At 41.1% G+C, this 61,917-nt stretch overlaps 2 protein-coding genes and 1 long non-coding RNA gene across 4 annotated transcripts; all 3 read right to left on the bottom strand.

Moving 5' to 3' along the window:
• Positions 1 to 11,918: 11,918 nt before the first annotated feature.
• LOC123729707 (uncharacterized) lies at positions 11,919 to 27,340 on the bottom strand. Its single transcript, XR_006761406.2, has 2 exons — positions 27,041 to 27,340; positions 11,919 to 14,118 (listed from the first exon to the last, which is right to left on the bottom strand). It is a non-coding gene; the product is annotated as an uncharacterized LOC123729707 (long non-coding RNA).
• Positions 27,341 to 37,181: 9,841 nt separating this feature from the next.
• On the bottom strand, positions 37,182 to 39,951 carry cd8a (CD8a molecule). 2 transcript variants are annotated; one of them, NM_001123583.1, is given in 7 exon segments: positions 37,185 to 37,527; positions 37,926 to 37,993; positions 38,169 to 38,208; positions 38,417 to 38,527; positions 38,704 to 38,790; positions 38,939 to 39,268; positions 39,700 to 39,784. In NM_001123583.1, coding segments are annotated over 6 exon segments (681 nt in total). In that variant the 5' UTR covers positions 39,755 to 39,784; the 3' UTR covers positions 37,185 to 37,527; positions 37,926 to 37,935.
• Positions 39,952 to 47,243: 7,292 nt separating this feature from the next.
• LOC106583429 (uncharacterized) lies at positions 47,244 to 57,500 on the bottom strand. The gene is made up of 6 exons (XM_014167580.3): positions 57,357 to 57,500; positions 56,778 to 56,843; positions 56,021 to 56,380; positions 48,607 to 48,711; positions 48,288 to 48,374; positions 47,244 to 47,518 (listed from the first exon to the last, which is right to left on the bottom strand). The coding sequence occupies exons 2-6, from the start codon at positions 56,797 to 56,799 to the stop codon at positions 47,361 to 47,363; spliced, it is 732 nt and encodes a 243-aa protein (XP_014023055.3). The 5' UTR covers positions 56,800 to 56,843; positions 57,357 to 57,500; the 3' UTR covers positions 47,244 to 47,360.
• Positions 57,501 to 61,917: the final 4,417 nt, after the last annotated feature.

The following is a 61,917-nucleotide window of genomic DNA, read 5'->3' as shown; positions in this document are numbered from 1 at the left end:
GTCTAGCACAGCAAATACTTCAATAGTTTACACAATTATTGCAGAACATGGACTAATATATTTTTCAAAACATTGACAAAAAAGGTTATACAATCATGGACGGAGTTGACAGCAACTGATGGAGGTGACAATAATTGTTAACATTTCGTTGGAAATCCCTTGAAAACCGTATGCAGTTGTCAATGGTTTTAGCGGAGCTGGGGGTCTCCTTGCCCCCCAGAATGCAAATCGAATGTTCTGTAACTTGCTGTGACGTTTATTGATAACAACCTATTCTATTTTATTATTCGGCCAATCATCATGTGCACCAATTTGTCATGGCTATTGATCTGCAGTCTCGGGATATCTGCGCTAGGGATAGAGGACACACAAACATATTATTCAAAAGTGTTGTTATTTGTTTTCTTTTCCAACCTTTTCCAACCTCAGTTTTCCTATTTTAATTTTTTTTTTTAACCTTTATTTAACCAGGTAGGCTAGGTGAGAACAAGTTTTCATTTGCAACTGCGACCTGGCCAAGATAAAGCATAGCAATTCGACACATACAACAACACAGAGTTACACATGGAATAAACTAAACATACAGTCAATAATACAGTAGAACAAAATAAAACTACAAGTCTATATACAGTGATTGCAAATGAGTTAAGTTAAGGCAATAAATAGGCCATGGTGGCGAAGTAATTACAATATAGCAATTAAACACTGGAATGGTAGATGTGCAGAAGATGAATGTGCAAGTAGAGATGCAAAGGAGCAAGATTAATAAATAAATACAGTATGGGGATGAGGTAGGTAGATAGATGGGCTGTTTATAGATGGGCTGTGCAGGTGCAGTGATCTGTGAGCTGCTCTGACAGCTGGTGCTTAAAGTTAGTGAGGGAGATATGAGTCTGCAACTTCAGAGATTTTTGCAGTTCGTTCCAGTCATTGGCATCAGAGAACGGGAAGGAAAGACGACCAAAGGAGGAATTGGCTTTGGGGGTGACCAGTGAGACATACCTGCTGGAGCGCGTGCTGCGAGTGGGTGCTGCTATGGTGACCAGTGAGCTGAGATAAGGCGGGGCTTTACCTAGCAGAGACTTGTAGATAACCTGTAGCCAGTGGGCTTGGCGACGAGTATGAAGCGAGGGCCAACCAACGAGAGCGTACAGGTCGCAATGGTGGGTAATGTATGGGGCTTTGGTGACAAAACGGATGGCACTGTGATAGACTGCATCCAGTTTGTTGAGTAGAGTGTTGGAGGCTATTTTATAGATGACATCACCGAAGTCGAGGATCGATAGGATGGTCAGTTTTACGAGGGTATGTTTGGCAGCATTAGTGAAGGATGCTTTGTTGCGATATAGGAAGCCGATTCTAGATTTAATTTTGGATTGGAGATGCCTAATGTGAGTCTGGAAGGAGAGTTTACAGTCTAACCAGACACCCAGGTATTTGTAGTTGTCTACGTATTCTAAGTCAGGTCAGTCCAGAGTAGTGATGCTGGACGGGCGAGCAGGTGCGGGCAGTGATCGATTGAATAGCACGCATTTAGTTTTACTTGCGTTTAAGAGCAGTTGGAGGCCACGGAAGGAGAGTTGTATGGCATTAAAGCTCGTCTGGAGGTTAGTTAACACAGTGTCCAAAGAGGGGCCAGAAGTATACAGAATGGTGTCGTCTGCGTAGAGGTGGATCAGAGAATCACCAGCAGCAAGAGCAACATCATTGATGTATACAGAGAAGAGAGTCGGCCCGAGATATGAACCCTGTGGCACACCCATAGAGACTGCCAGAGGTCCGGACAACAGGCCCTCCGATTTGACACACTGAACTGTATCAGAGAAATAGTTGGTAAACCAGGTGAGGCAATCATTTGAGAAACCAAGGCTGTCGAGTCTGCCAATAAGAATGTGGTGATTGACAGAGTCGAAAGCCTTGGCCAGGTTAATCAATACGGCTGCACAGTAATGTCTCTTATCGATGGCAGTTATGATGTCATTTTGGACCTTGAGCGTGGCTGAGGTGCACCCATTACCAACTCTGAAACCAGATTGCATAGCAGAGAAGGTACGGTGGGATTCTAAATGGTCGGTAATCTGTTGTTAACTTGCCTTTTGAAGTCCTTAGAAAGACAGGGTAGAATAGATATAGGTCTGTAGCAGTTTGGGTCTAGAGTGTCACCCCCTTTCAAGAGGGGGATGACCGCAGCAGCTTTCCAATCTTTGGGAATCTCAGACGATACGAAAGAGAGGTTGAACAGGCTAGTAATAGGGGTTGCAACAATTTCGGGCAGATCATTTTAGAAAAAAGGGTCCAGATTGTCTAGCCCGGCTGATTTGTATTGGTCCAGATTTTGCAGCTCTTTCAGAACATCAGCTATCTGGATTTGGGTGAAGGAGAAATGGTGGGGGCATTGGCGGGTTGCTGTGGAGGGTGCCAGGCAGTTGACCGGGGTAGGGGTAGCCAGGTGGATGGCCAGCCGTAGAGAAATGCTTATTGAAATTCTCAATTATAGTGGATTTATTGGTGGTAACAGTGTTTCTGTGCTCTTATTCTCCATTGACTTTACAGTGTCCCAGAACTTTTTTGAGTTAGTACTACAGGATGCAAATTTCTGTTTGAAAAAGCTAGCCTTAGCTTTTCTAACTGCCTGTGTATATTTGTTCCTAACTTCCCTGAAAAGTTGCATATCACGGGGGCTATTCGATACTAATGCAGAACGCCACAGGATGTTTTTGTGCTGGTCAAGGGCAGACAGGTCTGGAGTGAACCAAGGACTATATATATTCCTAGTTCTAATTTTTTTGAGTGGGGCATGCTTATTTAAGATGGTGAGGAAGGCACTTTTAAAGAATAGCCAGGCATCATCTACTGACAGGATGAGGTCAATGTCATTCCAGGATACCCCGGCCAGGTCGATTAGAAAGGCCTGCTCGCAGAAGTGTTTTAGGGAGCGTTTGACAGTGATGAGGTGTGGTCGTTTGGTCGCAGACCCATTACGGATGCAGGCAATGAGGCAGTGATCGCTGAGATCTTGTTTGAAAACAGCGGAGGTGTATTTGGAGGGCGAGTTAGTTAGAATGACATCTATGAGGGTGCCCGTGTTTACGGATTTGGCGTTGTACCTGGTAGGTTCATTGATCATTTGTGTGAGATTGAGGGCATCAAGCTTAGATTGTAGGATTGCCGGGGTGTTAAGCATGTCCCAGTTTAGGTCACCTAATAGCACAAGCTCAGAAGACACATGGGGGGCAATCAATTCACATATGGTATCGAGGGCACAGCTGGGGGCAGAGGGAGGTCTATATCAAGCGGCAACAGTGAGAGACTTGTTTCTGGAAAGGTGAATTTTTAGAAGTAGAAGCTCGAATTGTTTGGGTACAGACTTGGATAGTAATACAGAACTCTGCAGGCTATCTTTGCAGTAGATTGCAACACCGCCCCCTTTGGCAGTTCTATCTTGGCGTAAAATGTTATAGTTAGCGATGGAGATTTCAGGGTTTGTGGTGGTTTTCCTAAGCCAGGATTCAGACATGGCTAAGACATCCGGGTTGGCAGAGTGTGCTAAAGCAGAGAGTAAAACAAACTTAGGGAGTAGGCTTCTAATGTTAACATGCATGAAACCAAGGCTTTTTGATGGAATCATTGTGGGGGTGAGAGAGATCTATGCCTGAATTGGTCTCTTACCTGGCATGGAAAAATACAGGAGATTTCAAATACTGATTTATCATAATAACTAGCCTATTATTTGGAATACAATATCATTTCCATCATCAAGGAGTATGTTGATCCTTTAGTCATCTGTCACATTGAGAACATTTATTTTAAGGAAATGTAACCACATAATGTCATCAAATACACCTTAGACATTTCTCTGGATTAACATACTAATGCCATGGATGCCATTTCTGAATGAGGCAAAATCAGGATACATACATTTTATAGGCACAATCTATAATTTCAACAGCCTGATCCTGCCACTTTGTCAGGTAAGATGAGGGATCGGGCCAGGTAACTACATACACTCAAATTCATAGACAGTGCTATGGATGCAAGGAGGAGGGACATTCCATGAGATTGACATGATTCACTCTGGGCACAGACATCAATTCAACGTAATTTCATTGAAATGACATGAAAACAACGTTGATTCAACCAGTGTGTACCCAGTGGGTCATCTCTAAAAGCTTGTATACATCATCATAGTTTTCTCCAGCTCCTACTCCTACAGTGACAGTTCATCTTGTTGCACCACATTTTAAACCTAGTTTTAAATTAATCCTAGTTAAATTAAATCATTCCTCTAATCTAAATTAAGATTTCACTTTAAACCTAGATACATTTTAAGCCTGTTGCTCAATGAATAAAAATATATATATAAACATAGATTGGAGATTAATTCTAAACTGCCACTTGAGGTGGTTTAACTGATAAAACGGCACCGTGGTTGGGTTGCACCAACATGGTTTCAATTAATCTAGGATTAGAGCTAATCTAGGTTTTGTAAATCTAGGTTCATAATTAATCAGAGATGTTGCACCACTTCATTTTAAATCTGGATCAGTAAATCTATGATTAAGGGTTTTAAACTATGATTAGTGACATGTTACACCAATATATGAGGTATTTTGTGAGTTGAAAGTAGCTAGCCTACTTGACAAATGAGGCCAAGTTGCTGTTCCTTGATAAAATAATAACAATGTAACGTTAGAACTACTGCAACTCCATCGTGAAAAGTTGTCGTGGGTTGGCTGATTTGAAATATAATCCTTTATTTACCAGCACTAGACAGATATCTCATTCGTTAGCTAACGTTAGCTACTGTAGCTAGCTAGTTTATAAACAAAGCTAGCTAGCATAAAATATAACGTATTATTGTTATTACTTATTTAGGCATTTATTATTTGTCAGCTAGCCACCTGATCATTGCACGTCAAAGAAAATCAGATGAAGGCGTGCTGTAAAAACGTAAAAGCGAAAGCCAAAAAGGATGCAGCAGAGGAGAGGCGGGGGCTATTTCAGACCGGAGGGGGGCCTCCGTCCAAAGGAAATGATCCTCTCTCCCAGAAGTAATGCGAGATGATTCCCCAGCAGTTTTCCTCGCACCTTAACCCCTATGATGACGACGGACAACTCGACCCACCAATATTTAGTGAGAATAAATAACTAGTAAATATCAATGGCTATAATTCACGTTAAAACTAACGTTAATGCTACTTCACTACAATGTTACCGTTATCAGGCATGTAAATAGCCTACTAATAATGAGTTAATTTTGTTTATTTTCTTTCCTTTATTTGAGCTGACACCCTGTGCCTTGGAGAAACAGCAGTGCCTGGATCTTGCGCCAGCAGCAAAAACAGCAGACAGGCCAATCAAACACCCCAGAACTGACATGAACCATGCTCATATTGATGTTTTGGAGAAGGAGAGAGAGAAAAATCTACTGCAGATTGAGGTCCTGAATTTACAAAAAGAGCTACTGCAAATTCAGAAACAAACTCCTTCAGGGAATCAAATGCCCACTGTGTAAAGAATGTTGATCTGTTTATTTATTCAAGCAATTATTTATTAAAACAATGCTTTCCCAAGCAATTTGGTGTCTTCCAGTCTTGTTCCCACTCTTGTGTTCTGGTGCTTCCAGTTCCACTCTGTATGGTATTGAGAATAACAAAGTCTTAATAATACATTTGAATACAGATTGTACGTGTCGATCAAAATATAATATTGCTTTTTACATGTTACCAATGTTACATTATACACACCTTAGGCTGCAAAATGGTTCTCAATCAAGGTTCTCCTCACAACATTTCCATTTGCATTGGCAGCATGTTGCACCTGGCCATCTCCTTCTTTCTCCTCAGGTAGGTCCTCCTCAGCCTCTTCAGATAGCTTGTCTTCTTGTCTCTTGTCAAAGTTATACAGAACTGCCACTGCAATAATGATCATCAGTGTAGTGTCCATCTTTGTGCGGAGCCCCTCCTTTAGGCAGGGGAATATTTTTTTCCACACTCCAAAATCTCTCAATGAGACCTCTTGCCAGGATATGAGAGGTGTTGTATTCTCTCTATTCAGGTGTCTGGGGGTTTAACAGGGGAGCCATAAGGTACCCACTACAGGCATATCCATTGTCACCTAGTAGGTGGCCTTCATATGCCTCCCTTTCCAGCATTGCACACAGAGGACTATTGTCAAAGATTCTGCTGTCATGGGTGGATCCTGGCCATCTAGCTACGATGTTGGTGAGCTGACCTTTGTCATCACAGACAGCCTGCACATTTATGGAGCAGTAACCTTTCCAATTATGGAATAGTTCTCCATTCTCACAACTAGGGTTGGGAATAGGAATGTGTGTACAGTCTTGCCTCTAATACACCTGGGAATCTAGCTCTCCTGTAAAATCCAGCTGCTGTTTCCTCTGTAGGTTTGAACCTTCTGTGCTGATTCTTCAGACCGGCAATAGCACTGGACTCTCAGACTACATTCCTGCAGACGGTTCCCCATCCACCATCTGGAAACATCCAGTTGCATAGAACCATAGGGCCACCAAGAGCTGAAGTAGTGGGGGTACAGCCTCGTTCCTATCACTCCCATGCTTAATGGTTGGTCCCACCTTTCTTTCCAGTTGCAGTACAGAGTCCTTGGAGAAGCAGTATCTCCTTGAAAACTCATCATTATCATAAAACAGGATTCAACCTGTCTCTAATTATTCTCTGAGGAACTCTGTCATTTTGGTCTCTCCACGGTAGATATGCTGCCATTTTATCAGTTAAACCACCTCAAGTGGCAGTTTAGAATTAACCTCCAATCTAAGTTCATATGACATAAAAAAAAATTATTGAGCAACAGGCTTAAAATTAATCTAGGTTTAAAGTGAAAACCAAACTTAGATTAGAGTAAGGATTTAATTTAACAAGGATTAACTTAAAACTAGGTTTAATATTTGGTGCAACAAGATCAAAAGATAAACCTTGATTTAACCCAGTTTAAGAGTTCATCCATGTTGGCGCAACCCACCCCATATCTACTGTGGAGAGACCAAAACGAGTTCCTCAGAGAATAATTAGAGACAGGTTGAATCCTGTTGAGTTTTATGATAATTAACTCATTATTAGTAGGCTATTTACTGTACATGCCCATTTTGTACAACAATTGAATTGGGGATTATGATATGCCCAGCCTTGGTACAAATGATGATGTTATGCAACATGCTGTAACGGGCCTGATAACGGTAACATTGTAGTTAAGCTGCATTAACGTTAGTTTTAACATGCATTATAGGCATTGATATTTACTAGCTATTTATGCTTACTAAATATTGCTGGGTAAAGTTGTCCTTTGTCATCATATGGGTTATGGAGAGGGGCAAACTGCTGGGGAATCATCTCGCATATCTTCTGGGTGATAGGATCAATTCTCTTGGACGGAGGCCCCTCTCCGGCTCGGGTCTGAAATAGCCCCCAACTCTCCTCAGCATCTTTTCTGGCTTTCACTTGTAATCTTTTTCCAGCACGTTTTCATCCAATTTGGGTCTCTCTTCTCTTTAATCCGTGTCGATCCATTACATTTGTCGCATAAAATGTCCCAGGTGTCTTCCTTCTTTTTGACAGTCGTGTTGTCTGTCTTTTCATCCTCCAATACGTTACTAAATTCCTCCATCAGCTCTGACAATAGTTTTTTTTCACAAGCGGAGAAATATGAACTTCTTTGACGTGCCATGATCAGGTGGCTAGCGGACAAATAATAAAATGGCAAAATAACGTTAAGTAATGACAATAAGAAGACATTTCTGTCCTACTAGTGTCTGTGTTTTTATGGTCTCCACTCTAGTTCCCTGTAGCTAATCTGGGCGTACGTTCACTAGAGATGACCTTGAGCTAACAAATGAGTTAAAGACTGCATTACATAGACAAGAATGTGTTTTACTAGAGATAGTTTAGGAGTAGAACAATCCCTCATTGTCTCAAAATCATCCGTGCAACTGGGAAACTAAGCCAGGGTGGGGTTAAGACAACACCCCCGTGCAGATAACGACAGGATGAACCCAGAGTGGCTTATGATACTCCTTGATCTGCGTGGGAGAGGTTGAACCGACCACGACTAAGCATTCCATGAGAACAGTTTTACAATGGAGTTGCAGTAGTTCTAATGTTACATTGTTATTATTTTATCAAGGAACAGCAACCTTGAGGTCTCATTTGTCAAGTTTTCATTTATTTTAATTTTATTTAACTAGGCAAGTCAGCTAAGAACAAATTCTTATTTTCAATGACAGCCTAGGAACAGTCGGTTAACTGCCTTGTTCAAGGGCAGAACGACAGATTTTTACCTTGTCAGCTTTGGGATTCAATCTTGCAACCTTTCCGGTTACTAGTCCAACGCTGAAACCAATAGGCTACCTGCCGCCCCCTAACTCATGAAATACCTCATATATTAGTGTAACATTTCACAAATCATAGTTTAAAACCCTTAATCATAGATTTACTGATCCAGATTTAAAATGAAGTGGTGCAACACATCTCTGATTAATTATAAACCTAGATTTACAAAGATTGATTAGCTCTAATCCTAGATTAATTTAAACTATGTTGATGCAACCCACCCATGGTGCCATTTTATCAGTTAAACCACCTCAAGTGGCAGTTTAGAATTAATCTCCAATCTAAGTTTATATATTTTTTTTTTATTCATTGAGCAACAGGATTAAAATGTATCTATGTTTAAAGTGATAACTACATTTAGATTAGAGGAATGATTTAATTTAACTTGGATTAACATTTGGTGCAACAAGATTAATAGATAAACCTTGATTTAACCCAGTTTAAGAGTTAATCAATGTTGGTGCAATCCACCCTTAGTGTCAGTTATATAAAGAACTCTGCATTTGTGTTATATAAAGAACTCTGCATTTGTCCAACACTCAAGGGTGTGGGATCGACCAGCCTCATTATTGCAACAATTAAATCGATATTGAATAAATATGATTGTCTGAAGAAATGACAAAGTCTTTCTCACTTGATTAGAATATTCCACGACACAGTGTAAACAAGGGTTAATGGGTAATGGAGCCTGCTAACTGCTTTCCTCTGTTATAAGTAATGGGACAAGTACTCAGTCCTCTTTTCTGTTAGTGCCTTTGTTATATGAAAATAGCCAGCCCCATTCCACTCAATATAGGTGCTGGAATTCCCTTTAGTATTTTTCATATGGTAATGAATGCACTGTTTAGTGTTGATTAATCTCCTTTATTTACAGTATATCATATTTGCAATACTTGCAAAAACTCCTGATGAACTAACATTTCAGTTTTATTATGTACACCTTAACTCTACTGACATTATTAGGTTGATTGCACTGTTATTATGATTTTATATGATCATTGTATGTGCCATGGTGACAGTTCCTAGTTTCTGTGATAAAGACCCATTCACTAGGTGGTCCCTGTGTTCCAGAGTCCAGACACTTTATATTTGGTCAAAGAGTAAATAATTCAGTGGCTTGTGGTTATGATGATGCACTGGAGACTAGGTCTAAGGAGGGATAGTGTGTACTATGTGGTGTGTTGCATATTGGTGGTCTACGTTCCCCTCCAGTGGTGAAAGAGGAAGTCTACAGTGTGTGCTGGTTGCCAACGCACCAGCTACACAACGATACTTCAACGCTCAGCCTAGCAGTTAGAGTGTTGGCCCAATAACCGAAAGGTTGTTGGTTCGAATATCCGAGCCGAAAATACATAAAATCTGTTGATGTGCCTTCAAGCAAGCACTTTGCTCCAGGGCTACTGTACTACTAAGAATTACTAAAACAACACATTTCACTGCACAATTCCGCTGTGCGTGACAATAAAACATATATATATTTTTTTAAATGATCTTGAGCCTATACAATTTCGCCTGAACTCCCAGACAGTGGCTTGGCCAGTGTTTGAAGTGGCATGAAAAAAGGTGCAGATGCGTTTTAGTTTGACTCTACTGGGATAATTCTATAAGAGGTGCCTGTGCTCAAGGAATATAAATTAGAGGTGCCGGACATTTTCTGTACTGGTCAGCAACGGCCCTCTTCAACTACTAAACTCTAAGGGGCAAATCCTAACTTCCACTTAAGTCAAATTTTCACATAGTCATGCATTCATGTCAGTAGCTAGGTTTCCATCCAATTGGCGACAGATTTTCATACGAATATTTTTGAAACCACATACAGTTGAAGTCGGAGGTTTACATACACCTTAGCCAAATACATGTAAACTCAGTTATTCACAATTCCTGACATTTAATCCTAGTAAAGATTCCCTGTTTTAGGTCAGTTAGGATCACCACTTTATTTTAAGAATGTGAAATATCAGAATAATAGAGAGAATGATTTATTTCAGCTTTTATTTCTTTCATCACATTCCCAGTGGGTCAGAAGTTTACATACACTCAATCAATTAGTATTTGGTAGCATTGCCTTTAAATCTTTTAACTTGGGTCAAACGTTCGGGTAGCCTTCCACAAGCTTCCCACAGTAAGTTGGGTGAATTTTGGCCCATTCCGCCTGAAAGAGCTGGTGTAACCGATTCAGGTTTGTAGGCCTCCTTGCTCGCACACGCTATTTCAGTTCTGCCTACAAATCTTCTATAGGATTGAGGTCAGGGCTTTGTGATGGCCACTCCAATACCTTGACTTTGTTGTCCTTAAGCCATTTTGCCACAACTTTGGAAGTGTGCTTGGGGTCATTGTCCATTTGGAAGACCCATTTGCGACCAAGCTTTAACTTCCTGACTGATGTCTTGAGATGCTGCTTCAATATATCCACATAATTTTCCAGCCTCATGATGCCATCTATTTTGTGAAGTGCACCAGTCCCTTATGCAGCAAAGCACCCCACAACATGATGCTGCCACCTCCGTGTCTCACGGTTGGGATGGTGTTCTTCGGCTTGCAAGCCTCCCCCTTTTTCCTCCAAACATAATGATGGTCATTATGACCAAACAGTTCTATTTTTGTTTCATCAGACTAGAGGACATTTCTCCAAACAGTACGATCTTTGTCCCCATGTGCAGTTGCTTTTTTATGGCGGTGTTGGAGCAGTGGCTTCTTCCTTGCTGAGCGGCCTTTCAGGTTATGTCGATATAGGACTCGTTTTACTGTGGATATAGATACTTTTGTACCGGTTTCCTCCAGCATCTTCACAAGGTCCTTTGCTGTTGTTCTGGGATTGATTTGCACTTTTCGCACCAAAGTACGCTCATCTCTAGGAGACAGAACGCGTCTCCTTCCTGAGCGGTATGATGGCTGCGTGGTCCCATGGTGTTTATACTTGCGTACCATTGTTTGTACAGATGAACGTGGTATCTTCAGGCGTTTGGAAATTGCTCCCAAGGATGAACCAGACTTGTGGAGGTCTACAATTTTTTTCTGAGGTCTTGGCTGATTTGTTTAGATTTTCCCATGATGTCAAGCAAAGAGGCACTGAGTTTGAAGGTAGGCCTTGAAATACATCCACAGGTATACCTCCAATTGACCTAAATTATTTCAAATAGCCTATCAGAAGCTTCTGAAGCCATGACATAATTTTCTGGAATTTTCCAAGCTGTTTAAAGGCACAGTCAACTTAGTGTATGTAAACTTCTGACCCACTGGAAAGTCGCTAAATGACGTCATCACCTAATTTGCCTAATTTGCCGTGTGCATGTAATTGTCATTGACGCTGTAGGAGAGAGGAATAACATTGTGGGAGAGACAAAAAGTGAGTAAAAAACACTGCAAATATGTTTAGAACTACAAATGAACTTTCTTCTGTCGATTCTTGTTTTTTGTTGTTGTCTCAATTCCAACCCTCCTCCTTTATCCGGGCTTGGGACCGGCAAAAGTGACCCAAAAGAGACACTCTGGCAGAGTTACTGTCACGATACTCAAATAAGCAGGAGGGGTGAAGTCAGGCGAAGGAGACCAAGGTCCGTGAAAACACGTTTTAATAGGTATCAGTCCAAAACTGCCAAAAAAAATGCAAGGCAGGGCGAAATACATCAAAAGGTTAAGAGCCTGTAAACAGAGTAGGGGTGCAGCCCAGGAAAACTCATATACATTAATAAACAAATGGCAGAGGAAAACCTAAACCCCAACCTAAACAACGCAGACAAAAAACAATCCCGCACAATCCCCAAACCTAAACAGACAGACTAAATAACCCCCCCACTAACGACCTAACTCAATACAGGTGCACACATATAACAGACATCACCAAAATAAAATGAAAAGAGGATCGGTGGCAGCTAGTAGGCCGGCGACGACGACCGCCGAGCGCCGCCCGAACGAGGAGAGGCGCCACCTTCTGTCAACGTTGTGACAGTTTTTTGGGGGGGGGTTTGGTTTTTAACCTTATGGTCCACTTAGGAGCCTACAAGCCACAGTAAAACATGAACATTTTTAACCATAACATTTTGTACATTTTTTTGTGTACAATCTAAATGGACCAAAAAGAGACAATAGAAAAACTGGCAATGGCAATGTCGTTGCCCAAATTCTTCCGGATTACTTGACAACCAGGACTGTGAACTTGAGTGTGACTCTGTGGAAATAAGAGAAAGACAAGCAGCAGAAATACAAGACAGTCAGAAAAACATGAAAGACTCAATGCTTGAGATGAAGCAGGGGAGTGTACAAGCGCATGGAAGAAGTAGAAAGCTGTCAATGATCTGGGTGATAAAGAATGAGTATGTTCGAATGGTACTTGCAGAAACCCTCAGCACCTACCTCATGATGGTAAGAGAGAGAAAGAAACAGTAACAGAGAGAGCTAGATTAGGGGGGGAAATTATCAAAACCTCTCTCATATACTTAATGTTTTGTTGATGACCTTGGCTATTTGCATTTCACATTACAGACTGCCTCATTGCATGTAATGTTTTGGTTGTTGCATATTCCCTAAAAAGACAATGATTATAAGTGAATACAAAATCTATTCAAATTAATTGATCAAAGTTTGTATTTAAAGGTATTTATTACTTGTAGTTCATTAGTACTTTATTACTATAGCCCATCTCCCAATAGCCCATCCAACTACCTCATCCCCATACTGTATTTATTTATCTTGCTCCTTTGCACCCCAGTATCTCTACTTGCACATTCATCTTCCATGTTTGATATATTTACCCTAGTTATCAATTGTTGCCCATCCAATACATCACAACTACTGGTATCTGTTTTTAGGCCTGTGTAAGACAGGCAATTTAGTGTCGTTTCCTACATCCACATTCCCTGAGTTGCAGATACAAACAGGGGGAGTTATTATGGGTTTTAATCCTGTCAACACAACATCTCCTTTATCATTTAGGGGCTTTACACTACCAGTCAAATACTCTCCCCATTGTACTTTTGGAGGTCCTATGCATTTAATCAGCTGGGAATTGTTACCTGGTTCTACACTAGGAACCTTCTCCTACCTTGGCCAATTAGTTTCAATGTGCCCACGCTCCTTAAATACTTTAGCTGCATCTGAACTCTTACCTATTGTCTTATTGGATAATCCACCTTCCCATGTTACTTCCTTCCCCCTAGTGACCAACATCAGAATAGTATAATTGCTGTTTCTTTGTCGAACCCTGGTATTGTTCCTTTGCATAAAATTGAGTAATTAACATCCAAAATCATTCTTTCCAATTGGTGCTACCTGGGTTTCCCACAGAAATGCTGTGGAGGTGGGTTTCTGGAAAACCATTACCCGTGTGCCAGATGTGTTCCCCCTCCCCTGTAATCCTATGTATGTCACTGTTTTCACACATTTATTATTCTCCACATCCCCGTCCACAAAGGGAACGAGTAGGATTTGGAGAGCAATAAATGCCCAGCATGTGTTTTTCCATGGTTGCGATTTTCTTTCACAACCGTAGAGTGTGTGTATGATGGTTTCCTCGATATCTGATGACTCTTCAGGTTCTGTGGCTGAACCCTCTGTTGGTTCTTCTGACCTTTGGTCTCAGCCTTCTGCTCCTGTCCTTTGGCTCGGACCTTCTTCATCCTCCAGATGTTCTCGGGGCCCTGCTCTCCCTCCAGTCGCTCATCCATGGCTTCCACTCTGGGAGATGCTTGCGGTGGGAGAGATGATGCTAGCCGGACCTTTCCTATACCCGCAGGGCTATTGGTGTTATCATGGTTACCTGGAACAGACCAATCCATCGTGGTTGGTTACATTTTTGCTTGTGGACCCTGAGTTTTACCCATTCTCCAACGTTTGTGGGTAGCTCGTCAGGGTCTTCACCTGAGATTGGTTCTGCTGCTTTCCTAGTGTGAGAGTGGAGAAAACTTACAGAAGTTAGTTCCTTCATGTACTCAAGATGGTCACACTATATTTCAGTTATGTCTATCTGTCGGTCAGTCATAGGTCTCACCCCTGGGGTGTTCGTTGGTCGTCTTGTTAACATTTCATAAGGTGTACACCCAATACCTTTGTTAAGGCTGCGGCACATTTTCATGAGGACAAGAGGTAATCCCTCTACCCATATCATTCCTGTGGAATGGGATAGTTTGACAAGGGAGCCTTTCAGGATGCAGATTAGCCCTCAGTAACTCTCGTTACTCCGCGATTAATAGATGGACACAAATTTCTGGTCAACACCCATCATTTTGGCCATTTGGGTAACCACATCTCCTATGAGATGGGTCCCATTGTCTGCAGACAAACCTCAGGCACTCCGAACCCGAGTATAATTTCCCTAACTAGCAATTTTGCAACAGTTCGCGCAACGCAGTTGGTGGTGGAAAATGTTTCCACCCACCTGGTGAACCTGTCAATTATCACCAGGCAGTATCTCTTTCTTTCTTTTCGTTCTACCATGTCTATGAAATCCATAGCTAGGTGGACAAAAGGTCCTTTTGGAGTGGGGAACTTCCCTGGTTGCAGTGGAGTTCCCTTGTCTATGTTATATAACAAACATGTCGCGCAACGATAAATGAACTGTTTTACATGCTGATTCAAATTTTGGGTCATATTTTCAAACATTCTCCTCCTCCTCCATTCTCCTCTGATATCCCCCTTTGGCAAATATTAAAGAACATGGTTGATGGTAAACAGGGCATGCCATACAAAAGATATAGCCATAAGCCAGACCTAGGACAGAGAGAACACCCTCTCTCCCTCCACACTTGGTGGTTGAGAATATCAGCCTGCTGCTGTTTCTCAAGATCAGTAGTTTCAAATGACACAAACAACTAAAAAAATTAAATGCATGTGCGTGACAACGGGAAACAGCCAATTTTGCCGCCTCATCAATTCTAGCATTATCACACCAACCTATGTATGACTCAACCTTAATAAAAGCCAATGTGTTAAGTTTTCACATAGCTTGCCCTCAATCTCACACAAATTATCAATGAACCTACCAGGTACAATGCCAAATCTGTAAACACGGGCACCCTCATAGATGTTATCCTAACTAACTCGCCCTCCAAATACACCTCTGCTGTTTTCAAACAAGATCTCAGCGATCACTGCCTCATTGCCTGCATCCGTAATGGGTCTGCGACCAAACGACCACACCTCATCACTGTCAAACGCTCCCTAAAACACTTCTGCGAGCAGGCCTTTCTAATCGACCTGGCTGGGGTATCCTGGAATGACATTGACCTCATCCCGTCAGTAGGTGATGCCTGGCTATTCTTTAAAAGTGCCTTCCTCACCATCTTAAATAAGCATGCCCCACTCAAAACATTTAGAACTAGGAATAGATATAGTCCTTGGTTCACTCCAGACCTGTCTGCCCTTGACCAGCACAAAAACATCCTATGGCGTGCTGCATTAGCATCAAATAGCCCCCATGATATGCAACTTTTCAGGGAAGTTAGGAACAAATATACACAGGCAGTCAGAAAAGCTAAGGCTAGCTTTTTCAAACAGAAATTTGCATCCTGTAGTACTAACTCAAAAAGTTCTGGGACACTAAAGTCTATGGAGAATAAGAGCACCTCCTCCCAGCTGCCCACTGCTCTGAGGCTAGGAAACACTGTTACCACCGATAAATCCACTATAATTGAGAATTTCAATAAGCATCTCTACGGCTGGCCATGCTTTCCACCTGGCTACCCCTACCCCGGTCAACTGCCCGGCACCCTCCATAGCAACCCGCCAATGCCCCCACCATTTCTCCTTCACCCAAATCCAGAAAGCTGATGTTCTGAAAGAGCTGCAGGGCCTGTTGTCCGGACCTCTGGCAGTCTATGGGTGTGCCACAGGGTTCAATTCTCGGGTCGACACTCTTCTCTGTATACATCAATGATGTTGCTCTTGCTGCTGGTGATTCTCTGATCCACCTCTACGCAGACGACACCATTCTGTATACTTCTGGCCCCTCTTTGGACACTGTGTTAACTTCTTACATCTAGACGTTCCGCTAGCGGAACACCGCTCCAATATCCAATGATAGGGCGTGGCGCGAAATACAAATGCCTCGAAAATCCGAAAACTTCCATTTTTCAAACATATGACTATTTTACACAATTTTAAAGACAAGACTCTCCTTTATCTAACCAAACTGTCCGATTTCAAAAAGGCTTTACAACGAAAGCAAAACATTTGATTATGTCAGGAGAGTACCCGGCCAGAAATAATCAGACACCCATTTTTCAAGCTAGCATATAATGTCACAAAAACCAAAACCACAGCTAAATGCAGCACTAACCTTTGATGATCTTCATCAGATGACACACCTAGGACATTATGTTATACAATACATGCATGTTTTGTTCAATCAAGTTCATATTTATATCAAAAACCAGATTTTTACATTAGCATGTGACGTTCAGAACTAGCATTCCCACCGAACAATTCCGGTGAATTTACTAAATTACTCACGATAAACGTTCACAAAAAACATAACAATTATTTTAAGATTTATAGATACAGAACTCCTTTATGCAATCGCAGTGTCCGATTATAAAATAGCTTTTCGGTGAAAGCACATTTTGCAATACTCTGAGTAGATAGCCCGGCCATCACAGGCTAGCTATTTTGACACCCACCAAGTTTGGTACTCACCAAACTCAGATTTACTATAAGAAAAATTGGATTACCTTTGCTGTTCTTCGTCAGAATGCACTCCCAGGACTTCTACTTCAACAACAAATGTTAGTTTGGTTCCAAATAATCCATAGTTATATCCAAATAGCGGCGTTTTGTTCGTGCGTTCAAGACACTATCCGAAGGGTAACGAAGGGTGACGCGCCGGCGCATATCGTGACAAAAAATTTCAAAATATTCCATTACCGTACTTCGAAGTATGTTAAACGCTGTTTAAAATAAATTTTTATGCGATTTTTCTCGTAAAATAGCGATAATATTCCGACCGGGAGACGTCGTTTTCGTTCAAAGACTGAAAATGTAAAATGGACTCTTCACGAGCATGCGCGCACCCGTTTCATTGTTCTCAGATCGACCACTATCCAAATGCGCTACTGTTTTTCAGCCATGGACTGCAGAGTCATCATTCAACGTTCTGGCGCCTTCTGAGAGCCTATGGGAGCCTTAGAAAGTGTCACGTTACAGCAGAGATCCTCTGTTTTCAATAAAGAGAATAAAGAAGGCCAAGAAATGGTCAGAGAGGGCACTTCCTGTTTGGAATCTTCTCAGGTTTTGGCCCACCATATGAGTTCTGTTATACTCACAGACACCATTCAAACAGTTTTAGAAACTTTAGGTGTTTTCTATCCAAATCAAACAAGTATATGCATATTCTAGTTTCTGGGCAGGAGTAATAAACAGATTAAATCGGGTAAGTTTTTTATCCGGTCGTGAAAATACTGCCCCCTATCCATAACAGGTTAACTAACCTCCAGACGAGCTTCAATGCCATACAACTCTCCTTCCGTGGCCTCCAACTGCTCTTAAACGCAAGTAAAACTAAATGCATGCTATTCAATCGGTCACTGCCCACACCTGCTCGCCCGTCCAGCATCACTACTCTGGACGGCTCTGACTTAGAATACATGGACAACTACCTGGGTGTCTGGTTAGACCGTAAACTCTCCTTCCAGACTCACATTAAGCATCTCCAATCCAAAATTAAATCTAGAATCGACTTCCTATATCGCAACAAAGCATCCTTCACTCATGCTGCCAAACATACCCTCGTAAAACTGACCATCCTACCGATCCTCGACTTCAGTGATGTCATCTATAAAATAGCCTCCAACACTCTACTCAACAAACTGGATGCAGTCTATCACAGTGCCATCCGTTTTGTCACCAAAGCCCCATACACTACCCACCATTGCGACCTGTACGCTCTCGTTGGTTGGCCCTCGCTTCATACTCGTCGCCAAGCCCACTGGCTACAGGTTATCTACAAGTCTCCGCTAGGTAAAGCCCCGTCTTATTCCAGCTCACTGGTCACCATAGCAGCACCCACTCGTAGCACGCGCTCCAGCAGGTATATGGCCTCCTGGGCCATATGCAGCGTTCCTCACTGAGTTCCCTGAATTCCTATCGGACCTTGTAGTCATCGCAGATAATATTCTAATTTTTGGTGACTTTAATATTCACATGGAAAAGTCCACAGACCCACTCCAAAAGGCTTTCGGAGCCATCATCGACTCAGTCGATTTTGTCTAACATGTCTCTGGACCCACTCACTGCCACAGTAATACTCTGGACCTAGTTTTGTCCCATGGAATAAATGTTGTGGATCTTAATGTTTTTCCTCATAACCCTGGACTATCGGACCACCATTTTATTACGGTCGCAATCGCAACAAATAATCTGCTCAGACCCCAACCAAGAAGTATTAAAAGTCTTGCTATAAATTCTCAGACAACCCAAAGATTCCTTGATGCCCTTCCAGACTCCCTCTGCCTACCCAAGGACGTCAGAGGACAAAAATCAGTTAACCACCTAACCGAGGAACTCAATTTAACCTTGCGCAATACCCTAGATGCAGTTGCACCCCTAAAAACTAAAAACATTTGTCATAAGAAACTAGCTCGCTGGTTTTCAGAAAATACACGAGCTCTGAAGCAAGCTTCCAGAAAATTGGAACGGAAACGGCGCCACACCAAACTGGAAGTCTTCCGACTAGCTTGGAAAGACAGTACCGTGCAGTATCGAAGAGCCCTCACTGCTGCTTGATCATCCTATTTTCCCAACTTAATTGAGGAAAATAAGAACAATCCAACATTTATTTTTGATACTGTCGCAAAGTTAACTAAAAAGCAGCATTCCCCAAGAGAGGATGGCGCTCACTTCAGCAGTGATGAATTCATGAACTTCTTTGAGGAAAAGATCATGATCATTAGAAAGCAAATTACGGACTCCTCTTTAAATCTGCGTATTCCTCCAATGTTCCGTTGTCCTGAGTCTGCACAACCCTGCCAGGACCTAGGATCAAGGGAGACACTAAAGTGCTTTAGTACTATATCTCTTGACACAATGATGAAAATAATCATGGCCTCTAAACCTTCAAGCTGCATACTGGACCCTATTCCAACTAAACTACTGAAAGAGCTGCTTCCTGTGCTTGGTCCTCCTATGTTGAACATAATAAATGGCTCTCTATCCATCGGATGTGTACCAAACTCACTAAAAGTGGCAGTAATAAAGCCTCTCTTGAAAAAGCCAAATCTTGACCCAGAAATTATAAAAAATTATTGGCCTATATCGAATCTTCCGTTCCTCTCAATTTTTTTTGAAAAAGCTGTTGTGCAGCAACTCACTGCCTTCCTGAAGACAAACAATGTACACGAAACGCTTCAGTCTGGTTTTAGACCCCATCATAGTACTGAGACTGCACTTGGGAAGGTGGTAAATGACCTTTTAATGACGTCAGACCGAGGTTCTGCGTTGGTCCTCGTGCTCATAGATCTTAGTGCTGCTTTTGATACCATCGATCACCACATTCTTTTGGAGAGATTGGAAACCCAAATTGGTCTACATGGACAAGTTCTGGCCTGGTTTAGGTCTTATCTGTCGGAAAGATAGCAGTTTGTCTCTGTGAATGGTTTGTCCTCTGACAAATCAACTGTAAATTTTGGTGTTCCTCAAGGTTCCGTTTTAGGACCACTATTGTTTTCACTATATATTTTACCTCTTGGGGATGTCATTCGAAAACATAATGTTAAATTTCACTGCTATGCGGATGACACACAGCTGTACATTTCAATGAAACATGGTGAAGCCCCAAAATTGCCCTCGTTAGAAGCCTGTGTCTCAGACATAAGGAAGTGGATGGCTGCAAACTTTCTACTCTTAAACTCGGACAAAACAGAGATGCTTGTTCTAGGTCCCAAGAAACAAAGAGATCTTCTGTTGAATCTGACAATTAATCTGGATGGTTTTACAGTCGTCTCAAATAAAACTGTGAAGGACCTCGGCGTTACTCTGGACCCTGATCTCTCTTTTGAAGAACATATCAAGACTGTTTCAAGGACAGCTTTTTTCCATCTACGTAACATTGCAAAAATCAGAAACTTTCTGTCCAAAATGAGGCAGAAAAATTAATCCATGCCTTTGTTACTTCTAGGTTGGACTACTGCAATGCTCTACTTTCCGGCTACCCGTATAAAGCACTAAATAAACTTCAGTTAGTGCTAAATACGGCGGCTAGAATGCTGACTAGAACCAAAAAATGTGATCATATTACTCCAGTGCTAGCCTCCCTACACTGGCTTTCTGTTAACCTCTTGACGGTCGCCTAGGATAGGGGGCGCTACAGCGATTTTTGAAAAAAATGTGTGCCAATTTTAAACGGCCTCCTACTCAAACTCAGAAGCTAGGATATGCATATAATTAATACTTGTGGATAGAAAACACCCTAAAGTTTCTAAAACTGTTTGAATGGTGTCTTGGAGTATAACAGAACTCATATGGCAGTCAAAACCCCGAGACAGATCGTAACAGGAAGTGGAATTCAGAATTGCGGACTCAACTTCATCACTTTGCCTATAAATCACACCATGAGCAATGGTTCATTGAGCACTTCCTATTGCTTCCACTAGATGTCCCCAGTCTTTACAAAGTGGTTTGAGTCTCCTACTGTGAAAACTGACAGAATGAGAGGCTGTGGAAAGTGGTCACATGAGGAGGGCCATCACCATTATGACGCCGGCGCCCCTGGCTACCCTCCCCTTTCGAAACGTTTAGAAAGACAATGCAATCGTCCCCCTTGAATATTATTGGAGCTCTGGTTGAAAAAGGCCCTAAAGATTTATGTTATACAACGTTTGACATGTTGAACGAACCTAAATTTAAAAAAAATGCATTTTATTGAAAGAGGAGTCCCGCGGCTGACGGAACTTTTGGAGCAGCCTTCAGAACGCGCTAACAAGAACAAGCTATTGGGACGTAAAGGATTAACTTTTTCGAACGAAAATACATTTGTTGTGGACCTGGGATTCCTGGAAGTGCTTTCTGATGAAGATAATCAAAGGTAAGGGATTATTGACAATAGTATACAAGAGTAGATTTGATATGCGATTGTTCCAAGATGGCGCTGACCTGTAACGGTAGCCTATTTTTCTGAGTATCGCATCCCCTTTTATCGCAAAGTGTGATTACCCAGTAAAGTTATTTTTAAATCTGGCAATACAGGTGCTTTCAAGAGATATTCATCTATAAATCTTAGAATGACAATATTACATTTTAAAAATGTTTTCGAATAGTAATTTAGAAAATTGTAGCGCTGTTTCACCGGATGCATTTGAGGGAAAATAGTTAGTCAACGTCACGCGCCGATGTAAAATGCTGTTTTTATATATAAATATGAACTTTATCGAACAAAAGAATGCATGTATTGTGTAACATGATGTCCTAGGAGTGTCATCTGATGAAGATTGTCAAAGGTTAGTGCTGCATTTAGCTGTTTTTTGGTTATTTGTGATGCATGTGGTTGGTCGGAAAATGGCTATGTGGCTACTTTTACGATATACTCCTCTAACATAATCTAATGTTTTGCTTTTGCTGTAAAGCCTTTTTGAAATCGGACAACGTGGTTCGATTCAGGAGAGGTGTATCTATAAAACGATATAACATAGTCCTATATTTGAAAAAATATATATATTAAATTTCGTTATGCTAATGGCGATAGGATTTTTCGCTGGATGTCCGCTGGATGTCCGTCCCGTATGCGGGACGGACCGCCCAGCCCGCCCAGAGGTTAAGGCAAGGGCTGATTTCAAGGTTTTACTGCTAACCTACAAAGCATTACATGGGCTTGCTCCTACCTATCTTTCCGATTTGGTCCTGCGGTACATACCTACACGTACGCTACGGTCACAAGACGCGGGCCTCCTAATTGTTCCAAGAATTTCTAAGCAAACAGCTGGCGGCAGGGCTTTCTCCTATAGAGCTCCATTTTTATGGAATAGTCTGCCTACCCATGTGAGAGACGCAGACTCAGTCTCAACCTTTAAGTCTTTACTGAAGACATATCTCTTCAGTAGGTCCTATGATTAAGTGTAGTCTGGCCCAGGGGTGTGAAGGTGAACGGAAAGGCTGGAACAACGAACCGCCCTTGCTGTCTCTGCCTGGCCGGTTTCCCCTCTTTCCACTGGGATTCTCTGCCTCTACCCCTATTACGGGGGCTGAGTCACTGGCTTACTGGTGTTCTTCCATGCCGTCCCTGGGAGGGGTGCGTCACTTGAGTGGGTTGAGTCACTGACGTGGTCTTCCTGTCTGGGTTGGTGCCCCCCCCTTGGGCTGTGCCGTGGCAGAGATCTTGTGGGCCATACTCGGCCTTGTCCCGGGATGGTATGTTGGTGGTTGGAGATATCCCTCCAGTGGTGTGGAGGCTGTGCTTTGGCAAAGTGGGTGGGGTTATATCCTACCTGTTTGGCCCTGTCCGGGGGTTTCATCGGATGGGGCCACAGTGTCTCCTGAGCCCTCCTGTCTCAGCCTCCAGTATTTATGCTGCAGTAGTTTATGTGTCGGGGGGCTAGGGTCAGTCTGTCACATCTGGAGTATTTCTCTTGTCTTTTCCAGTGTCCTGTGTGAATTTAAATATGCTCTCTCTAATTCTCTCTTTGTCTTTCTTTCTTTCTCTCTCTCGGAGGACCTGAGCCCTAGGACCATGCCTCAGGACTACCTGGCTTGATGACTCCTTGCTGTCCCCAGTTCACCAAGCTGTGCTGCTGCTCCAGTTACCAACTGTTCTGCCTGCAGCTATGGAACGCTGACCTGTTCACTGGACATGCTACCTGTCCCAGACCTGTTGTCCCAGACCTGCTGGAACCCTGACCTATTCACTGGACGTGCTACCTGTCCCAGACCTTCTGTTTTCAACTCTCTAGAGACAGCAGGAGCAGTAGAGATACTCTCAAAGATTGGCTATGAAAAAGCCAACTGACACTTACTCTTGTGTTGCTGACTTGTTGCACCCTCGACAACTACTATGATTATTATTATTTGACAATGCTGGTCATTTATGAACATTTGAATATCTAGGCCATGTGCTGTTATAATCTCCACCCGGCACAGCCAGAAGAGGACTGGCCACCCCTCATAGCCTGGTTCCTCTCTAGGTTTCTTCCTAGGTTTTGGCCTTTCTAGGGAGAGGGATGTCTCCAACCACCAACTTACCGTCCTAAGACAAGGCCGAGTATAGCCCACAACGATCTCCGCCATGGCACAACCCAAGGGGGGGGCGCCAACCCAGACAGGAAGACCACGTCAGTGACTCAACCCACTCAAGTGACGCACCCCTCCCATGGACGGCATGGAAGAACACCAGTAGGCCAGTGACTCAGACCCTGTAAAAGGGTTAGAGGCAGAGAATCCCAGTGGAAAGAGGGGAACCGGCCAGGCAGAGACAGCAAGGGCGGTTCGTTGCTCCAGCCTTTCCGTTCACCTTCACACTCCTGGGCCAGACTATACTTAATCATAGGACCTACTGAAGAGATATGTCTTCAGTAAAGACTTAAAGGTTGAGACTGAGTCTGCGTCTCTCACATTGGTAGGCAGACCATTCCATAAAAATGGAGCTCTATAGGAGAAAGCCCTACCTCCAGCCGTTTGCTTAGAAATTCTAGGGACAATTAGGAGGCCTGCATCTTGTGACCGTAGCGTACGTGTAGGTATGTACGGCAGGACCAAATCGGAAAGATAGGTAGGAGCAAGCCCATGTAATGCTTTGTAGGTTAGCAGTAAAACCTTGAAATCAGCCCTTGCCTTAACAGGAAGCCAGTGTAGGGAGGCTAGCACTGGAGTAATATGATCACATTTTTTGGTTCTAGTCAGGATTCTAGCAGCCGTATTTAGCACTAACTGAAGTTTATTTAGTGCTTTATCCGGGTAGCCGGAAAGTAGAGCATTGCAGTAGTCCAGCCTAGAAGTAACAAAAGCATGGATTAATTTTTCTGCGTCATTTTTGGACAGAAAATCTCTGATTTTTGCAATGTTACATAGATGGAAAAAAGCTGTCCTTGAAACAGTCTTGATATGTTCTTCAAAAGAGAGATCAGGGTCCAGAGTAACGCCGAGGTCCTTCACAGTTTTATTTGAGACGACTGTAAAACCATCCAGATTAATTGTCAGATTCAACAGAAGATCTCTTTGTTTCTTGGGACCTAGAACAAGCATCTCTGTTTTGTCCGAGTTTAAAAGTAGAAAGTTTGCAGCCATCCACTTCTTTATGTCTGAAACACAGGCTTCTAGCGAGGGCAATTTTGGGGCTTCACCATGTTTCATTGAAATGTACAGCTGTGTGTCGTCCGCATAGCAGTGAAATTTAACATTATGTTTTCGAATGACATCCCCAAGAGGTAAAATATATAGTGAAAACAATAGTGGTCCTAAAACGGAACCTTGAAGAACACCGAAATTTACAATTGATTTGTCAGAGGACAAACCATTCATAAGATCTAGGAGCACGAGGACAGATGCAGAGCCTCGGTCTGACGTCATTAAAAGGTAATTTACCACCTTCACAAGTCCAGTCTCAGTGCTATGATGGGGTCTAAAACCAGACTGAAGCGTTTCGTATACATTGTTTGTCTTCAGGAAGGCAGTGAGTTGCTGTGCAACAGCTTTTTCTAAAATGTTTGAGAGGAATGGAAGATTCGATATAGGCCGATAGTTTTTTATAATTTCTGGATCAAGATTCGGCTTTTTCAAGAGAGGCTTTATTACTGCCACTTTTAGTGAGCTTGGTACACATCCGGTGGATAGAGAGCCGTTTATTATGTTCAACATCGGAGGGCCAAGCACAGGAAGCAGCTCTTTCAGTAGTTTAGTTGGAATAGGGTCCAGTATGCAGCTTGAGGGTTTGGAGGCCATGATTATTTTCATCATTGCGTCAAGAGATATAGTACTCAAACACTTTAGTATCTCCCTTGATCCTAGGTCCTGGCAGAGTTGTGTAGACTCAGGACAATGGAGCTTTGGAGGAATACCCAGATTTAAAGAGGAGTCTGTAATTTGCTTTCTAATGATCATGATCTTTTCCTCAAAGAAGTTCATAAATTTATTACTGCTGAAGTGAAAGCCATCCTCCATTTGCGATGCCGGACTGAAGTTTGCCAATGAACATCTGAATGATTCAGAGGACATCTGGGTGAAAGTGTTGTGGTGAGATGAGACCAAAATGGAGCTCTTTGGCATCAACTCAACTCGCCGTGTTTGGAGGAGGAGGAATGCTGCCTATGACCCCAAGAACACCATCCCCACCGTCAAACATGGAGGTGGAAACATTATGCTTTGGGGGTGTTTCTGCTAAAGGGACAGGACAACTTCACCGCATCAAAGGGATGATGGACGGGGCCATGTACCATCAAATCTTGGGTGAGAACCGCCTTCCCTCAGCCAGGGCATTGAAAATGGGTCGTGGATGGGTATTCCAGCATGACAATGACCCAAAACACACAGCCAAGGCAATAAAGGAGTGGCTCAAGAAGAAGCACATTAAGGTCCTGGAGTGGCCTAGCCAGTCTCCAGACCTTAATCCCATAGAAAATCTGTAGAGGGAGCTGAAGGTTCGAGTTGCCAAACGTCAGCCTCGAAACCTTAATGACTTGAAGAAGATCTGCAAAGAGTAGTGGGACAAAATCCCTCCTGAGATGTGTGCAAACCTGGTGGCCAACTACAAGAAACGTCTGACCTCTGTGATTGCCAACAAGGGTTTTTTGCCACCAAGTACTAAGTCATGTTTTGCAGAGGGGTCAAATACTTATTTCCCTCAAAATGCAAATCATTTTATAACATTGTTGACATATGCTTTTCTGGATGTTTTTGTTATTATTCTGTCTCTCACTGTTCAAATAAACCTACCATTAAAATTATAGACTGATCATTTCTTTGTCAGTGGGCAAACGCACAAAATCAGCAGGGGATCAAATACTTTTTTCCCTCACTGTATGCCTCAGAGACAACCTCATGCTAGACTTCAATTCCTAATATAAAATCTGAAGGGTGTGGAGCAACAGTAATATGTTATACACCAGTGCCCCCTGGTGGTGATAGAATCACAAAATAGCTTTTTATGAAACTTTAATTCAAATAATTTCTGTCTTACTCCTAGCTTTTTATTCCACCATTGGGCCATTACCCAATAAACCCCGCCATAATCCACAGACAAAGAATGAAACATACAATGCAGTATACATAAACAACTCAAGTCGCTGTGTACCTCTACACAAATAAAATATAACTAGTCTTTACCTCCCAATATATAATGAATGATCCTCACGGAATCACCTCTCCAAAACCGAAAGTAATGATCGCTGCATTAGCTCCCAATATATAATGGTTGATTATCACGGAATCACCTCTTCAAAACCAAAAGTAATGATCACTGCATTACCTCCCAATATATAAAGGATGATCCTCACTGAATCACCTCTCCAAAACCAAAAGTAATGATCACTGCATTAGCTCCCAATATATAATGGATGATTATCACTGAATCACCTCTTCAAACATTAATTTCATTCATCATATATCGACATCATGCATTTCACCAATAGTCCGTTACGTAACGTCACCAAATTAAGATCCGTGTATGTCTATAATTTAGATTGAGTGAGGTGCTACTTACTTGTTAGAGGGAAACCACATCAGTGAATGCCATTTAATTGCAGACTTAGATTAAACGGGTGTCTGCTTACCTTATTTAATTTTGAGCTCTGGCAACATGGTGGTGTGGAATCTCCGCCAACCGGGGTGACACTCACTCCTGGCAAGCTTGCCAAATGTTGGGGTTCGTTCCTCCTTGTTCCTTGTCAATCATTGGCTCATTGGTGAAATTAGTATTATGACAATATCTTTAATTAAATCATTCAGAAACCTTTGTTAATGCAATTGCAGACAGAAGTTGACAATCAGGAACATAGCACGAATGTTTCCGAGTAAGTTCTGCGTCAAAGAAAAGGTCCAATGTTATTTTATCAAATCCGAAGTCCAGCCCTCGTGATGTCACTGCCTATGTCATTATCTTTTACTCATGAGACCAAAACCATGCCTACAAAGCTATATAAACAAGGCTCTTAGTGTGTTATCTAAAAGCTTAGCAGTAAATGTCCACGTTGATTTATAGTGGAATGTCTGACTCCTATCTCTTACACACATTTCTCAGACAGTTTCTTCATAAGAGATAGAGCCTAGAAAAGTACTGTGGAACAATATTAAACCTCATAATGTATATATATTGTTAATCTGTAGTCAAGGACCTTATAAATGTAAGGAGGGCGGGGTCTTATAACCCCTCCCCTTCTATTAATACAACATAAGCATAATAAATTATTCTAATACATCAATCATTTGATACAGCCCCAATCATGACCCCTAGGTGAACTCCTGACACTAGATGTTGCTTCTGGGCCCTTTTTACCCCACCCAAGACACAAATGTAGGGGAAACACTGGCATACCCCTGCCCCTACTATGTCTCCCTGAGCCCCCCTGCCCCCTGGCAGTGCCCCCTATGGTTCACTGGGCCGAGTGTTTCTTCTTGTGGGTGGGCAACTTGGCTTTGCCCTGTAAGGCTTTGTTGGGGTCCAGCTTGTTGACGGTCTGCTCTCCGGCCAGGTCAGCCATAGTGGCCTCACAGTGGAATGTCAGAGGTTTGTAGAGAGACGCCCACTGCTGTTGGGGAGAGAGGAACAATACAAGCACAATGGCTAAACTAACTGTCATGTCTTTGGCATCATTAAAACTGAAGACATGTTTATCAAATAACTCTCTGTAATTATTATTACGCGATTAAACTGATTAATCATGTAACTGTAATTAACTAGGAGGGCGGTGCACCAAGGAAAATATTCAGATTACAAAGTTATAATTTTCCTAATACAACTTTCAGATATTATAATATCTGATCCATGAGTCCTCTGATTAATGATATGTTATTCTTTATCTCATGTCAATCTCATTCCAAACATCGTAAATTGTTGATTATCTGCACGAACCCAGTCTTCACTCTGAGTCATCCATACATCAATTGTCTTAAAATAATTTATTTACTAAACTAAATAACTCAACAGAAATGCATACAAAACAGTAGATATCATTACAAAGAAATGATAGAGGAATGTGCCCTAGTGGGCTAAACCGGCATGGCGGCTTGATAGACAAAAGGGTGTGTTGGTCAGCTGAGAAGGCGCTACAGAGTTGATAAATATTAACAATTGAAATGCTAATCCTTTGCACATGAACGCTCACTCATTCGGGAACAATTGCAATCAATATATATATTTACGCTCAGTGTGTCGTCGGGATCTTTGTTGAAAAGTTATTTCTGTTGGAGAGTTCGCTGTGCTCTCTCTCTCGTGGTTAGGATGGATAGTTCAGAGTGACATTCATTCACGTCGTTATAGAATGGTTGTTTCGTCGGTCTTCGCGTTCAATGATACCGAATTCCTAGCTGCAAACTAGTAATTAATATCAAGGACATTTTCTTATTCTGTATCGATAGTCTAATAGTTTAACCACGTGGTATGGTTAAAGTTCAGTAGAGGGATGCATGGTCAAACCTATTAGCCAACTCGTAATGGAGTGGAGGCCTGGTCTAGGGAAAGAAACCCTGGGTGAGGGTTTATATACTGAACGTAGAAATGGCTGTCACATGAAGCCAGGTCCTGTCTGTGTCCCTGGGGGCATGCCGATGACATAGTTAAGACTCCAAAGGGAATTGGAGTTTCCTTCATTAACTTGTATGGGCTAGGTGGCACGTCACCGTCCCACTCTATTCAACAGCCAGTGGAAGAGCGTGGCGCGAAATACAAAACCTCAAAAATGCAATAATTTCAATTTTTCAAACATACGACTATTTTACACCATTTTAACCTCTCTAGGGCAGGCGGGACGAATTCGTCCCACCTATGCAACAGCCAGTCTAATCCAGTGGCGCGATTTTCAAATACCTTAGAAATGCTATTACTTCAATTTCTCAAACATATGACTATTTTACAGATATTTAAAGACAAGACTCTCGTTAACCTGTTAGGGCTAGGGGGCAGTATTGACACGGCTGGATAAAAAACATACCCGATTTAATCTGGTTACCACTCCTACCCAGTAACTAGAATATGCATATACTTATTACATATGGATAGAAAACACCCTAAAGTTTCTAAAACTGTTTGAATGGTGTCTGTGAGTATAACAGAACTCAAATGTCAGGTCAAAACCTGAGAAGATTCTGTACAGGAAGTACCCTGTCTGACCATTTCTTGGCCTTGTTGATTATCTCTATCAATTACAGGGGATCTCTGCTCTTACGTGACACTTTCTACGGCTCACATGGACTCTCAGAAGGCGGCAAAATGCTGAATCGTGGCTTTGCAGGCTCTGGCTGAAACAAAGTAGCGCGTTTGGGTAGTGGCTGGTTACAGTACTGTGAGACTCAGGCTCGTGCCCGCGTCGACCGAAAGCTTTCTTTTCCTTTGTCTGTTTACCTAAAAGGATATTCCCGGTCGGAATATTATCGCTTTTTTACGAGAAAAATGGCATAAAAATGGATTTTAAACAGCGGTTGACATGCTTCGAAGTACGGTAATGGAATATTTAGATTTTTTTTGTCACGAATTGCGCCATGCGCGCGACCCTGATTTACCATTTCGGATAGTTTCTGGAATGCACGAACAAAACGCCGCTATTCGGATATAACGATGGATTATTTTGGACCAAACCAACATTTGTTATTGAAGTAGCAGTCCTGGGAGTGCATTCTGACGAAGACAACAAAAGGTAATCAAACTTTTATAATAGTAAATATGATTATGGTGAGTGCTAATCTTGCCGGGTGTCTAAATAGCTAGCCCGTGATGGCTGGGCTATATTCCCATATTTACAAAAAATCCTGATTGAAGGATTTCAAGGATTCTTCCAAACAGGATTTCTGGAAAACCTGTGAAATGTACAAGCATTTTGCAACCTTACCTGCAAGTCACATTATCAAATCAAAATCAAATGTTATTGGTCACATACACATATTTAGCAGATGTTATTGCGGGTATAGTGAAATGCTTGTTTGCTTGCAAAGGGATGTGTAATTCATATTGGAATCCAGGCAGAGATAAGACATCCAACAGTTGAAATTTGTATTCACCCACAACCTGCCTTCATAATGACTGCCAGGTTAGGAACCATGGGAGGAGACTATCTAAGACATTCAAACTGGAATAATCATTTAATTAATGGGTGCAAAAAATTCTAATTATACAATTGGATTAGTTTAGAAAAATTTAGGTTATTTATCTTTGTGTAGCACAAGATGAATCACTCAATGTACATGCAAAAACAGATTTTAAAAACAATTCCAAACAATCTACCTGCAGTAGAGCATGCTGGGAAAAAGTGTATTTGTTATCATAACTTTAAATAATAGAGTTGGGGTGACTTCTCATTTAGTTTTGAGTCAGTACCACAAACATTAAGTAATAATGAATTTTCATTGACTTGGAGTTCAACATACTATAAGTATTTGAGTTAAAAATGCCTTGCGGGAGCCTCCCGAGTGGCTCAGTGGTCTAAGGCACTGCATCGCAGTGTTGCAGCATGACTACGGCCTGGGTTTCAACCCATCAGTTGAGCGGGTTTTCTCCCGACACATTGCTACAGCTGGCTTCTGGGTTAAGCAAGCTGGTGTTAAGAAACGCTGTTTTGTAGGTCACGTTTTGGATGACGCATGACTCGACCTTCGCCTCCCCCAAGCCCGTTGGGGAGTTGCAGTGATGAGACAACATTTGTAGCCCCAGCTGTTGCTCCTGCAGTCAAATCTGCTGTTGACCACCAGGTACTGAGAAACACTTCATGTGATATCATTGTTGGGTTATGCTTCATTCACATCCAAGATATCGGGTCAGTCAGATTCCCATTGTAACTTGTCAGCATATGTGTGTGCGCTATCTGCTATTTGACCTCAGTCTGCTCTCTGCTCATCCTAGGAGAAAAAGATTATGGAAGAGAAGCTTACCAAGGTGGGGGAGAGAGATGACAGCCTTCCAGCTGAGTTCCGGCACACAGAGGAAGACCAAAAGGTAACATTGTCACGGTTGTCGAAAGGAGGAGCGGACCAAAATGCAGCGTGTGTGTCGTTCCACATTTAATTTATACTGTGAAACTATGCAATACATAAATAAACTGAATGACAAAAAACATGACGCAGAGGTAAAACATACACTACTCAAAATTGATCTCCCACAAACCCAGGTGGGAAAAACACCAACTTAAATATGACCTCCAATTAGAGACAATGATGACCAGCTGCCTCTAATTGGAGATCCTCCCAAACACAGCCCAACATAGAAATACAAAACTTAGAACAACCCAACTTAGAAATACAAAACTAGAACATAACAACATTGAAAAACTAAACTAGAAACCCCCCCTGTCACGCCCAGTTCTACTCTACCATAGAAAATAACAACTTACTATGGTCAGGACGTGACAAACATATCCAGGGTTGTGGTAGGAAATATAACGGGGAATCCTGAAGACGCTAATGCAAATCTAATGTGCTAATAGGTGTGTAAATAAAACGGCAAACAACCTTTATGTGCCTTTATGTTCCACTACATACCCAAAACATTTCACAAAAAACATAAATAATACTGTACCATTCTGATCACTTTTGGACTAAATAATAAAAACAATTTATACCCTGTGCCCATAAATTATGTGAGGTGGATATAGGGTGTAAGCAAAGCTGTATAAGGTTGTGTCTTTTCTTCTCAAAGGCAATGGCAGAGGCCAAAGTCCAGGCTGATGTTAGACCCAAGCAGGTGAGGTTTCTGCCCAATTGTATCTATAATCGCACAGATCCGTCATATTCAATGTCATACTGTGTTGAACACAGTGCAACTCATAAACGTCATGTTGAAGTCATGTAAACCGGATGTACAGTACATAAGCGACCATCTTCCTCTCTCCTTACAGCCGTCGATGGATGACAGCGAGGCCCTTGACCTCTTGTCTAGAGACTTCTCTTCCTCAGCTGGTCCAGCTGCAGCCTCAGTAGCCGTGACAACAGAGACAGCCCAGACTGGAGGTACTTACCTACTGCAGACTAACTAACTAACAGACCGCTAAAGTGAGTCTCAGAGTAGGAGGGCTGATTTAGGATCAGTTTAGCCTTTTAGATCATAATGAATAAGATTATATGGACAGGGGTGAGACCTAATCCTAAATCAGCACTCCTACACTGAGACACTTTTTGAATACAGGCCCTGAGATGTTCTGTTGGTTGACGGTGTTAGGTTCTAATTCTCAGAGCAAATAACTCAATGGACACTATGAAAGATTAATCGAGTTTAATTATTATCAGAGGATCAATACAGCTGCATTAGACAAAAACATTTTCACACAAGCACTGATATTTAACTGTTCCTCATAGGCTGAGTCTCCTCCTACCCATCTGTACAAACATTGTTCTTTCCTGCTCGGCAGGACACTAGTGATACTGGCCATAAACTTGTATTTCTCCCTTAAGGTTACCTGACCTGACCTTAACCTCAACCTCCCTCCATCACCAATCCATGGCTCTCTCCCCTTATCAATGCCTGCCACATGTAATCGCTTCCCTGCACTCAACACATTCCAAGCTTAGTTGCCCCCACTATATACCTTCCTCCTATAACCATTAACTTCTGGTGTAGACCCTCTAAACCTCAGCACTCCATCAGTGACATGAATAACTATATTTTCAAATTCTCAAAACCCAACAGCAGGTTAATGAATTGACTGGCTGTTTGTGTTTCTCTGTCCAGACCATGTCTGCAACTGTCTTGGATGACCTGGCAGGCACCCTGCTCCCAGACGCCCCTGAGTTCAACAAGCCAAAGGTGTGGAGGGTATCTAGCAGCAACATGGTCTCATTAGAATAATTATGTCAAAATGGTGACATTTAAACATTGTAGTTGTATGTCTCAAAACATTCAGTCATACAGTACTAGTCAAAGGCTTGGACACACCTACTCATTCAATGGTTTTTCTTTATGTTTTACTATTTCTACATTGTACAATAATAGTGAAGACATCAAAACTTTGAAATAACAGATATGGAATCATGTAGTAACCAAAAAAGTGTTAAACAAATCAAAATGTATGTTATATTTTAGATTCTTCAAAGTAGCCACTCTTTGCCTTGATGACAGCTTTGCACACTCTTTGCATTCTCTCAACCAGCTTCACCTGGAATGCTTTTCCAACAATCTTGAAGGAATTCCCACATATGCTGAGCACTTGTTGGCTGCTTTGTCTTCACTCTGCGGTCCAACTCATCCAAAACCATCTCATTTGGATTGAGGTTGGGTGATTGTGGAGGCCAGGTCATCTGATGGAGCACTCCATCACTCTCCTTGGTCAAATAGCCCTTACACAACCAGTAGGTGTGTTTTGGGTCATTGTCCTGTTGAAAAACAAATGCTAGTCCCACAAAGCGCAAACCACATGGGATGGCATATCGCTGCAGAATGCTGTGGTAGCCATGCTGGTTAAACTTCTTATGGCTTGGGGGCAGTATTTTGACGTCTGGATGAGAAGCGTGCCCAAAGTAAACTGCCTGTTACGCAGGCCCAGAAGCTAGAATATGCATATAATAGTAGATTTGGATAAAAAACACTCTAAAGTTTCCAAAACTGTCAAAATAATGTCTGTGAGTATAACAGAACTGATATGGCAGGCGAAAACCTGAGGAAAATTGAATGCCTATAGAGTATCTAATGGGTTAGGACCCAGATTGCAGTTCCCATGGCTTCCAGTAGATGTCAACAGTCTTTAGACATTGTGTCAGGCTTGTTTTCTGAAAAATGAAGAAGAATGAGACCTTTCTGTCAGTGGATGGTAAAATCATGCAGTGCTGGTTTGCGTGCGTGACTGAGTGCGTGCCCTTCGTTGTTTTTCCTTTCTATTGAATATGCTATTGTCCGGTTGAAATATTATCGATTATTTAGACAATTAACAACCTGAGGATTAATTATAAACATTGTTTGACATGTTTCGACAAACTTTACCGGTACTATTAGGATGTACCATCCACATCCTCCTCCATGCTTCACGGTCGGAACCACACATTCGGAGATCATCCATTCATCTACTTTGCGTCTCACAAAGACATGGCGGTTGGAACCAAAAATCTCAAATTTGGATTCATCAGACCGAAGGACAGATTTCCACCGGTCTAATGTCCATTGCTCGTGTTTCTTGGCCCAGGCAAGTCTCTTCTTATTATTTGTGTCCTTTAGTAGTGGTTTCTTTGCAGAAATGCAACCATAAAGGCCTGATTCACGTAGTCTCCTCTGAACAGTTGACATTGAGATGTGTCTGTTACTTGAACTCTGTGAAGCATTTATTTGGGATGCAATTTCTGAGGCTGTTAATGAACTTATCCTCTGCAGCAGAGGTAACCCTTTCCTGTGGCAGTCCTCATGAGAGCCAGTTTCATCATAACACTTGATGGATTTTGCAACTGCACTTGAAGAAACTTTCAAAGTCCTTGAAATTTTACGGATTGACTGACCTTCATGTCTTAAAGTAATGATCGACTGTCATTTCTCTTTGCTTATTTGAGTTGTTTTTGCCATAATATGGACTTGTTCTTTTACCAAATAGGGCTGTCTTCTGTATACCACCCCTACCTTGTCACAACACAACTGATTGGCTGAAACGCATTAAGGAGGAAAGAAATTCCACAAATTAACTTTTAACAAGGCACACCTGTTAATTGAAATGAATTCCAGGTGACTACCTCATGAAGCTCCTAAGGCACTGCATCTCAGTGCTAGAGGCGTTACTACAGACCCTGGTTCGATTCCAGGCTGTATCACAACCGGCCGTAATTAGGAGTCGCATAGGGTGGCACACAATTTGTCCAGCGTCGTCCGGGTTAGGGTTTGGCCGGGGTAGGCCGTCATTGTAAATAAGAATTTGTTCTTAACTGACTTGCCTAGTTAAATAAAATAAATAAAGCTGATTGAGAGAACGCCAAGAGTGTGCAAAGCTGTCATCAAGGCAAAGGGCGGCTACATTAAAGAATCTCAAATATAATTTGGTTAGCACTATTTTGGTTAATACATGGTTCCTTATGTGTTATTTCATATATTTTGATATATTCACTATTATTCTACAATGTAGAAAATAGTAAAAATAAAGAAAAACCCTTGAATGAGTAGGTGTGTCCAAACTTCTGACTGGTAGTGTATGGCCTGTGACATTGACTGATGTACATTTCTGATGTATTGCAGGTTTCTAGCGCACTACAAGTCCCTTGCCATATGGAGGCGCCACTTGAGGGAGCTGCTGTAAAAAATGATTATATTTTTCTAAATGGCGGAGAACGTATACTGGATAAAAAGCAAACACACACAGACACACACAGTGTGCAACGCCTTTCCTGCTTGGTTTTGCACATGACAGAAGATGGTTCTAGTTTTGGTTTCTTTCCTTTGAGATGAGGAGAGAGAATGAGAGAGAGAGAGAGAGAGAGAGAGAGCGAGCGAAAGAGTTTGTTCTAACTTATTTCCTAGGATTGACAGAGAATTTGTCGAATCCTGTGAGGAAAATGTAATATTGGGCTTGCCCACAAGTGTCTTGACTGACTGTCCATCCCAGCTAACAGTCTGCACTGCCCCAATGTACCAGTGATTTTGCTGCAACATTGCTACAGCGTTGGAGGGTAATAGTGTCATCTGGGTTTCGGAACAGTATATAGTGTGTATGTAGGATCGGGATGTCTGTCTAATCTTGATGCACACAGAAAAGTGGACAGCCACCATAATACACTAGTGCACAGCATAGTCTACTTTGCATAATTCTACATATTTAGGTGCAGGTCTCAAACCTAAAACTTGAGAGATATTTTGGAAATGCATTATTATTATTTTTTTAAATGAGAATAATAATTGTGTTTTGCTGTGTGTATTCAACATTCATGGGTCTGAAGTAACTCCTTGTGCCACCCTCAACAACATGAGGTAACCTGTAGCTAACATTTACATTTAAGGCATTTAGCAGACGCTCTTATCCAGAGCAACTTACAGTAGTGAATGCATACATTTCATACATTTTTTTTTTCTTCTCCGTACTGGTCCCCCATGGGAATCGAACCCACAAACCTGGCGTTGCAAACACCATGCTCTACCAACTGAGCCACACGGGACCGTGAGGTAACCTAAATGTACTTCGCCAATAAATTAATTAATGCCAATAAGAAAATGCCAAAAACAAGATACGACAGCAGTAGAATACATTTGTGTAAAAGGGTCTTGCGGTATAGGGAACTTACTGTATATTTGTGTTGCAGTTAGGGGGAAGAACTTTATAATATACTGTATTTTTTTATATTCACATGTAATATTCGGGAAATCTTTCACTTCTTGTACGAAGCAGCTCAGTAGTTTTTCAATTTTGCTAAGCTTTACAAAGCTGCTTCCTTCTCGGAGCTTTGGTACATGTGTTCAACCCCAGTTTAAGTAGGCTATTCTTTTTTTACTGCAATGGCCTTGGGCACTTGAGTAGAATTTGAATAGATTTCAAGTGTTGTAAACAAAACATTTGAATACAAATCTATGTGGTTTCACCATTTCTGTCTTTTCATTCAGATTTATAAGAGGTTACTAATAGAGAGTAACGGAGATAGAGGTTCACTCTAACATGGTCCTACAGTAACAAGAACACACAATTACATACACTATGGTTCAATCATTCAAGCATTCCAAAAATATTGCTTTATATTGCGCATTTCTTCCAAACATTCATAGAAGCCTAGAAAGAAACTGAATATGAGTATCAGGAAGAATTCCAACTATTTGAGTTAGAAAATGTTACCTTGGTTTTATTGAAGTTCCACTGCAAAGCTTTTGTCTTTGGTTTCATTTACAGGCCATGAAAGTCATAAGGAGAAAAGTATCTCATAACATCATTTTAAACTAAGCTATAAGCAATACATATCTCGTCATTAGACTGAGTAACGACATGAATCATCTTCAAAAACCTGCCATAAAGCTATTATGTTGATTAAATGAAGAGAGCGAGAATTCTTCTATTTCTACTATTTCAATGGTGTTACGGAGTAAATGTCTCAGTAAAAATGTATATAATAGAACAAACTGAATTGTTGGTAGTAGAGACGTCGCACCGTCTTCCGTCTCTCTCAGTGTCTGTGAGAAGAATAGACAATAAACATGTAGTAAGCTATATAAATCACCTGTGTTATATACATCATCTGTGTTATAGGCATTAGTAACTACATTGTGAATGTCAGGTAGAAGTTTTAATATGCTCAATTGTTATTTTTTTTAAATGTAGTCACTCAAACAATAGGGTGTGTTTTGGGTTCTCTTGTTTTTTACAGCAAGAAGTTGAATTACCTTACTATAAACACTGAACAATAATATTCACAAAAGATTATTATGTGAAATAATTTTTGAATGAACCAATATATTATTTTTGTGTTCAAACAGCTTGTGCATGCTGCTTTATCCTATACTAAAACACACCTCTCAATTTAGAACGTAAAAGGAATATTTAGGTTGAGGAGAGTTTATTCATGATATACCTGTTCAGGATTAGAAAAGTCTGTTGTTGGCTATAGGATGTTGTTGCCCCGGGGCTGCCATTCTCGGCCTGAATACAATAAAAAAATAAGAGGAGCATGTCTTTCTAACTACAAACTCAGGTGGACTTTTAGGGGAGAAAACTCCCAAAAGTGCGGACCTTCTCTTTTTTCAACTACACATTTTCTAGGCTGCATACGTCATAACAGGACTCATGTTTGACATATTAAAGAAGGAAAACGTACTGTCTTTTGTAATGATGTGGGCATCGTTTCGTTCTTATCCCTGAAGCAAAAGAAACAACAAATAAATAATATATAATATTGATATAATATTATTAATAATTTCTTTAAAAAATGATATGGAAATTATATGAAAATGTTCCTACATTCTAACTGGAAAATGAAGGCAGCATATTTACATCAGTTTTGTTTGGTGGGTGGGTGTTTCATAGATACATGGGGGTATATTGGTGAGTGAATGCAGGACTCACGGTTGCAGTGGCATACAGTGATGATGATGAGGAGGAAGAGGAGGCCACAGCCAGCAGCCAATGGTGCCCAAACGATCAAATCACAGGATGCAGTAGGGTCCACCTTTCCCACTGCAAAAACACAAGTCAAACACGGAAGACATTTGGGATAAATGTGTTACAATGATAAACACCATTGGATAATGAAAAATTATATTATGATTATCCAAATCAACTCGATAAAAAATATGAGGACATTTATATTATGATAAGAATACATGTGATGATGATGTCAATAAATATTCTACCTTTGCACGACTTGGCAGTTGTAGAGCTGGTTAGCTCTATGGCTGTGGTCATTGGTGTAGTCGTGGTGGTTGTTGTTGTCGTAGGGGCTAAAAAGTGAGGTGTGTTAGCATGGATAACTTTCAGATTGTTAATAGGCAATAAATAACATCTGATTTAAAAAAAACATTGATTTCTATAATTGTATTAATTCTGATACAATTTATTTATGTAATGTAGCCTAGCTAGCCTACTCACCTGGCCCAGCAAGTCGAGTTGCCTCACCAAACACAAGCGCGTTACCATTGATTGATGCACAGCTGTAGACGCCACTATCTCGAGCCTTTTTGAAAGCCTTCAGTATCAAGATGTTTTTGTTTATCTGCTCCTCGCTGAAGACCTCATTGTTAAAGTCTGTTTTCTTCATACCGTCCTTGGTACTAAATGATGCAATAAACTCCATTCCAGCGTTGTCTTGCACTCTAAACCACATCACCATGTTGCTCTTAATCTTAGAGACTGGTGCACAAGTGATCTCCACCCTCTTTCCATCCGTTTTCTCTGTCAGAGAACTCAGTTGGAGAGTTTCTGATAACGTTTGTGATTAAAAGGAAGTACGAAAGTACAAATTAGAGATTCAACGAATGAATAAATTCATAATTTATTACTGAAGATGTCTTATTAGGCTAATTCAAAATGCAATTACTGAAATGTGACACATATGATGTTTAGGCTATAGCCTAAACAATATATTTCATTTAAAAAATACACCCTAGACAAACCTAAAACACAGAATTGATTAGGCCAACAAATACGTTACCATTCAAAATGAAATTAAAATACAATATAAAATTATGTAGAGCAGGCCTAGCCAATATAGCAACACTTTTTATGAACTAGGTCTGTGAGAGAGCAAGTATTCTGGCAACATTGTTGAAATCCATCATGACTTTAAAACTATCCTACTCTGAAGGGAATGAATGTACTACAGTATAGTAATATGAAAAAGTATGACTTACCTTGACAAAAGAACAGTAAAACAAGTGTCTCCATCCACTTTTGGACCATTTTCATGTCTTTTTGCACAGCAACACGTTCAAGCTCTTCTTCATGGGATGTAGAAACAGGTGTGATGAGGCGCTCAACACGACCCCAAACCCCGCCCAAAGTCTTCTTTCATCACTGGTAAAAGAGGTCATTGCAGGAGTCTTGCACAGAGCTCGTGCACCCCAAGGTGGTCTGCAAGGCTGCTTGAGCAGAGCCCACCAATCCGCGCTGCGCTTCTCGACAGGCTGGCTTTCGCAAAAAAACCACACGCGCTCTGAAGCGCGCACACACAGCACAATGTGTCAACATTTCAAAGGAGGAATTTTAGTCAAGAGCAGCAGGTCATGACAGACACTTTTGAGGACGTGCCTCTGTGCTGCCACTTTGATAAACATCATATTGCAAGAATAGCCGAATAATATCATCAATAGGTCTATAAAGTGATATAAGTGTTATTTTATTTATTTGTGTTAATACTATTACCTTTGTTGCGTAATGTATTAATCATGTAGTAGCCTACGACTATATCGTGTCAACATTAGGCTGTGATTTACTAATCTACAGCCTACGTCAGTGGTGTTATGTCAACGTTTCATAGATAGGCTATAGCAGATTAGATTTAGAAATATAATTAGAAATAAACTGGTACCTGGGTGTCTGAAAATACGTTAGGATAGGCTGGTTTGAAACACAGCTGTGCTATTTAATTGTTCAATTCCTCATATTTCATTTTTTTAAATTCACAATAGAAAAAACAGCGGCAAGTGTACAGGAAGGATACAATATTGCTAAAGACATAACAAATTGTGAGTAGGCATTGCATTAGTCGAGGATTCTCAATAAATGTGTAAGCAGCTTGTCAAGAAATAAAAGGTTGAATATTATGACATGATTTGAGACAACATTCAAATAATTGTTTTGTTGCTCATACAACAATGTAGGGTTCTTCCCTTGTGCAAATAAAATATAATTTAAATACATTTAGATAACTTTTGGATTCATTTTGATAACATTTACATCTATAACTATAAACGTTCATAAATAACAAGGCTTATTCGTCAGAGATATTGAGTGATGCGAATGAATGTTCGGTTATATCGCCCCATAAATGCAAGAAATAGTTCACGTCAAAAGTAAAATCTCATTTTACGAAAATAGCCAACTTTGAGACATTAACATTTTTCAAAAATCAACTCTGTAGCCTAGACCCATGTAGACTCATGTATCCACTTCATTGCCCTTTCACGCATGTGACTATAGGCCTATCAACACGGATATTACGCTACAGGCTGGCGGACATACAGGCCATAGTTATAATCACCTATCTCTTGCCTATTTGTTTGCGTAGGTGAATGTGTCGCCCACATTATATTAACAGTTTGGCCAACCTCGTCAAACGTAGGCAAGGACATAACAGTTTCAGCACGCTGGACAGAGCCATGACATCGTCCTACTCGTCTGTTTCAGCAAAGCTGCTATCCTTTCCCATAAAACGATTAGTGGTTGTTCGTTTCTCTTCAGTTAGAAATAGTTTGAAACACAGCTAAAATATGTACAAAGAAGTTTATGTACATTCGATGGAAAGAATGTACAGAAGACTCAGACTTACGGAACAGTGTAGGCTGCAGAAACCAACTCATACGATCAGCCTAGTGACATCACATGTGGCGCAACGCTGTATAGGCCTACATCCTGTAAAAATGTGGAAACGAGTTTAACTTCAATATATATATATATATAATATTAAGCAACACTCTCTTCGCTAGACCCGCCCCAGCTAGCAAATAACGTTATGAAAAACATATGTTTCTTACAGCTTGGTTAGAGCGTGGTGGTGCTAGAGTTATTTTGCGTACAACCTTCCTACAACTTTCTGAAAATGGTGCAGGATAATTGCTTGACTTTGGAACATTCTGAGCACATTTAAGGAACTTGACAAAAAATATATATTTTCTTGGTATTTCATTACTTTAACAGAATTTTTCCTAAAAGTTCAAACAAGTTACATTTAATTACAATGTTGGTATTGTTCTAGGAACATTCTCCAACTGGTTTGACATTGAAACAATGTTTTCGGTGCGAATTTCAGTACTTCAGGATAATGTTTCCTACAGGTTTCATCATGGTTTTATTTAAAGTAATGTTCTCAAATTGTTCCAAGAACATTAACAAACAACGTTCTTCTGTGGGAATTTCAGTACTTCAGCATAACGTTTCCTACAGGTTTCCTCATGGTTCTATTTAAAGTCATGTTCTCAAATTGTTCAAAGAACGTTAAGAAAACTTTCCATAAAAACCACAAGAAAACTTTAGTAACGTTCAGAGAACATTCTAAGAATGTTATTTGAAATTATAAACTGGTTCGGGCGCTGACAGCCAATCTGAGTTACACCATGCCTAAGAACAGCCCTTAGCCATATACCACACGTCCTCAGGCCTTATAGCTTAAATATATCAATAGAGCCCCACATTGGAAATGGTTTCACTCGTTTGGAATTTTTTACCCCTTATTCTCCACAATTTTGTCTCATCACTGCAACTCCCGTATGGACTCAGGAGAGGCGAAGGTCGAGAGCCGTGCGTCCTCTGAAACACAATGCCCGCTTAACCCAGAAGCCAGCTGCATCAGTGTGTCAGGGGAAACACTGTACAACACTGTACACGTGGCAACTGTGTCAGCGTGCGTTGCACCCAGCCCGCCACAGGAGTTGCTAGAGTGCGATGGGACAAGAACAGCCGGCCAAACCCTCCCCTAACCTGAACGACGCTGGGCCAATTGTGTGCCGCCCCATGGGTCTCCCGGTCGCGGCCGGCTGCGACAGAGCATGGACTCGAACCAGGATCTGATACCTTAATAGAAAATGAGTCAAGTAAAAGTGAAAATCACCCAGTAAAATACTACAAAAAGTATAAATGTATTTGGATTTAAATATACTAAAGTATCAAAAGTAAATGTAATTGCTAAAGTATACTTAAGTATCAAAAGCAAAAGTAAAAGTACAAATGATTTCAAATTTCTTATATTGAGCAAACCAGATGCCATTTTATTTATATTTTGTTATTTAGGGAAAGCCAGGGTCACACTCCAACACTCAGACATAATATACAAATGAAGCATGTGTATTGAGTGAGTCCGCCAGATCAGAGGCAGTAGGGATGACCAGGGATATTCTCTTGATAAGAGCATGAATTGGACAAATTTTCTGTCCTGCTAAGCATTAAAATGTAATGAGTAATTTTGGATGTCAGGGAAAATGGATGGAGTAAAAAGTACATTATTTTCTTTAGGAATGTAGTGAAGTAAAACTAAAAGTAGTCAAAAATATAAATAGAGTAAGCACAGGTACCTCAAAAACTACTTGAGTAGTACTTTACACCACTGCTTTTCCACCATTCATTTTTCCCATAGGCGATTTTAGAAACACTTATATGTCATCTTTCGCTGACACCTTTGCTAAAAGGTATTGTGTCAATTTAAAACTTGCACAAGACAGTTCAAAGAATTGGCCATAAAGACATTTTGCAAATGTATTCATTAGTACATTTAGCTAACATTAGATAGTTAATCCAGAGATTCCTACCTTTGCCTCGATTAGGCAGTCTAGTCCAGATCATCAGTTATCAAAACGTCATGCCAGTGTAAGCCTACATGAAACACATCCCTTTAAAAAAAAAAGTGTTTCTAAAATCCCCAATGGGAAAAATGAATGGTGGAAAACGATTGGAACCATTTCTCTGTTTGACCGCTAGGTGTTATGGGTAGTATGACTCATACTGTGGTATTCTATTCCCTTCTCAGCATCAACAAAACTCTCTCTATCCTCTATCTTGTTTAGTGTGTTGGCGCGCCCACTAATTGGCCACATCTGATCTTAATGAGTGCTTGTTTCCTTTGAACTGGACTCTGTTTAAATAGGCTAAAATGAACTGATTTGTATCTCATTGATGCCGTGTCACAATAACAAATTAATTTGTTTGTATGATTAATGCCTAAGGAAATTAATTTCCATGTGTCCTATCTGTGCTTTGGAGTAAAAAAAAAGTTTTCCCATTAGACAGCAGTGTTATTAAAAGTCGTTTGAAATATTCAGTGAAAGTATTCAGGAAGTTATTGAAAAACCTCCAAATAACATAATTTCTGTTCTCAGAGCATTAATAAAACCTCACAGAAAAACTTTAAAGGAACCAGAGTAAAACGTTCTTAGAACCTCCCTACAACCTAAAAACAAACGTTCCGAGAACAGATGCTTAAAAGAAGTTACATATTACTGTTCAGGAAACCTATGGCTTTGATCCCTCAACCAATGTGTAACCAAAAACATATGTTCCCACAACTTCCAAGGAACCAAATGTGCTAGCTGGGGTGGCTGTGGGCATACAAACTGTTCCATTTAAGTTTCCATTTGAGAAATGCAATTAAGTGCTCCTCTCACCTTGTTCATGTTGCAATCATGTCTTGCGTCACCTCATGCCCTTTCTTTACTTTGGAAAAGGAAAGACGACTTTTACTTACTTTATGGTAGCCTAAAGTAACTAGAATCTGAATGTCATGTTGAATGTCAGTGCCTGAAACTGTAGGCCTGTAAGTGACGCAATAACTCATAATCACAGGGGGATTGTGCATTGTGTTGGTGTGTTCTGTAGTTAGAAGGTGGGTGTCCAGGAAGAGCCAGTCAGACAGAGATATAGGGGCTCTGACAGTTAACCAGTTTCCATCCCTTTGTATCTGTGTTGACTCACCTAACCCTCCATGGTGCTTTTTCTCTACCCCTACCTGGGCTTCCCTGTCTTACTCACAATGAGGGCTCTCCAACCCAAAACAGTGTGTGTTGTGTGTTGTGTGTGTTTGTGTCTAGAGGGATCACCAGGGGATGCCTATGAGAGAGAGAGAGAGTTCCCTGAATATTTAGGACCACATTAGACACACAGAAGGTTTGAGTAACTCGCCATTCAAATGTAGTTAGAAGAAGGCTCCTCTTATTTAAGATGGAACAGCAGCAGTATTAGGATCATTTCTCCTGCCCTTATAGGGGCCTCTATGAATTGTGGGAAGGGAAGAGACAGAGAAGGTACAGTTAGATGATCTCAGCATACGGTAAGTAGCAATGGCTGACTAGCTGTGACAAAGCTTGCCATGTCTGATACATTGTTTATCTTCCAAAAGCTATTTGTATCGATTTTAAGCTTGTGGAAAATAAAACAATGACAAATCTAAATAAAAGTGTTTCTTGCCACTGCTGTAGATTGCCTTTTGGTGTAACAATAGTAACAGAAATGGATGAGCCCAAGTTAACAATTATATTGTCAGAAGGAAATATAAATAAATACAATTATGAGACTACAAATACTACAAATAATGAGAATAGCAGAAATATAAAAAATAATATCTTCAACCATAGTTACATTAGATTTTGTACACAAGATTGACTATACTATATATTATATATGTGTTTAACTAAATATAGTACTATTGTTCTGATCACAATATCATTATTTGTTTTTATCTTCTTTTTAAAAATATCTTTCAAAGCAAATAAAAGAGAAGAATAATTTTAGGAGCGCTGTTGTGTTTCATGTAATCCTATTATTATATTGATAGGCTAATGTGTCTTTGTTCAAGTATATATTTATAAGTACAGTACAAAAAAAATATATAAAAAAAAATGCATGAAATGAAATGTATGTATTCACTACTGTAAGTCGCTCTGGATAAGAGCGTCTGCTAAATGACGTAAATGTAAATGTAAATAAGAGTGATATACATTATTTGTACTATGCTCAAACAGAAATCATGGATTAAACGACAGGATTACTTTTCAGTTATAGTTTTCACTGTCAAGTAATATTATGCTCTAGCAACAAGCATTCATATTTCTTGTAAAGTTATTAGTATTCTTAGAATATCTTCAGATTCTATGAAATGTTCAGCACATCTCTCTTCAGGATAACCACTTACCATTCCAGATAGATGCAATGGCTTAGGACTGTTGTGAACGTGTACCAGGACTGTAAAATAAAGTGTTACCCAAGACTGTAAATTAAAGTGTTTCCTATTAATTTAATGACAGGAGTTTAAATAAAGTTTAGGGTTTTGTAATGTCTAATGACAATGTACACATGCCTTTTCACTCTATTTTCCTCTCTCTCTCTCTCTCTCTCTCTCTGCCTGTGGCGTGGTCTGTGGTCGCTCTGTGGTTGTTTTGTTTCAGCGTCAAGATGAGGGACTCAAAGTTAAAAGAACAATGAGATAGAGAGAGCGATAGGATCTCAATGTGCGCAGCGCGCTCTCTCTCCTCTCTCTCTTTCTCTATCACACAGGAAAGGGTCTTGTTCACTCTTTGAGACCCGAAGAAACGAAGACATGTTTTTATCACCCCATTCAAATGCTAGAGGTGTGCATGCTGTTTTATACAAGCGTTATCTTTATGTGTTTATCATGTAGACTAATATTGTAGTTGACATCAATAAAGACTGTTTATATACAGTGTTACAGAAGGTCCCTGCTCTCTGCAAAGTGAAGTGAAATAGTGGAGAGCAGGCTTGATTATGTTTCTGTGTTTTAACACACACAGTGAGATTAAAAGTCTCCTACTCAACAGCTAAACAAGGAAATAACACACACACACACACACACACACACACAGACAGACAGACAGACAGACAGACAGACAGACAGACAGACAGACAGACAGACAGACAGACAGACAGACAGACAGACAGACAGACAGACAGACAGACAGACAGACAGACAGACAGACAGACAGACAGACAGACAGACAGACAGACAGACAGACAGACAGACAGAATGCTGTAGACACACACACACACACACACACACACACACACACACACACACAAACGCTATGCTGTAGACACACACATTCACACACATACGCTATGCTGTAGACACACACACACATTCACACACATACACTATGCTGTAGACACACACACATTCACACACACACAAACGCTATGCTGTAGACACACACATTCACACACATACGCTATGCTGTAGACACACACACACATTCACACACATACACTATGCTGTAGACACACACACATTCACACACATACACTATGCTGTAGACACACACACACATTCACACACATACACTATGCTGTAGACACACACACATTCACACACATACACTATGCTGTAGACACACACACACACATTCACACACATACACTATGCTGTAGACACACACACACACATTCACACACATACACTATGCTGTAGACACACACACACACATTCACACACATACACTATGATGTAGACACACACACACATTTACACACATACACTATGCTGTAGACACACACACTTTTCTCTGGTCCCTGTGATAAGATGACAGTACGTAGACATTAAGTAATTCTATTTTTAGTTTTTTACAGCTTTCATTTATCATCAATACATGATGCACACATCCAATAATCATAACATTAGGCTACCGCAGCAGAATGCATAGCATTGGTGTAATACTAGCACATACGAGACTAATACCTGTTCAATATAAAGGTTTTATATTTGAAACATCCACTTAATAACAAATCAGAGACACTAACATTGTGAACAGAATCCTAAATGTTTTCTTTTAGACAGTTGGAACTTCTGGTTGGTTCATCATCGTAATGAACAAAGAATAGAAAAGTAAGATGCTGATAAAACAGTCTTCAGATTCATAAAGTGGAAGGAGATCCCTGTAAGGACACATACAGTAAATACAGCACTGTCTCTGAGTCTGCAGTGTGGGCACTCTGAATTACTCCAATGGTCCTTTCCTGTGAGGCAGACACAAACAGTCAAAGTGAAATACACAGAGATGAATACAGGGACAAAGAGAGTGTCAATTATAGAGAAAGTGATCAATCACATGTAATCATATGCATTGTGATCTAAAAGGCCAAACTGATCCTATTCTGAGACACTTTATGAATACAGGCTCAGATCTACTGAGAAAAAGAGTAAGTCCCTGAGATTGATACAGCAGCAGGAAGATATATTTTATTGTGTTGTGAGAAAAGGGGAAAGGAGAAGAGGAGGAGAGGAAGATGTCATCACAGATTTGTGAAGTTTACACATGAGAACTTGGCAAACTGAAGTCGACACTTTTTGGGTAGTCCCGTAGCACATAAAAAAACAAATTCAGAAAAACAGCAGAGTAACTGTAATAAACATGAATACATTACTGCCTCCTCCATGTACATAGATATGCCATACAGAATACATACATTTGGATATTGTTGTGCACTTTATTGCCTTTACTTTGTCAAACGTGAAATTTTGTTTGTGGCTGTTCAGGCCTCTGAGGCTGGGTTCCTAATTTGTTATACATACTTGTAACTTTCACACAAATATTCCTTTGACAACAATGCACAATTTATGCGAAAGTCCAAGTTAAGCATCCGCATCTCAAGTATGTCTTTGGCCCTGTATGACCAGCATCTTTGATAATTGACTATGCTAATTAAAAACAGCACTGGAGCTCATTCCTTGTTGGTTATTTTATATTACTTTATCAGCAGGTAAGGAAGGAGAGAAGAGACTCACTGCTGAAGTAGTACAGTGTGGAGATCAAAGCCACAGCCAGGGCCAGCAGCACTCCAACCAATGGCCAGAGAACCTTGGAGCCACAGCCTGAAACACAACAGAAAACCTGTTAAATCATGTTTAAACTGCTGGGACTTATATTGTGTCAACGTAACTAGTTACCTAACATTGGGGTTACAGACAGCCCTGGTTCTCCAAAAGAGAGAATGAGACATCACTAATTGTGATGGGATAATCTTTGTGTGGATTTAGCTTAACACATTCAACTTGTTACAATAAACAACTTATTGGACAGACTTGTTAAACTTATGAATCTTACCTTTTTGGGTTTGATAGTTGCTTTTGGTGCAGCATCCGTTTGGGGTGCTGTTTGGGATGCCTTGGGGCTGGGGCTTTGTGACGGGGAGTAATGTTGGCCGAGTTTCTGGTGGGTCACAAAAATACACAATGTGATGGATATAAGAAACACTGTGAGAGAGACAAAATGCACAAAAGATAATGGAGAAAGATTTGGACAGATGAAGAAGCTTGGAAATGGATCTGCAACCAATGCAAAAGAATATGAAGTTATTGCTTTTCTTTTCTATAACAAGGCTGAATTCCCCACTAGCGTCCTGACTTCACTAGAAATTAAATTAATTCCAACCAAGCGCTGTGAAAGGATAAGGGTTCGCTTATGGGGACAGACGAAGAACCCTTTATTTTAAGAGTGTAGACCATGGAAAATCAGGAAATTGGTCTGTTCTCAGGCCATTCAAAAGATAATACAGGAGTATAGTGTTTAAGAGAGTTCTAGTTACTGTTGTGTAACTATACATTTTTCATGAGCTGAAATAAAAGATCCAAGAAATTTTCCATACACACAAAAAGTATTTCTCTCTAATTTTGTGCAGAAATTTGTTAGTGAGCATTTCTCCTTTGCCAAGATAATCCATGCACCTGACAAGTGTAGCATATAAAGAAGCTGATTAAACAGCATGATCATTACCTAGGTGCACCTTGTGCTGGGGACAATAAAAGGCCACTCTAAAATGTGCAGTTTTGTCACACAACACAATGCCACAGATGTCTCAAGTTTTGAGGGAGCGTGCAATTGGCATGCTGACTGCAGGAATTTTATTTAACCTTTATTTAAACAGGGAGTCACATTGAGATTAAAAATCTATTTTACAAGAGAGCCCTGTACACATTACAATAAAAACAGAAAATTAAAACAACATATGTGTATAAAACAATATAATTCAGCACACAATAAACAAAAATAAACATATTTAATAAAAGCAATCACATTTAACTACATAGAGGTCCTCAATAAATAATTTAAACTGCACCAATACATCTAGCTGCAGTGAACTCTGCATATTGTTCCAAAAAATAGGGGCAAAAAACCAAAATGCAGATTTTCCCAAATCTGTGGAGACTGAAGGGACCTCTAGTGTTATCCATTCCTGTGAACGGGTTTGGTAATTTATGACTGTTATCTTAATGAATGATGTAACATATAGAGGGAGTTTCTGTCAAATTGCTTTTTAAATAAATAAAAGAGAATGCAGTTCTCTTTTTACAGACAGAGAGGTCCATCCTACATTTTATTTCAGACTACAATGTCTGTATAAACGTATTGCGGAATGGTAGACTGCGTCTAATGATTTTAATACAGAGGTTTCTGCATGCATGTAAACAGTATCACTAAAATCCAATACAGGGAGAAGCATTGTTTGAACAATCTTTCTCCTATTTTTAGTACTAAAGCATGATTTATTTTGATATAAAAAAACAATCTTGGATCTTAGCTTCTTAGTAAGATTTTCAACATGCGTTACGGCGGACAACTTGCGTTACGAATGTCCACCAGAGCTGTTGCCAGATAATTTAATGTTCATTTCAGTACCATAAGCCGCCTCCAACCTCTTTTTAGAGAATTTGACAGTTTGTCCAACCGGCCTCACAACCGCAGACCACGTGTAGCCATACCAGCCCACGACCTCCACATCCGGCTTCGTCTGAGACCAGCCACCAGGACAGCTGATGAAATTGAGGATTATTTCTGTAATAAAGCCCTGTAATAAAGCCCTTTTGTGAGGAAAAACTCACTCTGATTGGCTGGGCCTGTTTCCCCAGTGGGCGGGCCTGGCTCCCAAGTGGGGGGGCCTATGCCCTCCCAGGCCCACCTATGGCTGCGCCCCTGCCCAGTCATGTGAAATCTTTTTTTCAATTGACTGATTTCCTTATATGAACTGTAACTCAGTAAAATCGTTGCAATTGTTGCATGTTGCATTTATATTTTTGTTCAGTATAGTTTTAGGCAGGGGCACAACTTTGGTTTTAGAAGTGGGGGGTCATCAGTTTTTATTTTATTTTTATTTTTATTTTGCCAGACAGATAAACGCTCCAAACAGTCTACCCGACCGCTCGGAGGCGTCCGCATGGTCCTAAAGCACAGCGTTGCCTCGTTTTGTATCACATTCCAGTGATAAAACTGGGGGGGGGGGGGGGGGGACAAATATGCAATTTCCGAATGTGAAAGTTGCGTCCCTGGTTCTAGGTTGTAAATTTAGGAGTTCTGGATTAATTCAGGAACCTTCTCATCTCTAATCAGCAGGGTTGGGAAGTAACGGATTACTGTGTAACGTGTTACATAACCAGAGTTCAGATTACAGATACTTTTGAAAAACTAGATGATTACTTCTAGGATAAAATTCAGAAAGGAGGTTCTAGGATAAAATTCAGAAATCTTTGGCACCTTTCTGTTTTCTCAATGACATTCAAATCAGCTTTGAAAAAAAGCTACATTTTTTCCGCCTGAGGGAGTCTGACCACAAGAGCAAATGCATTTGATGGATAGCGGGAACATTTTGTATGCTACATTCCAAGATCTGTTTTACGAACTCTATCAGCATCCAAATTGATTATCCATCAGATTAACCAATTTGAATAAATGCTTGGAGGTAAGGACGACAACAGTGGTGTAGTCTACCGGGTGATACGGATATCACTTATTATTGATATCTACATAGCACATTTATGTGAATCACACACTCTCTCATTTATCTATTTGCACCTGACGGGTTGTGGTTGTTGTGTTGTGGATGGCTGTTCACAAATGTATATGAGTATTTTAACCCAATAATGATTGAATTTAAGAAGTTTAAGCTGCCTATCAATCATTGTTTTTGCGACCAGTGGACCATCAGTGAAAAATGCGCTCTTGCTACAAATGCGTAGTGCGGATCCCAGTCTATGAAATACAAGTTTGAAGAGTTCCCACCTTCTAAACTACTCTGTGATATTGTGCTCCATACTGGCATAAACAATTTAAATTTAAGAAGACCATGAGTGGGGCTTTTATTGCTCAGTCTAATTCGTGCTGATTCCAAAATAACATTTACATTTACATTTAAGTCATTTAGCAGACGCTCTTATCCAGAGCGACTTACAAATTGGTGATATCCAGTGGAACAACCACTTTACAATAGTGCATCTAAATCTTCAAGGGGGGGGGGGGGGGGGGTTAGAAGGATTACTTTATTCTATCCTAGGTATTCCTTAAAGAGGTGGGGTTTCAGGTGTCTCCGGAAGGTGGTGATTGACTCCGCTGTCCTGGCGTCGTGAGGGAGCTTGTTCCACCATTGGGGTGCCAGAGCAGCGAACAGTTTTGACTGGGCTGAGCGGGAACTGTGCTTCCTCAGAGGTAGGGAGGCGAGCAGGCCAGAGGTGGATGAACGCAGTGCCCTTGTTTGGGTGTAGGGCCTGATCAGAGCCTGAAGGTACGGAGGTGCCGTTCCCCTCACAGCTCCGTAGGCAAGCACCATGGTCTTGTAGCAGATGCAAGCTTCAACTGGAAGCCAGTGGAGAGAGCGGAGGAGCGGGGTGACGTGAGAGAACTTGGGAAGGTTGAACACCAGACGGGCTGCGGCGTTCTGGATGAGTTGTAGGGGTTTAATGGCACAGGCAGGGAGCCCAGCCAACAGCGAGTTGCAGTAATCCAGACGGGAGATGACAAGTGCCTGGATTAGGACCTGCGCCGCTTCCTGTGTGAGGCAGGGTCGTACTCTGCGAATGTTGTAGAGCATGAACCTACAGGATCGGGTCACCGCCTTGATGTTAGTGGAGAACGACAGGGTGTTGTCTAGGGTCACGCCAAGGTTCTTAGCACTCTGGGAGGAGGACACAATGGAGTTGTCAACCGTGATGGCGAGATCATGGAACGGGCAGTCCTTCCCCGGGAGGAAGAGCATCTCCGTCTTGCCGAGGTTCAGCTTGAGGTGGTGATCCGTCATCCACACTGATATGTCTGCCAGACATGCAGAGATGCGATTCGCCACCTGGTTATCAGAAGGGGGAAAGGAGAAGATTAATTGTGTGTCGTCTGCATAGCAATGATAGGAGAGACCATGTGAGGATATGACAGAGCCAAGTGACTTGGTGTATCGCGAGAATAGGAGAGGGCCTAGAACAGAGCCCTGGGGGACACCAGTGGTGAGAGCACATGGTGCGGAGACAGATTCTCGCCACGCCACCTGGTAGGAGCGACCTGTCAGGAAGGACGCAATCCAAGCGTGAGCCGCGCTGGAGATGCCCAACTCGGAGAGGGTGGAGAGGAGGATCTGATGGTTCACAGTATCAAAGGCAGCAGATAGGTCTAGAAGGATGAGAGCAGAGGAGAGAGAGTTAGCTTTAGCAGTGCGGAGAGCCTCCGTGACACAGAGAAGAGCAGTCTCAGTTGAATGACCAGTCTTGAAACCTGACTGATTTGGATCAAGAAGGTCATTCTGAGAGAGATAGCAGGAGAGCTGGCCAAGGACGGCACGTTCAAGAGTTTTGGAGAGAAAAGAAAGAAGGGATACTGGTCTGTAGTTGTTGACATCAGAGGGATCGAGTGTAGTTTTTTTCAGAAGGGGTGCAACTCTCGCTCTCCTGAAGACGGAAGGGACGTAGCCAGCGGTCAAGGATGAGTTGATGAGCGAGGTGAGGTAAGGGAGAAGGTCTCCGGAAATGGTCTGGAGAAGAGAGGAGGGGATAGGGTCAAGCGGGCAGGTTGTTGGGCGGCCGGCCGTCACAAGATGCGAGATTTCATCTGGAGAGAGAGGGGAGAAAGAGGTCAAAGCACAGGGTAGGCCAGTGTGAGCAGGACCAGCGGTGTCGTTTGACTTAGCAAACGAGGATCGGATGTCGTCGACCTTCTTTTCAAAATGGTTCACGAAGTCATCCGCAGAGAGGGAGGAGGGGGGGAGGGGGAGGAGGATTCAGGTGGGAGGAGAAGGTGGCAAAGAGCTTCCTAGGGTTAGAGGCAGATGCTTGGAATTTAGAGTGGTAGAAAGTGGCTTTAGCAGCAGAGACAGAAGAGGAAAATGTAGAGAGGAGGGAGTGAAAGGATGCCAGGTCCGCAGGGAGGCGAGTTTTCCTCCATTTCCGCTCGGCTGCCCGGAGCCCTGTTCTGTGAGTTCGCAATGAGTCGTCGAGCCACGGAGCAGGAGGGGAGGACCGAGCCGGCCTGGAGGATAGGGGACATAGAGAGTCAAAGGATGCAGAAAGGGAGGAGAGGAGGGTTGAGGAGGCAGAATCAGGAGATAGGTTGGAGAAGGTTTGAGCAGAGGGAAGAGATGATAGGATGGAAGAGGAGAGAGTAGCGGGAGAGAGAGCGAAGGTTGGGACGGCGCAATACCATCCGAGTAGGGACAGAGTGAGAAGTGTTGGATGAGAGCGAGAGGGAAAAGGATACAAGGTAGTGGTCGGAGACTTGGAGGGGAGTTGCAATGAGATTAGTGGAAGAACAGCATCTATTAAAGATGAGGTCAAGCATATTGCCTGCCTTGTGAGTAGGGGGGGAAGGTGAGAGGGTGAGGTCAAAAGAGGAGAGGAGTGGAAAGAAGGAGGCAGAGAGGAATGAGTCAAAGGTAGACGTGGGGAGGTTAAAGTCACCCAGAACTGTGAGAGGTGAGCCATCCTCAGGAAAGGAACTTATCAAGGCGTCAAGCTCATTGATGAACTCTCCAAGGGAACCTGGAGGGCGATAAATGATAAGGATGTTAAGCTTGAAAGGGCTGGTAACTGTGACAGCATGGAATTCAAAGGAGGCGATAGACAGATGGGTCAGGGGAGAAAGAGAGAATGTCCACTTGGGAGAGATGAGGATCCCAGTGCCACCACCCCGCTGACCAGAAGCTCTAGGGGTGTGCGAGAACACGTGGGCAGACGAGGAGAGAGCAGTAGGAGTAGCAGTGTTATCTGTGGTAATCCATGTTTCCGTCAGCGCCAAGAAGTCGAGGGACTGGAGGGTAGCATAGGCAGAGATGAACTCTGCCTTGTTGGCCGCAGACCGGCAGTTCCAGAGGCTGCCGGAGACCTGGAACTCCACGTGGGTCGTGCGCGCTGGGACCACCAGGTTAGAGTGGCAGCGGCCACGCGGTGTGAAGCGTTTGTATGGCCTGTGCAGAGGGGAGAGAACAGGGATAGACAGACACATAGTTGACAGGCTACAGAAGAGGCTACGCTAATGCAAAGGAGATTGGAATGACAAGTGGACTACACGTCTCGAATGTTCAGAAAGTTAAGCTTACGTTGCAAAAATCTTATTGACTAAAATGATTCAAATGATACAGTACTGCTGGCTGGTGAAGTAGGCTAGCTAGCAGTGGCTGCGTTGTTGACTTTGTTTGAAAGTGTAGCTGGCTAGGTAACCTCGATAGTTTCAGTACTACACCTTATCATGATACAAAGGCAACTATGTAGCTAGCTAACATAACACTAATCAAGACGTTCCTTTGTAATGAATTTAGTTTCTACAATGCTCAAAGGGGCAATCTGTAGTTGCTACATCCATTGGACTTATACATGTATAATATATACCCATTGATTCTTGAAGAATATAACTTATAAATGCTTCACGAGTTTAGTTCAACTGTCACACCCCATGAGAACCCGAAATATAAATGTGAACCAACACTGTATAGCCTCAAAACATTGTTAAAACAATACTTTTGATATGGATGGTCAGTCCTTGCATCCACAGCTCTGTCTATTGATCTGAGAATGGTTACATTTCTCCTGGCCAATCCCTCAGTTTTTTTTATTTACCAAAACACAGGTGGGGTTTCATTTTTGTCTTCTTCTAGTTTTCTTAATCTCAGTTTATGTGAAAAAACAAGAAAATATAGTGTAGAGTACAGGTATTCAACTCTTACCCTATGAGGTCTGGAGCCTGCTGGTTTTCTGTTCTACATGATAATGAATTTCACCCAGCAGGTGTCCCAGGTCTAAAGCAGAAGAACTGGCTTCGAGGTCCAGACTTAAGTTTGGGGGGGGGGGTAGAGAATCATTATACCATCAAAACCTCTGTGAAATATATTTTCCATAACCAAAAATATTGTATTTTCAGCTGGTGTACAAAACTGAAAATAAAAGACCCAAAAATGAGTGCACATAGAACAGATCTATATCTATTAGACTTGCTTTCAATGAGAATGACAGATCTATAACTCACAATTCTATGTGAATTTGGTCGGGTCGCTGAAAAAGTTATATATTGCAAAGTAATCTAAAACTAACTGAAAGTAATCAGATTAGTTACTGAGTTTGGTAAATCCAAAAGTTACGTTACTGATTGCAATTTTGGACAGGTAACTAGTAACTGCAACAGATTACATTTAGAAAGTAACCTACCCAACCCTGCTATTTAGCCATAAGAAGAATGGGAAGCATCAGTGCCATGCAGGGAAATGGGTTCCTCTCACCTCCAGGTCTGAGAAGAACTCCTGGCCTCCACAGCTCGTTCTCTTTCTGGTTCTGGAGCATACAGGAGTTTAGCCCTGCGTCCTCTGACCTTATGTTAATGAGGCGCAGTGTGAAAGTCATCTTGCTTCCCATATCATGCTTACTGGCCTGGAACCGGTGTTCGTCCACGCTGGCTTCGTGGCTGGTCCGGCCAGCATTGTTGAGGCTGAGAAGGAACTGGATGTCGAGGTTGTTGTGGAGAGTGCGGAACCAGAAGACCTTCTGACAGGCGTGGTTGGAACACTCACAGGTGAAGACCTCTGTGTCGTTGATCCCGGGGTAGCGGACGAAGTCGGACTCTGAAAGTGTCTGGTGGGACACTGGGATAGGAAAAGTGAATGGAGGTTTAGTTTGGCTAAACAAACTGCCACCACATCAAAGGAGACATACAGTATATAAACAATACTGTTGGAATGAGGTCCTATTGCAATTTTTGCGTGCTGGACAGAGATCAAAATAATAATAAGACATGATGGATGTCCGTAACACGTACGCTGTCCTACAATATTTTCACCTGACAAAGATCCGTATAAGATTGAAACGTTGTCTGCTTGTGTGTCAATATAATTGAATTATTGTGCTTTCACCAGTGTTGTGGACACCTGTTTATTAAATCAGGTAAATTATACATGAAATACTGTACATCAAGCGAGATAGAAAGACAGAAAGAAAACAGAAGGTTTGAGCCTGATCAATGTAAAATGAAAAAAAACGAACCTGAACAGACACATACTATCATCAAACCAGTCGTTTTGCAAGAGTGGAAATGTTAAATGACAGCACCTTGGAACCATGAAGAAACACAAATAAAAGGTTAGTGGAGAGACTTATCTATAAAGGTGACATTATGAAGCAAACATTGTGCGAGAAACTGCTGAAATGTTTCGCTTGGCTTCTTTATATGTAACGCATCACAGAAATATGTATAAATATCTTAACTGCAGAGGTCTCGATGGATTTAAGAATAGCTCTTGGTCGTCATTGAATTTCCGTCATGTCTTGGAGATAATATTGAGGGTCTGTGCATTTTGATCCAGCATACTGTTTTTTATTTACTATTATTTAATCATCGCAGACTAAAACATCATATCACTTAAATATTTGAAAGAACTTTATATAAATAAACTTAAAGAAAACACAGGGGCCTCTTCAACACTCCATTAAGCAAATAACAAATAACACACACACTTAACATTCTGACTTGCACTAGTTGTCAAGGTGGGTCTAACGCTGTTCCTGAGGCCTCAACAGAGAAGAACTTGTTAACAGTGGGTAGACAGAATATTGCGGTCCTACCTGTTGTCCACAAACACACCATTGTCCATACCAGTCCCAATGGGGTCATCTTGAGTGGTTGTGGACTTGTGGTGTATGTCTCGAGTGTTAGCTGAGGGTCGGCAAAAGTGCTTTCTTTTCCCTTCATGCATCTGCCAGAGAACAGGGGAGGAACTGAAGTAACATGGCCAAGTGTTGCCTGGGCAACACCCCTACGTGACAGCACACAGCCACACACCAGGCCTATCACACACACACACACACACACACACACACACACACACACACACACACACACACACACACACACACACACACACACACACACAATTGCAATAAAGACATTACGCAGAAGATTTCCCCAAATAATAAATGATCTTTATGTCCTCTTGTTGATTGTTTGGGAGGTTTTGTCTGTATTTGCCACTTAAGAGATCACTGATTCATACAATATTAACACATAAAATAAAACATAAAATAAATACATTTTACGGTAACTTTTTACTCCTAACTTAAAACCTGTATTGCGGTATGTCTAACTATTCTTCTATATTCCTCTATTCCTCTTTAACCAAATCTCTACTCTGGATGTTAATGGCATGCTGTAGAAGTGTTCAGACACTTTTCTTTACATTTCACTTGTTTTTGAGACATACTCCACCAGCGATAGCCCTCATCAGGGATATAGCCTAGTGCTATTGCTTTGCAATATACTGGATGCTACACAAATATGTATCTATTCTGAATAAGGTAAAAGTCATGGCCCAACAGAAAGTGAACAATTTCATAATATCAACAATGACTTTATGTCTCAACCAGCCGCTGGACTTCTAGAACCACCGGCATAGAAATTTCAGTCAAGGTCGAAAGTATTTAGAGTCCGTATAAATAGTACTTGTCAACACTATTTTAGTACTATATTGTATTGTTTTATACCAACACATTTAAAATGAAGGCCTCATTTTGTCTGGTGTGACTAGTTTGCACAATTGCGAAGTGTGGATCACCTCTCCTAACCCGAACCTCTCTGCCCAGGTGTGTGACCTAGACCAGCTGCAGCAGCACTGAGTACTGGAGCACAGCTGCAGATCCAGCTACCTCAACTCCAGTTCATGTTAAAGCAATACACAGCCAACCAACAATGATTCTTAATGAGTACTTCTGTCATTGCCAAAACTGATAAATACCTGTATAAATATATCTGAGAAAATCTACATTAATTGACTCTGTCAAGTAAATTCTACTAAGCCTTAACAATTTCATCAGAGCATGAACTTTACCGTAAGATGTAGTGAAGCAGCTTTGAGATCACTGTTCCTACAATAAAGTGATATGTAGCCTATACTTGATATAAAATGAATGACCAATATTTCTGTTTGATAGTAAATACAGTAGCTCACATTTACTTTTTCACAACATATGTCTTTATACCCGCTTTATGCCTATGTTTATATGGGCAACATTTAATATATTTATTTCACACACTAGCTAGGGTATACAATTCAATAGAAGGTGAATGATTCTCAATTTTTTTTGATTTTCTATTTTAATTTCCAAATTTCCATTCAGTAAGAACATTACCCAGATACACTGTAAAGTACCTTCAGATAGTATTCACACCCCTTCACTTTTCCCACATTTTGTTGTGTTACAGCCTGAATTGAAAATTGATTACATTTAGATTTTTATGGTCACTGGCCTACACACAATACCCCATAAGTGAAATTATGTTTTTAGAATTTTTTACAAATTAATAAAAAATGAATTAACTGAAATGCCTTGAGTCAATAAGTATTCAACCCCTTTGTTATGGCAAGCCTAAATAAGTTCAGGAGTAAAAATGTGCTTAACAAGTCACATAATAAGTTGCATGGACTCACTCTGTGCGCAATAATAATGTTTAACATACTTTTTGAATGACTACCTCAACTCTGAGGTTTTCCAATGACCCTCAACGAAGGGCAATTATTGGTAGATAATTAAACCTGTTCTACAGTGCAGTAAAAAATAAGTGCTTAAAAGTGTATGAAACTGCACCGTTGGGGCATATTTTAGAAATGCATTTCATTACATAGGTTGTTGTTATATAATTGCTATTGAACATGGCATTTGGTGTCACCTTGCGAGATAGTTTCTTACATTAACAATGTTTCTTGCTGCAGCTAAGCCAAGGCATTCTGAAAAAGTAACTTGTTAGTGCCCAGAACTGCATGGCTTTAGAGCTTGGTTCTTTGGAGTCTGTGTGGGCTGAGGGGTATATGGGGAGAAACATGATCTAGGTGGGGGTCGTACAGGGGGAGGATGTGGGCACAGCACAGCTCTACGGGGGTCGAGGGTTTGAGAGAGAGGGAACCAAACCACATGGTTCTTTGAAAACAGGAGATCTCAGAACATCTCTCTGCACGCCTCAGAACAGTCAAGCCTTTGTTGGGCTCTCGAGTCGCAAAGCTGAAATGCTGAAAAGCTGAAATTCAATCTCATATGTATATACTGTATTCTATGATATCTATTGCATCTTAGCCTATGCCGCTCTGACATTGCTCATCCATATAGTTATATATTCTTATTTGTTATATATATATATATATATATATATATATATATATATATATATATATATATAATATATTCTTATATTCTTACACTCGCAATAACATCTCGCAATAACTCGCAATAACATCTGCTAACAATGTGTATGTGACCAATGAAATTTGCTTTGATTTGAGAAATATTTAATCTCATGTCTTTTCAGCTACACACAGTACAGGAGACCTAAGAATGTTCATGTCTATTCAGGTACACACAGTACAGGAGACCTAAGAATGTTCATGTCTGTTCAGGTACACACAGTACAGGAGACCTGAGAATGTTCATGTCTGTTCAGGTACACACAGTACAGGAGACCTAAGAATGTTCATGTCTGTTCAGGTACACACAGTACAGGAGACCTGAGAATGTTCATGTCTGTTCAGGTACACACAGTACAGGAGACCTAAGAATGTTCATGTCTGTTTAGGTACACACAGTACAGGAGACCTGAGACTGTTCATGTCTGTTCAGGTACACACAGTACAGGAGACCTAAGAATGTTCATGTCTGTTCAGGTACACACAGTACACGAGACCTAAGAATGGTAATGTCTGTTCAGTACAGGAGACCTAGGAATGGTCATGTCTGTTCAGGTACACAGAGTACACGAGACCTAAGAATGTTCATGTTTTGTTTCCATCTGTATGATTTGTATTGTTGTTTGCAAAACATTTCTGAATGAAAGGTTGAATTCAGTGTGTTAACTTGATAACAATGATCCAATAGACATTGATCAAATATACACCAGATGTAACTGCTGTATATGAACTGTCATTCATTCTACAATAAACCGTAGTATGCCAGGTGTCCTCATTTTTACCTCCTGCACCTGTTTGACCCGACACAAAAGCAAGCCTACACACATGAACGCACAGACACATTTTCTGCAGACGTCGCTCTCTCTCTCTCTAGAGTCTAGACACTCAAAATTAGATCCATGTAGATAGAGGTATCAGGCCTCCTCTATATTTAACCAGATTCACTAGTTGTATTACCTCCTTCAACTGGTTTTTATTACACTGAGATTAACAGTCCTAGTATTGTAGCTACGGTAACTACTGGTAATAGTAAGCTAATTGTAGCCCTGATTCCTGAGAAGGATCTGATGTTTTTTTAGCTAACATAACAGATATACATTGTAATTTACAAACTAGAATAGGACTTTTCATGAAGACAACATGCATGTGCTTGTTCTTCTTGAAGTATTTCTCATGGTAGGGAAAGAGGCCCTGAGTTTACAGAGTTGGATTGACCAGCTGCTGCCCCCCTATGGTACATCTTGGCCATAGCACAGCAGAGGTGAGCTCTCCTTTCCAAACCTGCCTTACCATTACATTTATGGTCTTGCTACATTGGTGAGAGAGATTTTCAGTCAAGAAAAAGTAGGAGGTAAAATTACAGAACAATGTTGTGTGTAATTGCAGGGTATTCTTTGAGAGCTGAAATCAGACACCTTTTAATAAAAACGTAATTTTATGTGACGTCGGAGATCCAGCCGCCCACATTAGTTGCTGGTCAACTCCATCATGGAGTTGAGTTTAATTGGCTAATACTGGCTAAGAGTGGCCCACAGAAAAAGCACTGATGGGAGTCTAAAACCAAATAAATAAGGATCAAAAAGAGTTTCTTAGCCCAGCAGCATGTCAACAGAAGAGTAGGGAGAACATGTACAATGCATTCAGAAAGTATTCAGACCCCTTCCCTTTATCCACATGTTGTTACATTACAGACTTATTTTCAAATGTATTAAATAACAAAAAATCCTCGGCAATCTACACACAATACCCCATAATGACAAAGCGAAAACAGGTTTTTAGACATTTTTGCAAATGTATTAAAAATAAAACACAGAAATACCTTATTTACATAAGTATTCAGACCCTTTGCTTTGAGACCCGAAATTGAGCTCAGGTGCATCCTGTTTCCATGAATCACCCCTGAGATGTTTCTACAACTTGATTGGAGTCCACCTGGGTAAATTCAATTGATTGGA

Source organism: Salmo salar, chromosome 22 (genome assembly GCF_965601325.2).
Source record: "Salmo salar chromosome 22, fSalSal1, whole genome shotgun sequence".
NCBI lineage: Eukaryota > Metazoa > Chordata > Actinopteri > Salmoniformes > Salmonidae > Salmo > Salmo salar.
This window is presented reverse-complemented; position numbering and strand designations above follow the sequence as displayed.

Bases quoted from the DNA above. Each gene is read 5' to 3' on its own strand.
- cd8a (XM_014167443.3), bottom strand. From the start codon at position 39,754: ATGAAAATGGTCCAAAAGTGGATGGAGACACTTGTTTTACTGTTCTTT. The intron at 39,269-39,699 runs GTAAGTCATACT...AAACGTTATCAG, and splicing joins TTTACTGTTCTTTTGTCAAG to AAACTCTCCAACTGAGTTCT. The intron at 38,528-38,703 runs GTAGAATATTTA...GTGTTTTTGCAG, and splicing joins AACTGCCAAGTCGTGCAAAG to TGGGAAAGGTGGACCCTACT.
- LOC106583429 (XM_014167580.3), bottom strand. From the start codon at position 56,799: ATGATAGTATGTGTCTGTTCAG. The intron at 56,381-56,777 runs GTTCGTTTTTTT...TTCCTATCCCAG, and splicing joins GATAGTATGTGTCTGTTCAG to TGTCCCACCAGACACTTTCA. The intron at 48,375-48,606 runs GTAAGATTCATA...GTTGTGTTTCAG, and splicing joins CAACTATCAAACCCAAAAAG to GCTGTGGCTCCAAGGTTCTC.